Source organism: Nicotiana sylvestris, chromosome 2, assembly GCF_000393655.2.
Source record: "Nicotiana sylvestris chromosome 2, ASM39365v2, whole genome shotgun sequence".
Lineage (NCBI taxonomy): Eukaryota > Viridiplantae > Streptophyta > Magnoliopsida > Solanales > Solanaceae > Nicotiana > Nicotiana sylvestris.
The window spans coordinates 25,068,225-25,140,313 of NC_091058.1; the positions used below are offsets into that span (position 1 = coordinate 25,068,225).

General features: G+C 36.1%; 3 protein-coding genes across 8 annotated transcripts; 2 read left to right on the plus strand and 1 right to left on the minus strand.

The window, feature by feature from the left end:
* The first annotated feature begins 1,162 nt into the window (after positions 1 to 1,162).
* On the plus strand, positions 1,163 to 8,816 carry LOC104240743 (ATP-dependent DNA helicase RRM3-like). Of its 3 annotated transcripts, none has more exons than XM_070167784.1 (6): positions 1,163 to 1,366; positions 2,928 to 3,164; positions 3,246 to 3,281; positions 3,407 to 3,445; positions 6,851 to 8,628; positions 8,729 to 8,816. In XM_070167784.1, exons 1-5 carry the CDS (start codon positions 1,282 to 1,284, stop codon positions 7,831 to 7,833), a joined length of 1,380 nt encoding a protein of 459 aa, XP_070023885.1. In that variant the 5' UTR covers positions 1,163 to 1,281; the 3' UTR covers positions 7,834 to 8,628; positions 8,729 to 8,816. The 3 variants fall into 3 exon arrangements, with proteins under 3 accessions (XP_070023885.1, XP_070023887.1, XP_070023886.1); XM_070167786.1 differs by lacking the exons at positions 6,851 to 8,628; positions 8,729 to 8,816 and adding exons at positions 3,535 to 3,570; positions 3,677 to 3,929; XM_070167785.1 differs by lacking the exons at positions 1,163 to 1,366; positions 2,928 to 3,164; positions 3,246 to 3,281; positions 3,407 to 3,445 and adding an exon at positions 6,395 to 6,536.
* A 136-nt stretch (positions 8,817 to 8,952) lies between these two features.
* On the plus strand, positions 8,953 to 13,781 carry LOC104219430 (replication protein A 70 kDa DNA-binding subunit A-like). Of its 4 annotated transcripts, none has more exons than XM_070167787.1 (8): positions 8,953 to 9,152; positions 9,227 to 9,347; positions 9,667 to 9,937; positions 10,026 to 10,122; positions 10,209 to 10,333; positions 10,412 to 10,496; positions 10,582 to 10,717; positions 13,348 to 13,781. In XM_070167787.1, exons 2-8 carry the CDS (start codon positions 9,327 to 9,329, stop codon positions 13,420 to 13,422), a joined length of 810 nt encoding a protein of 269 aa, XP_070023888.1. In that variant the 5' UTR covers positions 8,953 to 9,152; positions 9,227 to 9,326; the 3' UTR covers positions 13,423 to 13,781. The 4 variants fall into 4 exon arrangements, with proteins under 4 accessions (XP_070023888.1, XP_070023889.1, XP_070023890.1 ...); XM_070167788.1 differs by having other exon boundaries at positions 9,237 to 9,347; XM_070167789.1 differs by having other exon boundaries at positions 9,247 to 9,347.
* A 6,757-nt stretch (positions 13,782 to 20,538) lies between these two features.
* Positions 20,539 to 24,243, minus strand: LOC104220046 (G-type lectin S-receptor-like serine/threonine-protein kinase B120). The gene is made up of 7 exons (XM_009770844.2): positions 22,754 to 24,243; positions 22,418 to 22,528; positions 22,111 to 22,325; positions 21,807 to 22,017; positions 21,454 to 21,691; positions 21,203 to 21,350; positions 20,539 to 21,059 (listed from the first exon to the last, which is right to left on the minus strand). The coding sequence occupies exons 1-7, from the start codon at positions 24,051 to 24,053 to the stop codon at positions 20,751 to 20,753; spliced, it is 2,532 nt and encodes an 843-aa protein (XP_009769146.1). The 5' UTR covers positions 24,054 to 24,243; the 3' UTR covers positions 20,539 to 20,750.
* Between the last annotated feature and the right edge of the window lie 47,846 nt (positions 24,244 to 72,089).

A 72,089-nucleotide genomic window follows, 5' to 3' on the forward strand; every position in this document is an offset into this window, starting at 1 on the left:
CTACTGAAGAGAACGAGTTAATCGATATTGCTAATACACCTGCCAAGATAAGTTTAACTAATGTCGCAACAGTGGTTGAAGAAGATCCGAATACACAGTTGTCAGGAAATAAAATGAAAAGACCATTTAAGAAGAAGAAAACAGCATAAGGTGTTTACAAATGTAACACTTGGAGAAAGCAAGAACTGTCTGATTAATCTTATTAGTTATGAACAATGTATTTTAATCATTTCAAGATATTTATGCTGTTTCACTTTTATGTTTTAGTTAGTTTACAAATTTTATAATTATGGACGACATATTTCAAGCATTTCATGTTTCTTTCTGGTACTAAAGTCTCACTATTAAACTGCGTTTATTGTTATTTGATGTACCTTACTATTTTATCTCATTTTAGCATGTGTACCTATAAATAGTATTGAATCAAAATGTATTTGATCATGCTACTTTCAGAAACAGGTTCAGCACCAATCCAATAATGAAAGCTTAAGTATAAAATAGTACCCCCACTTATACCTGCTGCCTAAAGTACTGAAATGTTCCGATCAAAACTCCTTCTCAAAGTCAACCAGTAATCCATGGCACTCCTGAAATACATCAGATGCAAACTATGATCTTATAAAAATAGAAGTGTAAAAACGTATACTACGGAAAAGACCAAATGAAAAAGGTTAAGTGAATGAGACGCAAAGATAGTAATTGCTAACCTCTTCATGAAAATAAAAAGTCCTGAAATTTAAACCATTCACCTCAGAAACTTCATTTCAAGAAACAAAATAAGTCGTGTTACTAATGAAATCATATTCTGTCTCAATAGCTAGAAATACAGATTTGAGTTAACCAATTTCAACAGTCACATATGAGTGATGAGCCAGCTTCAAATTTCATTAATTATATGAATATTTCTGCTTTAATATGTACGTTCAGATTTAATTTGTTGAATGTCATGGTCATATAAAATAGTAACCCCACACGCAGTTGCTACATCATCGCCGTATGTCGCTTAATATTCTTACGTTATCATCACGTGATGCTGGAGCTGCATTATCGAAGTGCAAAATAAATCTGATAAAACATATGCTCAATTATTGAATTGCAAAAATAAATAAAACAGTGCTTTATATTAAAAATGTCAAGTAATTAAGTAAAATAGAATTTAATGCATACATTAACTGCTAATTGCGAAACAGAGGCGCCCTATATGCACGCTTTTTCTACAACTGCAATAAACACACGGCTTTTCATCTTCTTAGCCCTAACACAGTTTCTACTCGATTTGACATGGAAGAAGAGAAGAAACTCGCCAGAAATAATAGGATCAACATCCGGAAGCAGAAACGGCCGAAAGTTTGTTCAGATAAAAATGGTATGAACTTATATCCGCTCTTTTGCAGATTTTCTTGCCTCCTCCTTATATACTATGTGTTGAAAGATTCGAAATACTATATATCTTAAATAATCTTCTATATATTATTAAAAGGAGAGGAAAAAGCCCTCTCCTTAAGCCAAGTGGTAGCTTAAAAAAAAAGCCACATGGCATAATTAGTTATTTAGTTCATAATTAGTTATTGGTTATTCTTTTTTAATTTAAATATCTAAAAAAACGAAAATAATAATAATAAAAAAAAACTACCATATATATATTGTTTACTTTAATTGAATTAATAAATATATATATATATATATATATATATATATATATATATATATATTGTTTACCTTGTTTACTTTAATTGAATTAATAAATATAGATTTTTTATAATTAACTATAATAAAAAAATGAAAATATAAATATATAAAAAAATAACTACCCATTCAAATTGGGTTGGAGTAGTTTCAAGTTACAGTTTTTAAATTATTTTAATTTAAAATAAAAAAGCAAAAAAAAAAAGTTATAAAAAAGGAAAAAAAGAGAAGAAAAATAACCCATTCAAATCGGGGAGTAGTTTCAAGTTGGAGTTTTTAAATAATTTTAAAATAACCCCTTTTAAATAATTTTGAGATGTGTTCTGATATTCATCTAGGGAAATATTGTTGGTATGTAGATGGATGAATGGAGTCAGAACAGATGATTTAAGTCATAAATTGCTTTGAAATTTTAATTGTTTCAGTAAGCAATTGTATCTCTTAGTTTCACATATTGGCTAAGATAGTTTTTGTCAAGGATATTTCGAGCTGGAAATTTGTTTTGTCCTCAGTCAAATGAGGATATTCTGAAATATATATGTATATATGCTGGTTTTGCTTCATGTGAGCTTGAATTTGCATATCATACCTCCTTTAATTTCAATTATCGTACTTTAACCAAACTGAATGTTTGCTTATAAAATTATGATAAATTTTAGCCATTACTAAAATATTAATTACATTAATGCGAACTGGTACTTCGTCATGCCTATTACTGAGGCAATCTTGAATTTCTTTTTTAATTACTTTACCCAATCAATTTTTTTTAGGTTCACATTCTCTAATCTTGGTCCCAGATTTATGTATTGTTAGCTAGATGTTTCTGAGCTTGCATAAGTTCCAATATGAACTTTCCATAAATAATTCAATGGCTTAATTGGTAATAAGACGTTATCCTGATATTTAGTTTTAAATGACACTTTTTGTTCATGTGATGCCTCATATATAACCTCCATGTTTATGTCGAAATAATGGTTTATCTATACCATGGGATACAAATGTAGATTATTTCTTTAATTTGTTGATGACATTTTAAAAATTATTATGGAATAGGAAATGATGATTGTTTAGTGTACGCATCCGTTTTTCTTCTTTTTTCTTATGATCTGTCTTTGTAAATTGCTGTATTAGGCAATGTTGGTGTTACGTCACATTCTTTATATTTATTTCCAGTTTTTTAAAATTAGTTGAGTTGTATGTTTTATGGTTTATTCAATTTATTTGTCCTGCTATTATCACAGGAGATGGATTTGGAAAAGAAAAGAAAACACAACCTTTAGCAGACATAACAAACCGTCAACATTTCCCACGATTAAATTATACACCTTTAGAGAGTTGTGCACATGCTTCATCGTCTCAATCTCAGGCACAATATCCAAATTTACCTACACAACAACATTTGCAATTTGGTTTGTCAACTTCAAATGTGCAGACAAATTTTCTTCTACCTGATTTAAATGAGATACCCCTACTGCCAGGTTGTTATTATTAATAAAATTTGTAATATAAAATGAATAGTTTATTTTTACTAACGACATTTTATTATGATTTATTTTTAGAACTTGACGATGTCAATATTGATGGGGATGTAGCAGGTATGTATTTCATAAATAAATTCTTTTGCTATTAAATTACACAAATAAACTAATTTTATACTAATATTTAAATTAATGGTATTGTGAGTAATTAGTTAACGTAATAATACGTGCAAAAATCGCAGAAATTAATGATGCAACTGAAGATGAAGACGACTATGAAGGTATGTCTATGTTAACTCAAACAATTATTCATTCATGTCCCCCTTTTCAATTGTCATGGCTAATATCATATGATTTTAATACTATTTAGATCCTGATGTTGGATATGGAATTATTGACAATGAAGGTATGCATATATTTTTTTTAAATATGGATATACATTAAGTCGGCTTACCACGCCTTTACGTTAATGTTACATTTGCTTCTTTTATTCATAGAGTATTGGGATATAGGAGATCTTACATATGAATGTGAACATTGTGTTGCTTACTTTTGGTACGAAGAAAGAATCAACAAGAAAATCAAAGCAAAAAAACCAGAGTTTTCTTTGTGTTGTAATCATGGAAAGATACTCTTACCAAAGCTAAAAGAACCTCCCACAATTTTAAAACAATTATTATTCGGATCAGGTAACAACAAAATCTACTTTTACCATACTTCAATAGTATCTTCAAATATATGAATAAATTTTTATTCACCAACAAATAATGTTATCTAGGTCCAAAAAGTAAGCATTTCAGAGATAATATTAGAAGTTATAACTCGATGTTTTCTTTTACCTCAATGGGAGGAAAAGTTGATGCTTCTGTCAACCAAACAAAGTGGCCAAAAACATTCAAATTATCTGGACAAAACTATCATCAAATTGGGAGTTTATTGCCTCCTGAAGGATCCACTCCCAAGTTTGCCCAATTATATATATACGACACAGAAAAGGAAGTTCAGAATAGAATTCATGCACTGGGGTTAGTATTTAATTATTCGAAATTTATATATCCATGAATAATCTAACAAAAACATAAGTTAGACCAATTTTATAAAAACCTATGTTTATGCAGTCGTGGTGATAGAATAAACCAACTTCATGCTGAAATTGTTCAAGATCTGAAACAAATGCTTGATGACCAAAATGTTTTGACAAAGTCATTTAGAATGGTGAGAGACAAAATTCAGGAAGATAGTCAGTCCAATGTTAGACTCAGATTGATAGGAAAACGGAACTATGATGGAAGAAGATACAACCTACCTACTATTTCAGAGGTTGCTGCTTTGGTAGTGGGAGATTTTGATGTATCTAGATGTGACCGAGACATCATCGTTGAAACACAATATGGACATCTACAAAGGATAAATGAGTTGAATGCTGCCTATTTAGGTCTTCAGTATCCTTTATTGTTTCCATTAGGTGAAGATGGTTATAGAGAAGACATTCCTTTAAATGGAAATGATGAATCAAGTGGAGGAAGGAATTTTGTTAGCATGCGTGAATATTTCGCATACAAAATTCAAGAAAGGAATGGCGAATTACCAAAAATTGTGAACTCAAGATGATTATTTCAACAATTCTTGGTCGATGGATTTACAATGGTTGAATCGTCTAGGTTGAAATATATCAGAACTCATCAAAAACAATTGCGAGCTCATATGTATAAAGGATTAGAAGATGTAGTTTTACAAGGAGAGATAAATCCTTCCTCTCAAGGTAAAAGGGTAATTCTTTCATCCAGCTTCACAGGGGGTGCAAGATACATGATTCAAAATTATCAAGATGCTATGGCAATCTGCAAGTGGGATGGATATCCAAATCTCTTCATCACATTTACTTGCAACCCAAAGTGACCTGAAATAAGTAGATTTGTAAAGAGCAAGGGTTTGCAACCAGAAGATCACCCAGACATTTTATCTAGGGTGTTCAAAATCAAATTGGATCGTTTAATAAAGGATTTGAAAGAGAAACAAATTTTTGGATCAGTTAAATCAGGTATATATTTAATCTATTTTAATAAATTCTTATCATATTTGTAATCTAATTTAATAAAGCTTTTTTCTTACATATAAATTACAACCAATTAACCCAATCTCAAATTATTATTTTTGCAGTGATATATACTATAGAATTCCAAAAGCGTGGGTTGCCTCATGCACACATATTGCTCTTTCTTCATAATAAATATCCAAATGTTGGAGACATAGATCAAATCATTTCAGCAGAAATACCAGATGAATCGGTCGATCCGAATTATTATATGGCCGTGAAGAATTTCATGATGCATGGCCCGTGCGGTTCTGTTAGAAAATCATCTCCTTGCATGCGTCATGGTAGATGTACAAAACACTTTCCAAAGAAGTTTGTACAAAATACCACAATAGATGAAGATGGATATCCTGTATATAAAAGAAGGGACAATGGTAGAAATATCCAGAAAGAAGGAATTGAATTGGATAACAGGTACGTGGTGCCACACAATAGATATTTATTGTTGAAATATGGCGCACATATAAATGTTGAATGGTGCAATCAATCTCGGTCAATCAAGTACTTATTTAAGTACGTTAATAAGGGTCATGATCGTGTGACAACAACTTTTTCTCAAAGTGTGCATGAGGAAGACTCATCGGCTATTGATGAAATAAAAATGTATTATGATTGTCGATACATATCACCGTGTGAAGCTGCTTGGAGAATTTTTAAATTCCCAATTCAGCATAGAGAACCTTCGGTAGAGAGACTTTCCTTTCATCTACCAAATGAACAAACAATTATTTTCTCTGATGATGATCCAATTGATGATGTTGCCAATAGACCAAGTGTAAAGGAATCAAAGTTTTTAAGCTGGTTTGAGGCAAATAATACATATGAAGAAGCAAGAGAATTAACTTATGCAGAATTTCCTCTTAAGTTTGTGTGGAATAAAAAACTCAAAAAGTGGGAAAAAAGAAGAAATTCTGCATTTTCAATAAGGAGAATATTCTTTGTACCCCCTGGAAGTGGAGAGCAATATTACCTTCGAATGTTGTTGAATGTCATTAAAGGACCTAAGGGTTATGATGATTTACGCAGAATCAACAATAAAGACCATTTAACTTTTAGAGATGCATGTTATGAACTTGGTTTATTAGATGATGACAAAGAGTATATAGATGCGATAAAGGAGGCAAGTAATTGAGGAATGCCATCATATCTTAGGCAATTATTTGGTATGTTACTATTATCCAATTCAATGTCACGACCAGAATGTGTTTGGGAGGCAACATGGATTTTATTATCAGATGATATTTTACATGAAGAAAGAAGAATATTGGATAATCCAGGTATACAATTCAACCAATCTTCTTAAGATTTTAATATTATAAAATTGTTTAAATATTTTGGTGTTTTTTTTCCATACAAAATTAAATGTTACTATAATAAACGATTTACATTTACGCTTGCAACTTATAACCAATTAATTATTAATATTTTTTTTTATGGAAACATAATTATGTAGCCTTCCAATTAAGTAAAATAACATTAATTTGCTTTTACTATTTATAAAGGAAATAATATTGCTCTTATCTTTATATGAGTCATGCCAACTATATATTTTTATGATTAATTAATTAATTATATACTTTTGTTATTTTAGAGGCTGAGCTAACAAACGATGAACTAAAGAATCGTTGTCTACAAAAGTTGGAAAATTTGTTGAAAGGTTGCGGAAGAACGTTATACGATTTTCCAACAATGCCAACACCGGTTTTCAATGAAGAAGAAGTTGACAACACCAATAGACTAATATGTGAAGAACTGCGTTATAATAGGTGCTCTTTGTCTAAAGAACATGAACAATTATTGGTTAAATTGACAAGTGAGCAAAAGTTAGTCTATGACAGAATTATCAAATCAGTTAATGAGGACAAAGGTGGATTTTTCTTTTTATATGGTCATGGAGGAACCGGGAAGACATTTATTTGGAGGACTTTGTCATCTGCCATCAGATGTAAGGGAGATATTGTGTTAACAGTTGCATCAAGCGGAATTGCGTCTCTTTTGTTACTAGGAGGACGAACATCTCATTCTAGATTTGCAATCCCACTCAATGCAACTGAAGATTCAACATGTAATATCAAACAAGGTACTCCTTTATCAAAATTGATTGTCAAAACAAAGTTAATTATTTGGGATGAAGCACCAATGATGCATAGATATTGTTTTGAAGCTCTAGACAGAACTCTAAGAGATATTCTTAGATTTAAAGATGCATCCAATTTAGATCGTCTATTTGGAGGAAAAACCGTTGTTCTTGGTGGTGACTTTAGACAAATACTTCCAGTCATTCCAAAAGGTACTAGACAAGATATTGTTAATGTAACCCTTAATTCTTCATATTTGTGGAATCACTGTCAAGTCTTAAAGCTAACAAAAAATATAAGGTTGGAAAGAAATCAGGTGGATTCACATTTGAATGATCTTAGACAATTTTCTGATTGGATTTTAGCAATAGGTGATGGTATGATTGGAAATTCTGTTGATGGTATCGATAAAGTTCACATCCCTGATGATCTTATCATCAATAATTGTGACGATCCAATTTGTCGATTGTGGAAAGTACATATCCGGATTTTTTAAGTCATTGCAGTGATATAACATACCTGCAACAAAGAGGAATTCATGCTCCCACTCTTGATATGGTTGAATCAATCAACGAATACATGGTTTCGGTAAACAATAGTCAACCAAAAATATTTTTTAGTTTCGATACAATTCGCATGTCAGACGATGCTTTTACAGGTTTGGAACACGTACATACACCTGAATTTCTAAACACTATTAAGTGTTCTGGAATTCCAAATCATGTTATCACTTTGAAAGTGGGTGTCCCAGTGATGTTATTGAGAAATATAGACCCATCTTCAGGGCTATGTAATGGAACAAGATTAATCATCACTAGACTGGGAAATCGGGTTATTGAAGCAAATATTTTATCGGGAAATATGGTTGGACAAAAGGTTTTCATTCCGAGAATGTCATTAACTCCATCTGATGCAAGAATACCTTTTAAGTTCCAATGAAGACAATTTCCAATAGTTGTATCGTTTGCAATGACGATAAACAAAAGTCAAGGACAATCTTTATCGCATGTTGGGTTATATTTGAAAAAACCGGTGTTCACACATGGCCAGCTTTACGTTGCTCTATCACGGGTTACAAAAAGAAAGGGATTAAAGATTTTGGTTTATGATGATGATGGAGAAATTTCAAATGAAGCGATAAATGTGGTTTACAAAGAGGTTTTCCGTAATTTACTTGGAGAATGAAAGGAAATCTGATACCTTTTAGCCAACTTTTTGTTCTCATGCATCGGTCTTTTGGAAAACCATATTGTAAATAATCTTCAGAAACAATACTTGCCAACTTCAATAGGTATGGTTAACTGCGATCATATGTTTTATTTTTTAAAATTGTCTATTTGTTTTTAAACACATTGATTATATTGCTTCTAATGACATGTTGGTGTTGGCAGTTGCTGCTGTGAAAGTTATTAATACTCGATCATGTGCCGGAAACAAACTTCCAAAGCAGGCATGTCATTTAGCTTCCTCGACTATGCATCTCGGTTCAATTTAAACGTAAGTTTCTACCTTTCATCTTAATATCTTCTTATTAATTAGTTGTGATAGCCGAAATTAACAGCTTTCATTTTTCTGTCATTTGGATGATAAAATATTGTATTCTCCACAGAAGAGCAATTGTAATTGTAAAAGCTAACAATCATCTTGGACAGCATGGGATCATTCGAAAACACATCCATTTATGCACCTGTTTTTGTTAACTTACCATCCTCATCAAGGGAAACAAGCGCAAACAACAGATGCAGGCCTTTAAGTAGACTTTCAGTTGCTGTACTCTACATGAAGTAAAAGTGCATCAAGTATTTAATCCCTTGAGTATGAGCACGACATTTGCTATATTTTTCCTTTTTATTTCAGTAACTGTCTTATCTTACAAATTGTTAATGTAGCTATGTGCAGTGTATAACAGGAAGCACTTTCCATTCGCTGTTTGTCCTGATCGAGCAGAACTTTGGTTTTCAGACGTCGTGGATATGGGAGCGACCATCAATGACTCGGTTCCTTTCCGAGGTTTGTAACACTGAATCTTAACTTTATAGAATTTATCGTAGTAACATTATAAAACTTTCTTATAATGGTGAGAGACAAAATTCAGGAAGATAGTCAGTCCAATGTTAGACTCAGATTGATAGGAAAACGGAACTATGATGGAAGAAGATACATCATAGGAAAACGGAACTCAGATTGACTTGCAAATCTGTTTTTTTTTTTGTGTGGAATTAGTGTCACTAATTAAATTGTTTAACACTACTGTTTAAAACTAAAGCTAATATAAATACTAAACTATACAGATTTGTAATATCTTTCCTTTATTGTAATTTCTTTGTAGGGCGATCGTATACATGCTTCTATTGGCAAGTCTGTTTTGCATATTTTCAACAAAATAATTAATGAGCTTGGATTATTTCTTATGGCGAACTTTATCGTCTGCCAAAACAAGGAGAGGTTCAACACCAAAAAACATAGATTGATGCTGACGTTTACTCAACGGACAACAGTGGCTGAAACAATTGATCCACTTTTTCCAATGAATATCTTTGAGCTGCGACCATATCATCAATTGATAAATAAAGTTGATGTCAACGAGAGTGAATTATTTGGTAATATTTGTGTTTATTTTAATTAATTTTTACATATTTTTTTTAATAGATTGATGCTAATTATTTTTACATCTTTAATATTCTTTAGATGTTATCGGAGAAATTATCAATTTTAGTGAGGTACAAACGCAAAAACAAGGTGAAATTACTAGGAAGTATATGGATATCGAACTAGTAGATGATGAGTAAGAATAAACAGACAACCATCTATTAAATACATATTTTTCATAAATACATATACTAAACATTATACACTACTTCTATTTCACAGGAGGAACAAGTTATCTGCTACATTCTGGGGGGAATTTGTTGATCAAGTTATACCTCACCTTTTAAGTTCTAACAACCAGCCTATTATTGTTGTTATGCAGCTCATAAAAGCGCATAAATTTCAAGGTAACATGCAACTATTAAATTTCACTTAACTTTTTGAAAGTTATTCATCACATGTTACATATAATTATTTTTTTCCAGATTCATATTCTGTGCGCAACACTTGGAATACATCAAAGTTGTGGATTAATCCTACTTTTCCTCAACCTGAAGAGTTTAAAACACGGTTAAATATATTTTAATAATGTATCTACACTCATATCTATCTTTTGATGTATATTTCTAACTGTAATCCTCATTTATACATATAGATTACTTTCTGTTCGAGATAGTTGCTTTGAGAGGCTTACTCAAACCATCTCTCAACAAAGTTTCTCTTTTTCGGATGAGTTACAGAAGGGCATTGCTGAAGTTAAAACAATTTCCCAATTAGTCCAGTCGATGCAAGTGAGGTCACTCTTTTTATCTTCTTTCTTTGATCTTTCAGAAGACCGTTTTTTCTATTTGTTTTCTTCTGATATTTAAGCCATTGGTTATCCTATTTTACTGCATTAAAATGCCATTATACAATTATAAAATAAAGACTTTTTATATGATTGGTACTCCATTTGCATAAATATGTAGAGTTGAAATAATGTTAGTTGTTATAATATTGGATGGAACACATGTCACTTATGTTTGTTCAATGTAATCGTTGGCCCAGATTGTAGTTTCTTTCTTCATATTAATGCACACAAGGGAAATATCACTAACCACTCTTATCAGTTTGTTGATCTCTTTTCATTCTTAAGACTACCAGCTTTAGCAGTCGAATTAATTTGGGTGGCGCGATCAAACAAATTTTAGATTTAAGAGTCTTTCATCTTTTAAAGACAGTGTAGGTAGTCTGAACAGCGTCTGTTGCCATGTCGAGCCCTTTGGTTGCCATTTTTTCTGCTTCTTACTATATATTACTATATGGTACACAAAAAGTTCCAAGCTTGACAAACCCTGAGATCACAACTGTGCTGAATCCATAGCTTCTACCCATACCAAAGCCTGAAATTCCTGTTATGCCAACGCCTGAAGTACCAATTGTGCCGATGCCTGAGCTGTCAGCTATCCCAATACCTGACTTACCAACTTTGGCAAAACCTTATATCCCAGCTGTGCTAAAGCCCAAGCTTGCTGCTATGCCAAAGGTTGAGATCCCAGCAATGCCAAAACCCGATTTACCAAACAAACCAAAGCCTGACAATGAGTTTCTACTGTGTTCAATATTTTCATCTATTATGTACCACAAGTTTGCGTCCATAATTAAAATGACCTGGTAAGAAAATGTAAAGACATATATTAGTATGTAGGATAACAAACTACCCCCAATATCTTACTTTCAATGTACAATACGATCTTTAGGGTGGCGCACATGGACTGCCAAATGGCAGTTCCTCAACCAGAATGCAGAAGGATTATTGTCATGCAGAATGCTGACAATGAGTTGCCATTTTTTATGCCTCTTACTATATAATACTTGATGGTACACAAAGACGCCAAATCTGATCTTACTGAAACTTCAGTCAACAAAAGCCAAATTATGTACTAAGTTACATAAAGTTGTATCAACTTTCATACGAGCAACGATCCGGAAAGCTGAGATCCCAACAGTGGCAAAGCCTTAGATTACATCCGTGCCAAAGACTGAGATCTCAAATTTGTCAAAAACAGAACTTCCTCCCCTGAAAAGGCCATAGGTTCCTGCAATTCCAACACTGAGCTTCTTACAGCAATCACAAAGCCTGAGCTCTACAATAGGGCCTGAATTCACACATTGTCCAACAAAATAACCCCTCGTTGTCAGTATGTTGAGCTCTTGTCATTTTTAGTTGTAGCAGCTTTAGCATCAGAATTAATTTGCGTCGCGCGATTAAACAAACTTTTAGGTTTTTCATTTATTAAATACAGTCCAGGCAGTCTGAACAGCCTCCCCTGCCATGTCGAGCCCTTTGCTTGCCATTTTTTTATGCCTCTTACTATATAATACTATATAGTACACAAAGACGCCAAATCTCATCTTACTGAAACTTCAGTCAACAAAAGCCAAATTATGTATTAAGTTACATAAAGTTGTATCAACTTCAACAAAGCAACGATTGATTTTATTAATTAACATTGAATTGGATACATTATATTCTATAAGAACTCACTTACGTAGTGAACTTGCTATAAATTAAATAGATCCACAGAAAAAACTGCCACACAACCTCTACCCATTTAACCCCCACGTTCTACCACTCCTACAGTAACAACAAATGCACATTCCAACCATCTCCTTAACAATTCCATCCACAAATCTTCCCCACTTACACACCATACCCACTTCCACACTATTATCTTCCCATGATATTATAAAATCTGATGAAAAGGGAGACGGTAAAAGAAGAACAAATGACAGAAAAACAAAAACTGATAAACTCCAAAGATATTACGTACAATTTATTTCTGGAAAATCTCGATAGCGTCATCTCTCTAAATTTCACTCGATAACAACGGTATGATCTTTATATCACTTTTTAATTTAGTATGTAGAAGTAGATTCGTGTTGTCAACTTATTAGTATACTAACTTACATAAGCCTCCGTACCTAAATACTTATATTGTAATTAATATACTACCTTATAATATACTTCTTAGGTAAATAAACAGAATTAGTAACACAACTGTTATTTACAATATGTTTGTTTCTTTTTATGTTTGTTTTTTTTGAACAGAGTGGTTACATGTCTTGATTTGCTAAAACTTATGAAATTCCTATTTTGCCTTTAATTTTTAGAATTGCTCGATTGATTTGTTTAACAATGTATTCTGATGTCCTGTAACATTCGAAATAGCTTTAGCAAAGTTTTGTTTAATTTTTATAACTGTTAATTCTCAACCAATGAAGCTTTAAATCCAATATTGATGTTTGTGCTTCATTCAACTTACAATGTCTATTCAAAATATTGTTTAAATCCATCAATATGTTCAAATAATATGCATGTAGTATGTTATAACATTGACATGTTGTAGCCTTACTTATTGTTGCATTGGTCATATTTCAGATATGGCTAAAAAAGGACACATTCGAATTAGTCCAAATGCGAGTTCTCAAATTCAAGAAATGGGAGAACGTATAAGGGTACGACGTCGCAACGTTTATTCCTTTAATCATTCTGACTCAAAGACTGAAGTCATCCGTAATGTCCCAGTTGCGATACAAAAAAGTTAAGGGATCGAAGGGCTGCACGAAGGGAAAGAGAAAAGAAATTTAGCGAGCTTAGGGCTTCACTAAATGAAGACATTGCTAATTATCAGGTTACTAGAGATGCGCTATTTGATGTTATTGATCAGATGAAACTATCAGATTGGCATGCATTAGCAATATTAATAGATTCAGTTGGACAACCTTTAGGTAGTATTTTAACTGAAATTTATCAAGAGGTTTGGCCAAGTAAACCTTTTTGTGTGTATGTTTTTATATTTGAAGCTAAGTGGGAGACCCGTCTGTACAACTATTTATAATTTGTTTAATTAAGCAAAGTTTGTTATTTCTTTACATGAGTAACTTTCATTTTACTATAATTTTTTCATAATAGTATTACATTAAATACTTAACATAATGGAATAACACTAACTTATTCCTATATGAGTGGAGTTGCTATGGGGCATATTTATTCAAGCATGAAGAAAACTATAATTATTATTGATCCATATAAAATCATTAAATGTTTAAAAATCTTTTTTCTTCTGACATTATTAACAAGCTGAATACAACATTATGAAAAAATGTTATAAGTAGAAATCGAGCAATTATCAAAACTTTGTAGCAATATATAAATTAATGCATTCCTATTAAAACCATTGTGTTTTTAAATAAATTTGTACAATCACGATTTTTTTAAGCTAATTATGGTTTATTGTGATGAACGCATAAATTATACTATGAAAAATGTTTTACATTTAATTTTTTTTTCCAATACTTAACAAAATCCACAAATTATGCAAGTACTTATATAGTATATATAAACGGATTTTTATACAAATAGCTGCCAATATTTACTGTTTATCTATTTTCAGTCAAATGCATAATTTATACGTTAATTCTACACAACCAAACTCACATTTGCCCATGACTATATATATATATATATATATATATATGTATATATATATATATATATATATATATATATATATATATATATATATATATATATATATATATATTATACCTTCACTGGCTATTTTTTGATTAAGAGATTAGGTAAGCGACTCTTTTTATTAATTCTCATTATATAAAAGAAATAACTTTACATTTGTCATTGTGCCAATTGCCTCTATTATCCTTAATATTTATATTTATCTTTTAGAATAACGCAATAATATTTAATACTTTGTTTCTCTAACACTTTCCGCGGATCATACGGGTACTGTACTAGTATATGTAAAATACAAAGGTATTACTATAAATTATATGTTCAATTGTAAAAATTATTTGACTCTCTAAATATAATACAGTCATTCTTTTTGGAACGAGGGGAAAATAATTGAATTGATCGATCAAAACAAGATGTGACAAAACTGCTAAGAGTGGTGCATAAGACAAACTCCATTTACCAATGTAGAGCAATTGAGTCATATTCTGCTGGGGAAGAGGAAAATTGAGCAGTAAGATGAAACGGGTTCTCTGAATTTTAGGGAAAGATTGTGGTGAAATTAGGGTTTTGCTGTTTGTCACACCTCCCTTTTGCGGGCCCGGCCCCGAAGGGTTAAATGCGCGAGGGGAGTTTTTCCAATTTAAGTGACAATATTCGAAATGAGATTATTTATTTAATTCAGAGTCGCCACTTGGGAAAGGTTTGACTTTTGGTGTCCCAAGTCACCGGTTTATCTTGAATCCCAAATCGAGGAAAATATTCGACTTTTCCAAATGAAGTCTGCGAACCAGAAATTCTAAGTAAGGAATTCTGTTGACCCGAGGGAAGGTGTTAGGCACCCTCGAATCCCGTGGTTCTAGCACGGTCGCTTAAATTGTTATAATGGCTAAATATCTGATTTAAATATATGTTATGACTTACGTGCTTTTATTAAGTTTAAACCGCTTTTATTATTATCATTTATTTTTATAGAATTGCAACGTCGTGAAAATGCATCTCGAACCACGTCACAATCAATGCACCCGTGGTCGTCGACACATTTTGACTCCGTTGAGATTTGGATTTGGGTCACATCAATGTGCACCCGTGTTTAAGAAGGTTAAATTATTAAAGGTGCGCCTAAAGCAACTAGCGTATTGTTATTTTGGGAAGGCCGTAAAATTCGCTAAACGGCCTGTCCCGAATTCTAAGTGTTTTAATATATACATTTAGAGGGCCCCGCAGCTTGTGCATTTTTTGTTTGTCGAGGCTCGTCTCATTCTATTTATTTAAAGGAATTTGCAACGTCATGGAAATGCATCTCAAACCACGTCACAATCAATGCACCCGTGATTAGAGACATATTTCGATTTCGTTGAGATTTGGATTTGGGTCACATAAATGTGCACCCGAGTTTAGGGAGATACATTATTAAAGGCGCGCCTAAAGCAAACTAGCGCATTATTATTTTTGGGTAGGGCCGTGAAATTTGCTAAACGGCCCGTCCCGGAATCTAAGTATTTAAGACATATATTTTGTGAGGGCTCCGCAATCTGTACATTTTTATTTGGCGAAGCTAGTCTCGTTTTTTAGAAAGGATATCCTAAAGTAGCTACATTTCTAATACATTTGTCCCTAAAATTAGAAGAAAAGGTACATGCTAATTTAATTATATGCTTTGGCCTGATCCGGATTCTTATGATTAATTATTTACAAAGTTAGGAAAACGTTATACTTTAATGGAAAAATGCTTTAATCTGACAAGAAATCGCATACGAGCTAACGAAATATAACACTTAATCCGAACATTTCTTGAGTTGAACTTAACTAAACTTATTTAGGCTAGATTAAAGGATTTAGCTACTAGATATTGTTACCAATGGGACTTTGAATGTGACCCTATGTACTGCCTAATGGGACCCAAAAAAAACTAAAGGAAACAGAAACAGCATTGTACAAGGTCGGAGTATACGTACCCCGTACTAACAAACAACTGACGAACTAACATGAAGGGCTAAACTCAATCGAGTATCAGTACATACTTTCACACTATTGAATTATAAACTAATCAATTTTTTACAGACTCGTTAATGTACCATGAATATTACAACAAATACTTGAACTTCTTCAACCTTTTTCATTTCATGCTTTCAAACTGTTTCAGTTACATCAATATGGGACTTGAAATGTGTACCTGGAATGCTGAAATGCAAAGAGGAAGAAGAGAATAACAGGGAAGATCAGCAGCAGCAGGAATCAGAGTAACAGCAGCAATCAAAACAACACAGCAGAGCAGATTCTATTGCAAGGGATGGAACTATAGTTGAAGAGAAAGTAGCCAAATGAAGCAGCACACAGTGTGGTGGAAACAGAACTCCAGACAATCCAATTTTGAGATACATCAAATGCAACAAAACACTAACAGTAATCTCGATTGAAACTTAGAAGAAGCAACACTACCTAACAAATTGACAACAGATGAACTTCAGACAAACAAAACCAAGTTTCTGATTTCCTATCTGTTTTATCTCTTTCTTGCTCTCTTTCTATTTCTGTATATATGTGTATCTATGTATGTCTCCAAACCTCTCTTCTCAGATCTCTCTTGATCTCCTCTCCTTTTTTCTTAACAATTTCCCTCTGTGTCTGTATCTCTAATATCAGATGGTATTCTTTTCCTCTCTCTGTCTCTATATGTTCTGTGTGTGTATCAAATCTCTCAATGTGCCTCCCTTTTATAAGCCTTAACATCAACCCTTTTACAGCCTGTTAGATTAATCAGATACCCCTCCCATGTGCTGCCCCTTTTCAGTTCCACTTAGCTATTTAAGTATTAGAAACCCATCATATTCCCTGGCAGACTTGCCCTTTTGAAAGAGGTTTAATACTTCTTAACTAAAGCAGGGTAATGGGCAGCATAATATATCTGACAGCATGTGCTGTCGATTATTTTATTCAAAAGCCCTTATGCAGGGCACAGACTGTGCACAAATGCACCTGTGGTGCACAAATGCACATGTTGTGCAGAAAGTGCACATGCCCTCCAATTCAGAAGTTAAACAAACATTCCTTTTTACATTTCTGATTCAAATTAACAACTATAAGTAAACAAACTCAGTTCCTAATCGATTCAAACAAATGTGTCCAGAAGCAAATCGATTTGTTATTGTTCAGGCAATTGAAACTAATTGACGACACATGTCGACTCGACTATATTAATCATAACATGCACAATCGTAGCCAAAAATCAGACATTTAACAGTATCGACACATGATTTGAATTATACTAACTAAACAAAGTGGTATTCGAGGAATCAATTAGTCAGTTCAAATTTGAAAATCAGCTAATTGCACAACACTTACATACACATTATCAGAACAAATAGAAAGAAGGACTCAAGACAACGAGGTTTAGGCAAAGTGGATAGGACACAGTTGATAAAATTCGAAATAAATTACACAAAATATGAACAGACCTTGAAACCACACACGTACTGAATAACAAGGAGAAAATAAACTTACCTTAAAACTTTGAAAGAAGAAATAGAAAAATCAGCTTGTGTTTGAACAGACCTTCTTTAAGGTTGAACGGACTTTAAACGAAGTGTTTCTCGGATGAGAAACACTTCGATTAAGGTCCATTAGACCCTAATCTCTTGGCTTAAACAGGCACGGACTAGGCTTGGGGCTTCTAGGGTTCGTGGATGGTAGATTTGGGATTTGGGCTTCCAAGGTTAGATTCGGACCAAACCAAGCATGGTTTGGTCACGAGGGGGGTCCGGTGATTGTCTGGTATGAATCTAGGGCAGATCGGTGTAGATCGAGTTTTGCTCGAATCTTCAAATGAAGATTCGAGGACCTAGAGGATGATTCGAACTAAACAGACTACAGATCCATGTTCAGGGTGTCAAGGTGGTTTTAGGGTGTTAAGGTGAAGGTCATCGGCGTTCATGCCGCCGACTTTCATGGTGAAGGTGTACAGAGGCGGCTCTAGGGTTTGGGGTTGAAGACGATGAAGGCTGGGGTTCGGATAGGGGGGCAGGGTAATGTTATGAGTTTATATAGTTAGTGGGTAGGTGGATCCTGGCCGTTGGATGAGATGTGATGAAGGGCCAGGATCCTTCGACTAACAGGGAACGGCGTCGTTTCAAGGGTAAAGGGTTGGGGTCGGTCCGGGTGAGACGGGTCGGGTCTGTTAGTGGGTTTGGGGTGAGAGATCTTGGCCGTTGATCAATCTGAGATCAACGGCCCAGATCAGACTGGATCAAAACGGCGTCGTTTGGAACGCCTCCTGAGGTCAGCTGATCTGGACCGGGTTTACATGGGGTTTGGGTTGAGTTTGTTTGGGCTTTGAATTAAAATGAAAATCAGCCCAAACTGATTTTCAAACCCAATTTTGCACTCTCTCTTTTATTTTTTATTTTTTTATTTTATAACAAAACCTAAGTAAATCAAATTAAAATTAAATAAACACTTAATACAATTATTTGCACACATATATCAAAATATTTAAAACAGGTAAAATCAAACAAAACAAAAATCACGAACAAAGATGCCTATTTATGATTTTCTATTTAACAACCGGATTACGGTTCAAATTACGCATGACACATACATTTTTTGTATTTTGTTTTAATAAAATAAAATGGGCAAAAATCGTAAATAATTAACAAAGTGCCATGTAAAAATCCAAAAATTGTACAGCAGGACCAATTGTTATTATTTTTATTTATTTTGGAGCGATTGTCGCGCGAAACAAAAATCACGTGCTCACACTGTTTTGAACAAAGCAGAAGTGCAGAAGCCTTGGCCGCCACATTATTTGAAGCAGTTGAGCCTCTTCGCCATGCTTTGCGTAAGATACCATTTGCAGCACATATCTGAACATCAAAAACAGAAAGATGCATGTCTCCCATTTTGGACATGCTATTTTCTGTTATTTCTTGTTCATCTTTAGCCAACCTAATAGCAATCACAGCTGCTCCAGGATTTCAACTATTTAGGCTTTTTAATCCCTTTCGACAAAAGCTCCTGTGTTTCTCAGGTATGTCCTCCAATTAATTTCTTTTCCTCAGAGGTGGTGATAAAAATTTATATCATCAGAATTCTATAGTTTAACAATATCTTTTTGTTTGATGTATCATTAAAAAGGCTACTGTTAGTGCTTATTTATTGTTCAAGGAGCATAAGTTGTTTGGAATCTACAAGTGAGAGGCTGGGAAGATCACCAGTATACTTAATTTAGAATCTACAATCCATTACTAATTTAGAATATCTAAAATCTACATTTCCATATTATTTTCCTTTTCTTTGGGATATGGGGAAGTGGATTACAAGATGAGGAATCAAACTCCGACCTACACGGTGAAGGTTTGAGCTACCTTGATTCCCCATCTCCATATTTAATTTGATGGTGAAGTTTGAATTTGGCAATGTTCACCTTTGCATAGCTCTATAAGAAAGTTATAAGGTAAAATAGGTTATTCCCGAAATAAGTTTATGAACACCCCTAGAGTTGAAGATTTCTTCCATGTTTGAGTTTCATAAAACAACTAATGATCCACAACCACCACAAAATTAACAATAATTAATCAAATAAATAAATTCCATTTCCCCTTCTGCTTCAAATGGAGCAGAAGCCTATCTCCCTACGTAGAGTTCCATTCCTGCAGAATCTGGTAATAACTATTGCTTTTCTAACAAGGATTAATATTGCTTCTCAGGCATCAGAAAAAAAAAATGGTTTCTTGAAAAGAAAGAACTGGCCAAAATCTGTTTCAGAATGAAAACAATTCTGCAATACACGTAAAGTTAAATGATTAAGGAAGTTAAACACACGATCCGTGGTTGCTCTAGACAAATGATAGTAGAAGAAAGCATGTAATTCTGCTTCTTAAATAGGAGTATAAAGGATATTTGTTTGTAGACTGATGGAAATACTTCATTCTGAGCAACTTGGTAGGAAAACTGAGACTTGCTCAATTATAGAGCACCTCCACCTCTAACAGTAGGTTGTGAGTTCGATTCATGAGGGGATAGGGTAAGGAATTACCGCTAATCTCTTTCCGCAGTTGGGGGTTGGGGGAGGGGGAGAAAAAAGAGTAACTGGGGAGCATATTCAAAATTCAAGAACTTCATATATAGTGATTGAACATATCTATCTCTCTTAAAGTGCTGAACCATCTACTGTACACATGGTCTAATAAAGTATACCTAGCCAACACAAAATTATGAACATATTTCCAAGTATAACTTGAAAAAAGTTACATTACTTGATCCTATTCTCTTCAAATGAAGCAGATATGTAAGAAAGATCAAGCATTAAACAATCATCTACCTATTAGTACACTGATTGTGACATTGTTTGAGGATGGCAAATCCTGATTCCCATGCCACATATCTGCATCAACAGATCTTCTCATTGAGGTATAAGTAGGTTGCCTAGGCAAGGGCAATCTCATATTGTCAGTTTCCAACATCAAAACTACAGAAGACATGTTTGGCCTGTGAACAGCCAAGTCCTGAACACAAAGCATTGCCAAGTGTATACATCTCAATGCTTCATCATGCTGACATCCATCCCATATTGAACGATCCACTAGGTCCATTGGTCTACCTTCGTCCCACTTCTCCCATGCCTGAAATATTTTCCACCAGAAAAATATGAGAAAGATGACCACTCTGTCATTGCTCAATTACACAAGAAAATTAGCCCCATTATTCGGACAGCATGTTCTGGACTAAAAATATTGAAATAGTGGAGAAAATTATTCAGACTTACATATCCAATAATGCCTGAATGCTCATCCGACCGAAAGCTTGTATTTCTTCGCCCAGATATAATCTCAAGCAATAGTATTCCGAAGCTGTAGACATCAGACTTGCCAGAGAACAGGCCTTCCATTGCATACTCAGGAGCCATATATCCACTGTGTTTAGCAACAAGGTATGAGATGAAATGGATTTAGCTCCAGGAACAAGAAAATGGAAATTAGAGTCTCTTAAAAAGACCTAAAATAAAATGATACTTACTATGTGCCTACAACTCTGTTTGTATTTGCTTCATTTTGGTTTCCTCCAAATATTCTGGCCATGCCAAAGTCTGAAATTTTTGGGTTCATCTCTTCATCCAACAAAATGTTACTAGCCTTTAGATCCCTATGGATTATCCTAAGTCTTGAATCTCTATGGAGATATAGTAGCCCTCGGGCAATCCCTTCGATAATGCTGAAGCGTTTTCTCCAGTCTAACTGGGATTTCCTAGCAGGATCTGCCAAAGTTTAACAGCCATTACAATTGTTAGTGATCTGTCTCAATGAGATGTGTTGCTATAGAAAATATAAGGAAGCATAAGCAATTTTTTTGATAGAATTTCAGGAACTTACCAAATAAAAATGTATCTAAGCTTTTGTTGGGCATGTACTCATAAAGCAGAATTTTTTCTTCTCCTTCTATGCAGCAACCCAAAAGCCTAACAAGATTTCTGTGTTGTAATTTTGCTATCAGAGTGATCTCATTCTTGAACTCCTCATCCCCTTGTCCAGACCTTTGTGAAAGCCTCTTTACAGCAACTTCTTGACCACAAGGTAACCTTCCCTAAGGAGAGGAAAAATAACTTATCTTTAGTCTAAAACAAGGCCATATACGTCCTAATTGACACAGAATAATCCATCAAGATTGAAAATTTACCTTGTAAACGGGGCCAAAACCCCCTTGCCCAAGCTTGTTTGCAAGACAAAAGTCGTCAGTAGCTGTGGCCACCATGCTGAAGCTGAAAAATGCTAATTCTGAACCATTTCCTTGATGCCCTTCAGCATTGAGGTCGCCCGGTCCAGATAAGTCAGCGGAGAACTCTCCGCTCCTAACTAGATGGTTTTTGGGAATTTCATTGATCCTCTTGGATTCTGAAAATTAGAAGTCGAAGTTATAAGTACAACATGGAACACATATCAAATGCAGCTAGCCAAGTCAGAAAGATTGCTGCATCAAAATTTACCTCGTTTTCTGGCCCTGTATCTACATACTAGCCAAACAGCTGCCATAACAACCAAAGCTAGAGCTACTAGAACTGATACTATAATAATTACGATCGTCCTGTTATTCTTACCTGTTTCAAGAGATAGTCAAAGGAGAAAATCAAGAAATTAGAAAGGCTAATCGTTCTTCAAACTCTCAAACTCGAGGAAGGAAAAGAAGTATCTGCTTAAAATGTTGATCTTGCTACTAACGAAAACAAACAAGAAATGAGTCTTTGTACAAAAGAACAATTACTTTGGATTTAAATTTGTATAATTGCACAAATAAAAGATTCAGCAGAAAATAATGTGCTTACCAAATTCAGAAGGATCAAGGCGAACATACAGAGTGTTCCCACCTTCCTCAAACTGCTCTATATCAACTAAATCTTCAGTCCATATCATGCAATTGATTCCTTTGACAAAAGCATAAGCATTACAGGAACAATTGTTCAGGCACTTGGTTCTGCACGTGTCTGTGTTTTGTGCATCTGCAATAATATCTGCATAATCAGGCAATTTAACTTTGTGAACAGCCAAGAATCCATCATCTTTTGCATTATCATTCCTCGGAACACTGCTACTTTTCCTGCATTCCAATTCTGTCCTCCTAATACATCCTCCTGTCCGGTTCCCAGCATGCCATTGCTCCTCAACACGTGGTACAAATCCTTCTACACAAAGGCATACTTGTTCATGACATTCCGCGAAATTCCCACAAAAGTTATACAGGTCACAAACACCCGATGGCATAGATTGTAACGTGCTCCATTGCTCCTTGTCTTCGTCCCACCTCTGTTGCAGCTCAATTCCAGTCACATCAATCTGGAACCTCACAAACAAAGATGTGTCCGAAGCAGTGTAAGTGAAGAACGACTTACCATCCTCGTTGTTAATTTTGAAACCAGAAAATAATGTAGATCTAGTCACATTAGGAACACCAGTGAATTCCACTCCATCAAAATGTCCGCTTCTCCAGCGTCTATCCGATCCATCCCAGATAACAATTTGAGGTGCTCCACGAGGATCAACCCCCAATGAGTACCTTCCAGGTGAAGGATCACTCTCATTTGTCCAACTACTGAAAACTTTATGCTCTTTACTTTGTCTTTCCACAAAAACTCTCATCCCAGGTAAAAAGGTGTCTGTAGGATGCAAGAAGCTTTGCCACAATTCCGTATTTAACCTCGCAGCATTCTTGTCATTGTTAAGGATGACAAGATTGCCATTGTCCAAGAGACAAGCGGTAGAGTTTTTGGTCGCGACTGTAACATTACTCAACCACAGTGAATCTCCATGTCCATTTTTAACAACCAAATTCCCAATTTGGTCAATTGAAAAAGTACCATTTTTATCGGGGACAGGCTTGTGCCTATTGGCAACCCAAACAACTGTCTGTACTGTTACATGAGCGTACCATATACCAAGATACCTTTTACTAGAACCTGTAGGACTAAAGAACCCCAACACAAAATTCCCTTCTTTAGAAGTGATGTTATCACCATCTTTTAGAATCTCTCCTATTGTAATTCTATCATCTGCTGAACAGAATAAGGATAAACAAGAAAGAAGGAAAAAGACGACGAACCAAACGGAAACTCTAAAGCTAGCAGCCATTCAAGCATTTGCAAATGTGATACCAAATTCAAGAATGGAGAACTTGAATGAATTCTGAATAAGAAGAAGAGGATGAAGAAATGGTGGTTAAACAAAAGAGGATAAAAGGGGAATAGAAAACAAAAAGAAAGAAGAAACTTCTGATCACTGGGGGATTGGTTGGCTAAGTAGGAATAATATTAGAGCTGAGAAAGATTGACCTGAAAAGTACTTTGTGGAAAACAAGTTGAAGAGTCTTTTGCTGACTAGCCACCCTCTGCGCGCCCCACAAGTGCACTTGTGATTTTTTTATGTTATGTTAGGTGGGAGAATAAAACACAAGGGAGAAGACCTTGATTTCAATATATGCATCTTAACTAAAACGTGTGCAAAGACAAATGCACTATAATTATAGAGGAACACTGTAATAGTAGGATTTTATACTATCAATTGATTGTAACGGTTTACTTGCTATCAACTTATTAATTTTTAAATAATTTAATAATTCGTACTACTATTCACTCCCATCCACGGTAACTTACTATTTTACTTTTTTATTTTGGAACAAAATAAGTGTCAATTTACATAATCAAGAAAGAATTAATTTATTTTTCCAAAATTTTGCCTTTGTTTACATATTTCAATGTGGCAAAGTAACAATTAATTAAGGTTAATTTAGTGAATATATTTTCTCTCTCTAGGAGTTCGTAATTCCTTAATGGGTGTGTCAAAGGTAAAGTGATCATTTATTATGGACCGGAGTGAGTATTTTTTTCTCCTTGTAAGCGTGAGTTCCATTTTAACTATACATTGGTTGCAACGGAGCTCTTTGGTCAAAAGGACCTATTCTGTTATGTCGTATTATGCTACTTTTTCCATTTCGAAACTGATATAGTGATATGTTTACATTGAATTTACTATTTCCTCTGTTCAAATTTATGTTATGTCCCTTTTGTTTTAGTTGAAGGCAATTTTCTTTTTCTTTTTAAGAAGATTTTTTGGGGAATGCAGAGGAATTGTTTGCCACTTTTGGTTTCGGGAAAAACTAATTAATAAGTGGGGTTCATGTAGATTTTTTGCCATAAGTTGAGCTTTTCTAGGAAAGTAAATGTAGATTATTTCGAGGTCAAGCGTCAATTTTACGGGTAAAATGTTTTTATGGATCCTTATAAACATGTTTTTAATTTTACGATCCTATCTTTTTTCTTTTATATATATATATATTATATATATATGAAAGATTTGTTTTTATACATAATAGATTTATCTTTTAAACATAAGAAATCTAAAAATGACGTTTTCTTAATTTCAACATTGTAAATGACGTTGAAGACTCGTCCCCTCCGAAAAGAAGTGATATTTAAAAGAAAATAAGTTTCTCCTTTCCAACCACACGTGTTTTGTTCTCTAACAAGCACTATAAGTGCAGATAATCAGATTATGCGGATCTGCTCGTCAGATTATGAATTAATTATTATCTTTTTGAAATGGCTTGCTCTTACTTACTGATTACAAATGGTTTCACATGACATAAGAGTCGAGCGGTGAAATTTGAGGTTTACTTGTTGTGTCATTATTCACATTTATTCTTCAAAATTTAGGTGGGTTGCAACATTCTACTTTGAAAATGACACTCCCTCCGGTTACATTTAAATTTCTCCTAGAATAAGTGCTAGGGTATAAGAATCTTGCACAATGAAAATCAAGTTTGTTTTTCCTTTTGATGTGAGATATGTTGACCAAATCACTTTCATGTAATAGCAAAGGGATGAATTCAACACAATGCATAATACAATGAACGGCCTGCTGCTTACTACACTTAAGCATGGGCGTATCTAGGGTTCCGTGTGGCACGTGAACCCATGCTTTCGGCCCTAAATAATAGTAATGGCTTAATGCTTATATTTTTTTCTAAAATATTTAAATATATGTCAATCTTATTGTTTTTTCCTTTTTTTTCTAGAAGTAGACGTCCACGGGAGATGGGCGTGTCTGGTATTATTTTTTGCGTATTAATTAAGTACTCTATATTTTTTTTTTTTTTTGTTTGGTTTATTCTTTTAAAATTTTCACACATTGAAATTCCTATTCTTCTTTTGTTGCCGTAAAATCTTATATGATTAACAAATGTGTATATTAAAACTAGTAGCAATGTATGATGTAGCATATAGTCCATGGGTTCAATTGATCTCAATATTTTCAACATGAAAAATAGATATAGATGTAAGAAAATTACTATTTTTTAAAAATAATAATTTTGAACTTATAATTCCAAAAGTGCAATGGATACGCAATCGTAAGAACTAAGGATTGAACCCATAAAATTTATATTCTGGATCCACCTCTTCTTAATAGTGCACTCATCCTGCCAAAATCCTGGATCTGCCTCTGCACTTAAGTGATTAGGTAAAGAACCTCAGAGTTTTTTTCTTTATTTTTCTAGATATTTGATAAACAATTTTTCTTTTAATTTCTTTTTTTGGTCCTAAAACACTAACAACTGATTGGTTGACCCCATTTTTTCTATTAATGGAGTGGATGAATTCCTTTACTCTTTCCTTATCCCTTATGGTTCTGGTTAAACCAAGAAGAGGATGTATTCAACTTTAATTTTTGGAATGAAAAGATGATCAGCTCCACTGCAAAGCTGACTTTTAATCAATATATTAATACTGTTGGGAAAAATTGTTAAAATATGAAAAGGTTTGTTACAAAAACACTTAAACAATTAAAAGGAAAACACTCAAAAACAGAAGGAAGGAAAAAAAGAAAGAGGAAGAGAGTTCATATTTTTCAAATAAATATTCGTCAGCAGCTACACATGTAAAGATGGTGCTTGTTTTTATGAATGAAAAAAAAAGGAAATGGGATAAAGAAAGAATAAATTTAAAGATAGAAGAAAAAATGACAATTACAGTAGTGTTCCAAAGGAGTATTATCAGATCTGGAACCATCTCGTTTTAGATTGCTGTTTCTGTTCCTATATATTTTTATTCAATTCCTATTTAAATAATACACTCTTTTTTCCTCCTGATGAATATGATAAATTCAGATCTGCGCAGTGGATTCTTACGTAATTATTTCTTTGATGAATATTATAATATATTTTTTTAGATCTGCGCAACTCTATTAATTATTACTTTATTCTTGCTGAACATTACTTAACTGCAATTCTGCAAATGGTCTCACTAAATTTAGATTTAGGATTGAATAACAACGTGCGTCTCAGTTGTTATTTCCACGTAATTACTCTGTCAAAATAAAGAATTTTCTCTAATCTATATTTGTCTGGTAATGGTTTTTTCTTTATTTTAGTCTCCTCAACTTTCCACATGTGGCAACAACAATCCCTCATGTTCACACATGAATAAGTCATAAACTATGACTAATAGCACATTATAGGACCATATACACGTAGAGGCGGAGTCAGGATTTGAAGCTTATGAGTTTGGAATTCTAGTTCTGTTAAGTTACTGAGTTTGAAAATAATAATTTGTACATATTCCATGAATTTCACAAAATAAATGTAGAGTCTGCACAAAAAATTTTGGGTTCAGTCGAACCACTAAGCAGAAGGCTAGCTCCACCCCTGTATATACGAGTATGAAAATAGCATCTCTTTTTTCACTCATTTTACTTTCTTGAAGATGACGGGGTAAAGCTGTTAATGTAATACACAAACTTTCCATTCACGTGTTTTTGTATTTATATTTTCACCCAGTTTTTCGGAGTATTGGTAAGTGAAAAAGATACACTAAAAAACAATAAGGGAAGAAAAGGATGTGCCAGAAAAACTCATCTTTTCTGTGTTTTCTCGTGTGAGATTTGTTGACTAAAAATGACTTTTAAGTTAAAAGAGTAAAAACAAAGAGGGAATAAGCTCGACATGAATTTCTAGCAATAAAAATCCGAGAAAAGTGGAACAGAAGCGCAAAATAAATTAATTATGCAATAACATGGTCATTAAGCAAAATCCTCATTAAGTAAGGTAACTTCTTCTTTAGGGGAAATGAGGGTTCTTTAATCAGGGATGATTTATGCAATAATGCAAATATAGCCCAGATGTTGACTGGGCAAACTTATTTTTATAAAAAATAATCAGGGATGATCAGTTCAACATATACAATAAAAAAATTCAATTTACATGTTACTAGAAGAAAGCTTGAGTATTTTGTTTTCTTAATAATTGGCCCATGCTTTCCAATTTACGAATGTTTATGTACATTGTATTTGTCTTTAAAAGTTTCGGACAGGTTTCGGCTAAAACAAGTAGCTTTGATCCAAATTTTGTATTATCTTTAAAAATTCATTAAATATATATAAATTATTAATTTAGAATCCGAATAAATCAAATTCCGAATCCATTAACTTCAAATTTCGTCTCTGGCACTACTAAACAATGTGCCACTTGGATAGTCTATCGTTTTATTTAACTCAATTTTCAAAATTTTAATTACATATTAAGAAAACAAATGTAGTTTTAAAGGTCATAACTGAAGAAGAGATGAGATCCATCTTTGTGCTTTTTGACAAACTTCTGAGCTTTCAAGGTCAAACTTGGATGATTCTGAATAAACTTTTTTTTGTAGGGTCGTATAAAACGTGTCCAAAATAAGATTATTATGTAGTTTAGTGGTTCGGATGACAAAACATAAGGCAGAAGTTGAGTTGACGGTATAGGTTTGACGAATTTTGCCCAAATCTTATATTTATTTTAAAAGTATATTTAATATATGTCACACCTCCTTTTTCATCCGCGCCGCCGCAAAGGGGCTCGGAGGGGAGTTTTTTCAATTAAAGGACAATCGAAACGGGATTTATTTATTTAATGCAGAGTCGCCACTTGGGAGATTTATGATGTCTCAAGTCACCGATTTAATCCCGAATCGAGGAAAAGAATGACTTTGTTAACAGTCCGCGAACCAAAAATCCGGATAAGGAATTCTATTAACCTGGGAGAAGGTGTTAGGCATTCCCAAGTTCCGTGGTTCTAGCACGGTCGCTCCACTGTCATATTTAGCTTAAATATCGGGGGGTTTTTTTATACGATTATGAACTTATGTGCAAATTTTAACTTTTAGCCGCTTTTATTATTATTAATTTTTTTTTTTTTTTTTAAGAATGTGAACATCGTTCAAAAACATATCTTTGGATTGCGTTACATGAAATGCACTCGCAATCCGGAACACATTTTTATTCAATGTTTTAGAATTTGGATTTGGGTCACATGAAATGCACACCCGGGCTTAAGAAGGTAAGATTATTAAAATGTGTGCCTAAAACGACTAGCGCGTGGTTATTTTTGAAAAAAAAAACGTGAATTTCGCTAAGCAACCGATTCCGAGTTCTAAGTAATTAATACATACATTTGTGAGGGCCCCGCAATCTATACGTTTTACTAGGTGAAGCTCATCTCATTTTTATTTTTTTTAAATGGACAATCCTAAAATGACTACATTTTTTCTATTAAAATTAGTCTTCTAAAATAAAGAAAGAAAATCCTAATTAATTACGAGCTTAATAAAATAAGAAAAAACGTAACATACTACTTGCCAGATTAATACAAATATTTATGGAAAGGAATTTTATTAAAAAAAAAATAAAAATTCGAAATTGTGAATAAAATACTAAATTCGCCAACTAATATTCAAAAGAAATCAATTATAGCTAGATTAAAAGCTCGCGTTATTATAAATAAATAAAAACTATTGGAATTAATTATTCACAACCATTTGAAACTAGATTTAACCATATCAGATAGTTTATTAAACTTAAACGTTGATTCATCTTGCTCAAGCTCACATCTAATGGATTAATGTTCTTAACCTTGCTACGTTGAGTCACACATTAAAAGCATCAAGCCTGCTGATTCTACGAAATTATTGGCCTAATACTTGCGGATCTTAGTTATTAACAAGATTCAAAGATTAAAAAAAACTCAAATTGCTTTTATTCCAATATTTGCAAATTAAAATCTAGATTTTTACTAACCCTTCCCCCTCCAAAATTAAATCAATTTCTCATATTGACTATTTACCAATTTTGATTTGAATGCGATCTCAAACTAAAAAATTAACAAAAAGCTGAAAAATACTTATGGTGTTCATACCGACACCCATCCAATAGTTCCGCAATTTAACGCTTCACATTATACATAATTCTACAATTCATATAACATGCAACACATAATGTATATCTAACTAAAAATACGAATATTCTATAATTAGAAGCATAAATCTTCTCGCCATTTCATTTCAGCTTCAATGCATATGTCAAAATGATTCAGAGTAGTGTACCTGGTGTTGGAATACAAGGAAAGGAAGAATAGGATCAACAAAATAGTATGTAACACAGCAACAGCAGCAAATAACCAGCAATATCCAACAAACGGAACACCCAGTGACAGATTTGAAAACCGAACAAAATCCAGCAATAACCAGTGAAGTAGTAGCAAATAACCAATTAAACTCGAGAAATAAACCACATGAAAATCCAAAAAAAAAGCACCAATAATAATCAACGGGCAATAACAAAGTGAACTTTTTTTTTAATTGAAGACCAGTTAATGTTTAACCCTTAATTCTCTCTTAATGTTCAGAAAATTCTTTCTTTTAAACTCTCTTCAAATTTGAATCCCTAAAATCCTTTAATATTTTTGAATTTTTCTCTCTCTAGTTTCAGTTCTTCTTTTTTTTCTCTCCGTCCTCCCTTTTTAAAATCTGATCAAGTCCCTCTATTTATCCCCATCTTTCAGCATTTTTTAAACATAAAACTCACTATCTTCCCACTCAACCCCCTTTTAATCCCACTACTTAATGTTTTGTCCCCCACTATATTAAACAAATACTCAATTATATCTTGTCCCCCATGCTTATATTAAACAATTTCATTATTCTCCACCATTATATCTTGTCCCCCATTATTGATTATTTTAATCCTAATTGACAGAGCACTCAAAATAAATAATTGTTCAGAATTTTAATTCCAAAAATACCCCTCTGACCTTACTGAAATTAACATTTTACCCCTGAACGTACTGCAAATTACCAAACTACCCCCATCAGCTATAACCAATTCACCTAATCAATTTCAACCAAAATACAGCAAATATGATCAATTTCTAAACAATTTTCAACAACAAATTCAAACTAAATGATGAACAACCAAGAAACAACTAAAATTATTTTAATTGAACAATATTTTTTAACAACAAACAAACCTACTTTCAGATTCAACAACAACAACAACAACAAACAAGTATATTCAGATTTCTAAATTCAATAATCATTTGAACTGAAAATTAAATCTAACAACATTACAACCAACAATTTCTATATTAAACTAAACAAGATCATGAAACAAACTGAAGAAATAATCATAAATGATAAACAACAAACAATAAAAAAAAAATTATGCTAATTTCGGATTCAAGAACAATCAAACAAAGTATGGACATAAATGAAAAGATTCAACAACAATAACAAGCAGGTTTTATTCAAATTCGAATTAAACTCGAATTAAGCTTAAACAAAACAAATAAACATATTCAAATTACTAAACTTCAAATAATCAATTGATCTTTTTAAATTAAATCCAACAAAATTATAACAAAGATACATTGAATCAAAAAATTAAAAACCAAAACATAACTTCACATTAAATCACTGAATTAAAACGAACTTCAAACAAAATGAACACGAATTAAATCTATATTAAACAACAAACAAATGATTCAAGAGATTTAAACTAACACTCTTCTATATTAAAATTAAATTCTCTTAAATTAATAAAACAAACTGAAAAATAATTAATTGAATCTTCAACTTAAATCTAGCGACATTATAATTAAGCTAATCAATTTCTACCTAAAAATAAACAAGAAAAATGAATGAATGAAACAAACTGAAGAAAATAACAAACGGTAAGCATGAAATTAATATCGACCATATCTAATTTTAGATCCGAAAATATCAAACAAAAATACAGAAGAAATAAAACTTAGAACAACTGACCGTAAATGACCAACGACGAACTCGAACGAACTTAAATGAAACCAACGAAACTTTGACATAAACGGACTTGAAGACGAAGAAGCAACAAGCTGCGATGGCAGCCATGGCGAAAGAAACGAAGATGAAGGAGCAGCAGCAGTACGAAGCAGTTAGCAGCAGCACGAACTGGAAGTTCAGGTGGTCGTCCGACATGGAAGCAGTGGTACGTCGGAGCAGCAGCAGGTGGACGCAGCAGGCAGCAGTGGTATGTCGGATGAAGAAGACGCAGCAGCACGAAGAAGAAGACGACGCAGCAGCAGGAAGAAGCTACCATGGCCGCGGCGACGGGCTGGCTTGGTTGCTGCTGGGTTATCGTGAAGAAGAAGGAGACGCGCAGCCATGGGAGCTTGACAAGCTCGTCAATGGCGGAGCTTGGCAGGGTGGTCGATGGACTGTTGTGGTTGGGCGAGTGAGCTGGTGTTCGGAAGAAGAAGGAGGAGGGCAGTCCATGGACGAGCTTGAGCTCACCATGGAGAAAACAAAGCAGCAAGGGGCAGCCATGGGAGCTTGACCTCGAGGGTGGTCGTTCATGGCGAAGCTTCAAGGGTGGTCGTCCATAGCTGGTCGTTCAGCTGAGGAAGACGGACGACGGGGCGGGTAAAGGCGATGGGGAAGGCATCCATGGGAGTGTAGTTTGAAAGCTTGAAGAAGAAGAGCAAGAGAGGGGGCGGGTGGGTTTTTTTCAACAGTGAATACTTTAGGGTTTTGTTAAATGAAAGATAGGGAAATAGGGGTGTTGGTCTTTGGGGTTATGGACTGGGTCGACCCGGTTTGAAATGGACCGGGTCGTAGAGGAAGGTTGGGTATATTTGGGCCTGTGGTTCAAAAATTGAAGAAGAGGCCTAATTCCGATTTTCTTTGTTTTTTTTTCTTTTACTTCCTAGTCAATAAAACTAAAATTCTAAATTAAATTATAAACTAAATTATCTTATAAAAAAATACTAATTAATTCCACATAACTATTATCGCACATTTAAATAACAATTAACGATAAAATCGCACAATTTAGACGTTAAATGCTAAAAACGCAACGCACATTATTTTTTATGATTTTCTCATTTTTGTAAAACAAACTTAAATAAATATTAAATGAAAATGCGACATATTTTATATTTTTATTAATTTAAACAAATAAACATGCACAGACATAAATACAAATAATTATACAAAAATACCACAAAAATACAAACATTGCACACAAAGGAAAATTGTTTTATTTTGAATTTTTGGGAGTGATTCTCATATTGGGCAAAAATCACGTGCTCACAGCTGCCCCTCTTTGTCCGAAAACATGAAGGGTTTTCGTGCAAAGATAAAGTGAGTGGATACGAGCGATTTTTGCCCGTTCGAGTACTCCATGTGAAACATTTTTTGAAAAGATTTGACCGAACCTCTGCTTCAGAAGTTTCCTGCATATCCTGGGCTAAACAGGAATCAGGTCAATGTAGTTCGGGAAGTTTTGGTAGCTGGGACTACCATGGGACTGCAATGTTACTGCTGTTGCATGCTACTTTTACTGTTTGCTGACCTCCTTATTACCCCGTGCCAAAAGAAAATAAGAAGCTAGACTAAGCTAAGAATTACAAAATCTTATCTGTCTTCCCCTTGCTCTGGTTGCCTCGCTTTCTTGTCGGCTTGTGTTTCCTCTGGTGCCTTTCTTTCGAAAACTGTTGGGGATGACACTGGCCTTTTGCCCTTTTTTTTTGAACATAAGTTTTATTATTCCGTTCTGTCTGCTGGGGACACTGCTTCCTACATTAAAGCTTGTTATGCTGGGGATCTTTGTTGTACTCCCCCTCATTACTGACTTCTGTTTGATCTTGAAATGTACTCCTCTGTTCTGCAGGCGGGCTCCTGACTTCAACAACTTCCTCAAAATTTTAACACCTCCATTCTCCAGGCGGACTCCTTACTTCTTCAACTTAAAAATATAACGACCTCCGTTCTACAGGCGGGCTCCTGACTTCAATAACTTCTTAAATTTTAACACCTCCATTCTCCAGGCGGGCTCCTGACTTCTTCAACTTCTTAAATTTTAACACCTCCATTCTCCAAGTGGGCTCCTGTCTTCAACAACAACTTACAATAATTTAGCCTCCATTCTACAGGCGGGCTTCTTACTTCAACAACAACTTAAAATAATTTAGCCTCCATTCTCCAGGCGGGCTCCTGACTTCTCCAACTTTCAAAATAATTCAGCCTCCATTCTCTAGGCGGGCTCCTGACTTCAACAACTTTCTCAAAATAATTCAGCCTCCATTCTTCAGGCGGGCTCCTGACTTCAACAACTTAAAAATATAACGACCTCCGTTCTACAAGCGGGCTCCTGACTTCAATAACTTCTTAAATTTTAACACCTCCATTCTCCAGGCGGGCTCCTGACTTCTTCAACAACTTAAAATAATTTAGCCTCCATTCTCTAGGCGGGCTCCTGACTTCAACAACAACTTAAAATAATTTACCCTCCATTCTCCAAGCGGGCTCCTGACTTCTCCAACTTTCAAAATAATTCAGCCTCCATTCTCCAGGCGGGCTCTTGACTTCTTCAACTTAAAATAAACAACCTCCATTCTACATGCGGGCTCCTGACTTCAACAACAACTTTTTCCAAATAATTCTGCCTCCATTCTACAGGCGGGCTCCTGACTTCAACAACAACTTAAATGTAACACCTCCATTCTCCAGGCGGGCTCCTGACTTCAACAACTTTCTTAAAATAATTCAGCCTCCATTCTCCAGGCGGGCTCCTGACTTCTCCGACTTAAAGATATAACAACCTCCGTTCTACAGGCGGGCTCCTGACTTTAACAACAACTTAAATTTTAACACCTCCATTCTCCAGGCGGGCTCCTGACTTCTTCAACTGCTTCCTTCAAAACTGGTGTTTTATTCCTCTGAAAATTGCTGGGGATAACACCGATATTTTATTTCACCAATATGTGATGTTCCTTCTTCAAAGACTATTTCCTTTAAAGTTGGTGCTTTCACTTCCCTGAAACCTGCCGGGAATAACACTGCTGGGGAATTATCTTCCTCCTTTTAACAATGGTGGGGATGATATTTATTCCAAGGCCTTTGCTTTTACAACTTTGGGTTATCTTGCTTCTTCCAAGATTGTTTTTCTTTTAAAACTTGTATCTCCCTTCTTGTATACTGCTGGGGATTTTATTTTCTTCAAAACTTGTGTTATCTTCTCTCTTTCCCAAATGGCTATCTGATTTTAAGAAAATTTTCGTAATGAGAGAAAATTTTCTGCCCCAGTTTAATAATCCTCTTTGTGACCATGTCTTCCTGTGGTCAATAATATTTCTGTTCCCTGCTTTAAATCAAAGAAAAATTTGTTAGTTTAAAATGTGGTGAGTGATCATGCCACTTCTACTGGAGATGGTTTTTCCCTTTTTCTTTTCCATGTGCTACAAAACTTTTTGGGGATGATATTCCTGCTGGGGATGGTTTTTTCTTTTCTCTTCCTTCCCCGCTTTGTGTTGTTCGACTATTGTGGAACCTGGTCGAGAATTTGTCGGAGTTGTTCCCGTATCTAGCACATCTGTTGGGGATCTTCTTGGAATTTGATCCATAACTTCCCTTGGAAATGTGGGCCTCTTAGGATCTAGACCCATTCATCATTTTGGTCTTGCGACAAACTTCTTTTCGCTTTGTCGCCTTATCTTTGGCTTGTCTTCTTTGCATTTTGCCTTGAACCATTTTGGCAACTGGTAGCAAGCTCTGAAAATCCTTTTCAAAAATAAACTGTTGGGGAAATAAAAATTTTTAAACCAAGAAATGAAAGAGTGATAATTTTAAAGATAGAAAAAGAAGTCTTTCTGAACAAACGCTGGGGAAAAAGAAAAGAAAAGAACTTATCTGAATGATATAACCAATCCCAACGATCATGTCGTGCATTCCGGATTGATCAACCCAGTCTATTTGTATCAATCAATCTTTCGGATGGCCTCATCTCGCTGGGGATAAATAAATACTCAACTTTTGCCAAATGTGGTCCTTTTCCGCCAATCTCGCCTTGTCGCCTCATAGTGCCCTTCGAGGGGTTTTCACTAATAAGACTCTCTCATTTCTCTCAACTCTCATCGCCTCATGGTACATGTGAAGGTTTTCACCGATAAGACTCTCTCATTTTATTTTATTTTCAGTTGGGGATTGGAGCATTGTCGATATGACGCTCTTTGTTGGGGATTCTTTCGGCTATCAATTTATTTCCAGTTTATGATCCTCTTCTCTGATAGGGATCAGAGTGTTGTTCCCGACTTCCACGTGCATGAACTTGGCACTTCTCGGATACTGATCGGGAGGTCTTTTTTGGACATCAATATGGTTTTTTTTGTATGGCTAAAAAGAAAAAGAGTATCAAAAGTTTTAAAATAATTTGGAGGGGTGAAACAGTACAACTCTTGGAATCAAACTTTCTTTTCACAACTTTTGCCCCAGTTCTTCTTGCATGGGGATTTTTATTTTTTGGTTACACTATGACCGAGTCGTGAGGCGCCTACGTATCCTTCTTTGAGGAATCAGGTCAAACGTAGTTCCCACTTTCTTTGTTTTTCTTGTGACTTTTCTTTTGTCTTTATTATTGTTTTTCTCTCTTTTTATCTTTTATTTTAATTACTGACTCCAAAAGAGGGATATGAAAGAATAAATAAGGCTCAAAAGGGTAAGCAAAGGTTAAAGTGTTTTGATAGAAGAAAGAATTGTCTCCGTTATTTCATTCTCCGATAAATGCCAACCACAAACAAATGACAATTACAATCAAAAGAGATCATACATAATATCTCTTAATTGCGTCGGAATTGATAGCCATGTCAATGCATTTTCCTTCGATATCTGTTAAACATAAAGCGCCATTGGACAATACTCTAGTTACAATGAATGGTCCTTGCCAATTCGGGGCGAACTTGCCCTTTGCTTCTGCTTGGTGTGGCAGGATTCGTTTCAACACTTGTTGCCCCATTTCAAATTTTCTGGGGCACACCCTCTTGTTGTAGGCTCTTGCAATTCTCCTTTGATATAACTGGCCATGACACACAGCTGCCAATCTCTTTTCATCAATTAAGTTCAACTGCTCCAACCGGGTTTTGACCCACTCGTCATCATCAATCTCAGCCTCAGCGATAATCCGAAGGGATGGAATTTCAATTTCCGTCAGTATTACTGCTTCAGTTCCATATACCAACAAATAAGGGGTTGCACCTACTGAAGTCCGGACGGTAGTGCGATAACCCAACAGTGCAAATGGTAATTTTTCATGTCATTGCTTGGATCCTTCTACCATCTTCCTCAGTATCTTTTTGATGTTCTTGTTGGCTGCTTCAACAGCTCCATTCGCCTTGGGACGATATGGTGTGGAGTTACGGTGTGTAATCTTAAACTGTTCACATACTTCTCTCATCAAATTGCTGTTAAGATTAGCACCATTGTCCGTGATTATCACTTTCGGGATCCCAAATCTACAGATGATATGGGAATGGACAAAATCCACCACTGCCTTCTTGGTTACGGACTTGAAAGTTTTGGCTTCAACCCACTTGGTGAAATAATCAATGCTTACCAGAATGAACCTGTGACCGTTCGAAGCTGCCGGCTCAATAGGCCCAATGACATCCATGCCCCATGCCCCATGCCACAAATGACCATGGTGCTGACATTGTGTGCAATTCCGTTGGTGGAGAATGAATCAAATCTCCGTGTATTTGACATTGATGGCATTTCCGCACGAAATTGATACAATCATATTCCATAGTGAGCCAATAATACCCTGCTCGAAGAATCTTCTTCGCCAATACATATCCGCTCATATATGGCCCACAAACTCCAGCATGTACCTCTGTCATAACTGTCGTGGCTTGACTGGTGTCTATACATCTCAGCAATCCCAAATCTGGGGTTCTTTTGTACAACACTCCTCCACTGAGGAAGAAACCACTTGACAATCACCGAATGGCTCTTTTTTTATCTCCGGTGGCCTGCTCCGGGTATATCCCCATCCCGAGGTACTCTTTGACGTCATAAAACCATGGCTCGCCATCCACATCTTCCTCTATCATGTTGCAATAGGCATGTTGATCACGAACCTGGATGTGCAACGGGTCAACATGAATTTTGTCTGGGTGGTGCAACATTAATGCTAAAGTGGCCAATGCATCGGCAACCTCATTGTGAACTCTTGGGATGTGTCTGAACTCCACTGATCGAAATCGTTTGCTCAGATCGTGCAAACATTGTCGATATGGTATGAGCTTCAAATCCTGTATTTCCCATTCACCCTGAATTTGATGCACCAGGAGGTACGAGTCCCCCAAGACCAAGACGTACTGGACATCCATGTCTGCAGCTAATCGCAAACCCAAAATGCATGCTTCATACTCAGCCATGTTGTTGGTACAATAGAAATGCAGTTGAGCTGTAACAGGATAATGACGTCCTGTTTCAGAAATAAGCACTGCTCCTATTCCAACTCCCTTCGCATTTGCGGCTCCATCAAAGAAAAGCTTCCAACCGGGTTCCTCAGGTAACTCCAACTCATCTATATGCATTACTTCCTCGTCAGGAAAATACGTCCTCAACGGCTCGTATTCTTCATCAACAGGATTTCAGCCAAGTGATCTGCTAACGCTTTGGCCTTCATGGTTGTCCTTGTCACATAGACGAGGTCAAACTCCGTGAGTAATATTTGCCATTTTGCTAACCTTTCTGTGGGCATAGGTTTTTGGAAAATATACTTTAATGGATCCAAACGGGAAATGAGATAAGTAGTATATGAGGATAAATAATGTTTCAATTTCTGGGCCACCCAGGTTAGGGCGCAACATGTCTTCTCGAGTTGAGTGTACTTAACCTCATATACTGTAAACTTCTTGCTGAGATAATAGATGGCTTGCTCTTTTCTTCCTGTAATGTCGTGTTGCCCCAACACGCAACCAAACGAATTCTCCAAGACTGTTAGATAAAGAATTAATGGTCTTCCCGGCTCAGGGGGAACCAATACAGGTGGATTTGATAAATATCTTTGATCTAGTTGAATGCCTCCTGGCATTCTGTCATCCATCCTACTGTAGCATCCTTCTTCAACAACCGAAAAATGGGTTCACAGGTTGCTGTGAGTTGAGCAATAAATCTGCTGATGTAATTCAACCTTCCCAACAGACTCATTACTTCTGTGTTGTTCTTCGGTGGTGGCAAATCTTGGATAGATTTGATCTTTGACGGATCCAGTTCAATACCTCGCCGACTGACGATGAATCCCAAAAGCTTCCCAGATGGAACACCAAATGCACATTTGGCTGGGTTGAGCTTAATATCATACCTTCGAAGTCTTTGAAAGAACTTCCTTAGGTCTGCTACGTGGTCTTCCTAATGCTTGGACTTTATGATTACATCGTCTACGTACACTTCAATTTCTTTGTGGATCATGTCATGAAACACAGTGGTCATTGCTCTCATGTACGTTGCCCCAACATTCTTCAAACCAAATGGCATTACCCGGTAGCAATAAGTTCCCCACGGCGTAATGAAGGCTGTCTTTTCCGCATCTTCCTCATCCATCAAAATCTGATGATATCCAACATAGCAATCCACAAAAGATCCGATCTCACATCCGGCACAATTGTCGATCAAGATATGGATGTTGGGTAAAGGAAAGTTGTCTTTAGGGCTTGCCCTATTCAGATTGTGGTAATCGACACACACCCTGATCTTTCCATCTTTCTTTGGTACCGACACCACATTAGCCAACCAATCAGGATATCGAGTGACACGAATAACCTTTGTTTGCAGCTGCTTGGTTACTTCTTCTTTAATCTTCATACTCATATCCGTTTTGAACTTCCTCAATTTTTGCTTGACGGGAGGGCATGCCGGGTCAGTGGGCAATTTATGAACCACTAAATCTGTGCTTAACCCCGGCATGTCATCATACGACCATGCAAAAACATCTTTGAACTCAATAAGTGTTTTGATCAATTCCTCCCTGATATTTGGTGCAATGTGGATGCTTATTTTAGTTTCTCTGATATCGCCGGCATCCCCTAAATTGATGGCTTCTGTCTTATTTAAGTTGGGTTTGTATTTTTCTTCAAACTGGCTTAACTCCCTGTTTATCTCCTCGAATGCTTCATCCTCATCGTATTCTGATTCATTATCATAATCGACCTCTTGTATGGTTAGCTCGAAATCAGATTGATCTTTTAGACTAGGTTGAAGATCCGTTGTGCATGCCATGTCATTAGAACCAGTATGAAAAGAACTGTTCAGAAAAAGAAACGAAAGAAACAAAATTAAAAATAATAACTTATAAAATAAAAAATAAAGAAAAAACTTTTCATTTTATTGAATTATGGGATAACAAGGTTTCACACTTTATTGAACACAATAAGAAGGAATCTGGATTACAACCCTGGAATAATCCAGAAAACAAACAAGGAAAATCAGAGCCAACTACCAGGACTCCCTCCAAGTAGGAAGAGGAGTAGCTATCCAATTGTTGACCTTGACCTTAGGACCCACAAACTGTATGTCTGCCTTACTGGAACCCTCTCCAGCTTCTATCATGTTGATATCGGCAAACACTCTTTCAAAGCTTTCATTCAAATCTCCATCTGGCCCCATCAGAGGTCCAAGAACTTTCGGGACCGACAACTTTCTGAACCCTGCTTTGACAAATGATCTGGACAGGCATGAGACTGGCTTAGGAAGGACCTAGACTCTTTTCTTCAATTTGCGGGCCCGTTTCATATCCGCTGCGGTAGGCTTGAATCCCAACCCAAAAGTTTCCAGGTTCTTGGGCAAAGAAACTGACTGGATCATTCCGTGCAGATCAACCCCCAGACCTTTTCCTGGTACAAACCCATTATTCAACATTTCTGATGCTATCATGAAGGTTGCAGCTGTGATTCTGGGAAGTGGAAGGCCCCCTCAGGAATTTTGTCTACTGAGACTGCATCGAAAATCTGATAAACCCATGGGCCCTTATCATCGTCGGTTTCTATGAAGGGCACAATAGCATCACTGACGGCATGTGTGCCATCATCCCCGTGTACCACAATCTCTTATCTATCCCATTCAAACTTGACCATTTGATGCAGTGTAGAAGGCATTGCTTTGGCTGCATGGATCTAGGGTCGTCCCAACAAAAGATTGTACGACACCGCCACATCTATTACTTGAAATTCCATGGTGAACTCGACCGGACCAATGGTTAATTCCAGTAAGATATCACCCACTGTGTCAGTGCCGCCCCCATCAAAACCTCGGACGCAGACACTGTTCTTGTGGATCCTATCATCCGCAACCTTTAGTTTGTTTAGAGTGGCCAAAGGGCAGATATTGGCACTTGACCCATTATCAATTAGTGCTCGAGTGACCACCGATTCTTCGCATTTTACCGTCAGATAGAGTGCTCTGTTGTGTTCAGTACCCTCTATCGGTAACTCATCGTCAGAGAATGTCACTCGGTTTACTTCAAAGATCTTGTGCGCTACTTTCTCCAAATGGTTCACTGAGATCTTGTCCGGGACATAGGCCTCGTTCAGAATCGTCATTAAGGCCTGACAATGATCGTTTGAATGGATTAACAAGGATAACAACGAAATCTGGGCTGGGGTCTTTCTCAATTGCTCTATAATTGAGTAATCCTGCGCCTTCATCTTCTTCAAAAATTCCTCTGCTTCTTCCTCTGTTACTGGTTTTTTTATTGTTTCAGGATTGACCCTTCTCAACTCTGCGGGAGCAAAACACCTTCCCGATCGAATTAACCCATGTGCCTCGCATACGTCTTCCACAACCTCCTTCCCCTTGTGCGTCACTGTCACTTGACTGTAGCTCCACGACACAACTTTCTCACTTGTTATCGGCAACTGTATGACCGGCTTGATAACAACTGGTTCCACATGGACCCCTTTCACTACCAACATTGGTTTGTTTGCTACTCCCTGCAACACTGCTCTGACTGACTCTGGCTTCTTCGCAGCAACAGATGATCCTTTCCCTGCTACCACAAATGGCTTGTCATATACCTTTCCCGACTGTACCACTGCCTTTCCACTGGTCGACTCTTCATTAGAACTGGCACGAATCATCATTACCGTTTGTGAGGGTGTTTTTGGTTTCCCTCCTTCGTGCACTAGTTCGATCATGTGGGCTTCATGGTGCACCGATAACGGATTTTCATTGATGTTGGGTGCCTCTGGTGCCTGAACCTCGATCCTATTTGTGTCAATAAGATCTTGTATGGCAGTCTTCAACTTCCAACATTTCTCAGTATCATACCCGGGAGCACCCGAACAATATTCGCAGCTTACTGAATGGTCCAGATTTCTGGGAAGGGGATTTGGCAATTTAGTTTCAACAGGACTTAGTAGGCCTATCTGCTTCAACTTGTGAAACAGAGTAGTATAGGTTTCTCCCAACGGAGTGAATGTTCTTGGCTTCTGCATCCTTTCATTCCTGAAAGCCTGATTTCCGGGGAAGCTTGGCCCTGAAGGATTCCTGTAGGCCCTCGGTGGTGGATATGTGTTTTGTGAAGGTGGATATGTGTTTTGTGGAGGTAGATATGTATGTTGGTGAACCCGTGCACGCCATTGCGGACGAGCTGGAGGCTGGGTGTAAGTTTGGGCGTGATGGACGAAAAATGTTGTTCTTGTGGTGGGTAGTAGGGTTGTGGAGGGTAATTTGGAATGTGTGAGTAGTTTAGATGATGGGGTCTGGGTTGGTAATGAGGGGAAGGACCTCTAGATCTGGACCAATTGCTTGCCTCTATTGTCGTGACCTCTTCTCTCCTTTTCTTTCCGAGCGCACCTCCTGTGCCGCTCTGAATGGCCTGAGTTGTTGCCTTAATTGCCGAGTAACTCAGGATATTATTGGACTTAAGCCCGTCTTCTATCATACCTCCCATTTTCACCACTTCATTGAAGGATTTGCCAACTGACGTCACCAAGTGACCGAAGTAAGTCGGCTCTAGAGTTTGTAGAAAGTAATCTACCATTTCTTCCTCTCTTATTGGAGGATCAACTCTGGCTGCCTGTTCTCTCCATCGGAACCCAAATTCCCTGAAGCTCTCTCCGGGTTTCTTCTCAAGCTTTAGCAATGTGAGACGGTCTGGGACTATCTCAAGGTTGTATTGGAAGTGTCCTGCGAAAGCCTGTGCCAAGTCATCCCAGGTGTACCACCTGCTCGGATCTTGTCTTGTATACCACTCCAGTGCTGACCCGCTCAAACTCTGGCCAAAGTAAGCTATCAGTAGCTCATCTTTTCCCCTTGCTCCCCTCATTTTGCTACAAAAGCCCCGTAGATGTGCCATAGGATCGCCATGCCCTTCCTACAAATCGAACTTGGGCATCTTGAACCCTGCTAGTAATTGAACGTCAGGGAAAGAGCATAGATCCTTGTAGGCCACGCTGACCTGGTTGCCTAACCCGTGTATGTTCCTGAAGGACTGCTCTAGGCTTTTAAATTTCCGCATCACCTCGTCCTGCTCTGGGCTCTTAGCCGGCTTTTTAATCTCTGTTGGGACCTCAAAGTAGGGATTATAGGTATGTGGATCGGGTGCTTTGAATGTGAATTCAGAGGGGTAATATTGTGTGTCGTGAGCCTGAAACAGGGGCTCACTGGATGATCTATGCAATGGGGCTGGGGGAGGTTCCACAAAGATGGGAACATTTGGTGGAGGAGGGTTTTGACTGGGTGGTGGAGCTTGGGGATCATAAGCCTCTCTTCCCTGTTAGTAGTGATGGCTTGGGAAGCTCGTTGAAGGACCGGAAGAGGGGTATTCTGACGTGTGTCCTGGTTGGAGAGTAGGAGTAACAGGTAGTTCCTGCCCCTTTTGGGCTCTAGCTAAGGCTATCTGTATTTCATTCATTTCCAGTCTCATCTTTTCCATTTTTTCCATGGCTTCCTTCAGCATCTGATTTGCCGTCTTTTCCGACTCAACACTGTTGTCTGAACCAGTCATGCTTTCTAGTATGGGCCCTTTTGATCTTGTTTGATAATGGTACGGTGCCAGTACGCTTTAACAAACTAACTGGTATTGATTGGAAAAACAACAAACTTGTCAGTGTTAGAGTCTTAACAGATATTGTATTTGCACGTTGGGGGGGATGCAATGTTCTTAGGCAGTTAATCATTTCTAACATGCTTCTGCTCTGACCGCATGCATCATCCCGGCTTATTTTATTTGTGACTCTTTCGAGCGTTTCAGGGACCTCTCTTTTTTATTCTCTCTTTTTCTTTTTTTTTAATTACGGTCGAATCTTATAGAGATTGCCTACGTATCGTGACCCCGCACGAATCAGACCAAGCGTAGTTCGTGCCATAAGTAAAATAAAGACCCAATTTTACTTTTTATTACCCCAATATGCTATTACAAGCTATTATTTTAAAAAAAAACAAACAAAATACAGACTCCATACTATTAGCAATGTTTGAAGAGAACATAAGGGTAGACAACAGACTCTGAAAAACAAACAAGTGCAAGATTGAACTAGGGATACATTAAACCTTGAATTTTGGTGCCCGCGAGGCATCGTTCGGCCTTTCCGCGGGCTTTGGTGCCAGTCCTCTTTGCAAGCTTTTTAATTCCTCCATGATCCGGTGGACATAACCTATGACTGAGGCAAAAAGGATATCACGGGGCATTTCTTCACATGTTAGGCACTTCGTGGTGATGTAGCGCCCAATCCCATTGATCCTACCCCTGATTCTATCCCTTTCTATGCACAACTGTTCTATTCGTTGATTCTTTAGTCCCAATATTCGAGTATTGTCAATGAGCTGATCTTGGAACCTCTCCATTTGTTCTTCCATTCGGGCTACTGACTCATAGCAGCGTTCCCTATCTGTTCTAGCATCCCGAACTTGTTTAAGGACCCGATCACTGAGAGTGGAATTTATTTCTCTCAATGTTGTAACACTCATTTCGTAATACCTTTTCACTTGCCATAGGTGCTTTCTCAGTGCTGCTGTAACTTTTGCCCACCTGAACCGCATTCTTGCTATACAAGCCTCGGATCTCTCCAAGTCTTCTCGGCTTTTGCTGACTTGATTTCTCAATTCTGCTATCAACCTTTCATCAGAGCGACGTTTCTGTTGGTCGCTATTACTCTTACTAATTTGGCGAATTCGGGTTTTCAGTGCCTGGTTTTCTTTGGCTAATTTGTTCTTTTCACCCTGCTCCGAGGCTACTTGCACGTTGTTTTCAAACATAAGCCTTTCAACTTGTCGCTTCAGCTTTCCGATTTCAGCCCGGTAGCCTTCCTCTCTCACTAACCAGCCCCACCGTTCCTGCGAATCATCCGTAAATTGTTGGACGTGAGCTCTTTTAGCAGGTCTCTGACGAATCTGGAACCTTTTCCCGAACCAAACATCGTACTTTGCGTCTACCTCATCCTTATCCAGTTCTCGAACCATAGTTTTGAGCTCAAGGAATCTACATTCGTGCCACAACTTTCTAATTTTTCCTTCGGGGAACACGACTCCTGGACTCAACTCAATGGCGTGCTTGCTTAGATCCTCATCAGTGGGAATTACCTGAAATCTTCCTAGTTGGCGCAGTACCCGATGAGGAGCATATGGTTGGATGCTACGAAGTCCCATCAAAAGAACATGACATTCCTCGGCCGCCATGTATATTACCTCAGTATCATTCAACCACCCAAATGCCCATTCAACTTGGTCGGCTGTTGTTGACCTCAATTGTGCAAGCCATGCTTCGACGCCTTCGGGAAATATGACGCCTGTCATTCGTTTCTCAAAGCCGCTAATGCAGTTTTTCTCAGTCAACCCGTGGTTCATGTATCCCACTCGGTGATGGAGGTGTTCTTGCATCCACAGCTGGAGTAACAGATTGCATCCCTGAAAGAACTTGCCTCCTTCTCGGCATATAGTTAAAGCTCGGTAGATTTCGGACAAAATCAAAGGAACCACAGTACTGTCGGTTCTTTTGATTGCAACATCGGCCATCCCTACAAGGCCTATCTCTATTTTCTTATCTTTGCATGGACAAACCACGACCCCCAGAAATGTTGTTATAAATGCCAAAGTACGTCTCGCCTCCCACTTGTTCCTGTTTCCAGCATGAGTTAATCCGAGATTCGGCTCTTCAAAACCTCGAGGAACACCATACCGTTGATATAAGAATTGGAGAGCACAACACCCTTTCGATAAGTCATCATTTTGCACCTTCCGACTAATATTTAGCAAATCCAAAAACCCATGCGGAGATACCGGTCTTGGTGAAAGCAAATATTGCCCCCTTAATTTTCCATTAATTCCCGCATATCCTGCGATTTCTTCTAGCGTAGGTGAAAGTTCAAAGTCGACAAAAAGGAATACATTGCGGGTTGGGTCCCAGAACGGTATTAGAGCCTCGATGATATCTGTCCTTGGCTTGATATTCAATAGATCGACAAAACCTCCCAAAACTCTTTCCACTATCTTTTTACTATCATTTTCCATATCATTCCACCACATGTGGAGTTGCAAAGGGACCTCGCTACAGACTAAGAACGGTTCATTTTGACTTGTGCTCATCCTGCACATTTATTATGGTGATTAAAGAAGGAAAAACTTTTATTTGACTCAAAAACTATCTATATTCCAAATGACTGGCTTTCAAATACGGCCTTTGAGGACGAAGATTTTTTTTTTTAAAGTAAGACGTCTAAAGAAATATTTTTGAATTTTAACTTCTTCTTTTTTTTTTTTTTTTTGAAATTTCGAAAAAACTTTTAAAGAAGAAAGGAAATATTTTTGAACTATTATTATGAAAGAAATACTACAAAAGAATTTTTTTTTTTGGAATTTTCTTTTGAATTTTTAAACAAATAATTTGGATTTTGAGAGAGATTAAAAGGAAATATTTTTGTATTATATATTTTATTTTTTTTAAAAAAATTGAGGTCTCAAAGAAAGACTTTCTAAAGAAGCGAGTAATGTTAAATATTTTTGGATTTTGTTTTTTGAATACGGTGGGCCGAAACCAAAGAGGTTTGCCTACGTATCTCACATCCGGTGAGAATCAGACCCGCGTAGTTCGGGCTATAAACTAACTAATTTTTGAAAACAAACATATTTTTTCCCTTTTCTTTTATAGCAAAAAAAAACTATTTTTCTTTTTCATTTTTTTTTCTTTTTTGAAAACAAAGCAAATTAAAATAAAAGACTATTCCTACACACTTTCTGCTTTTTAGGCAAATAAACAATTTTAAAAGTAAAAATATATATATATTTTTTCAAAATTTCAGCAGTGTTCCGACAGTACTTGGACACTGGTTTTTTCTAAATTAATCATCTAACTCTCCACTTGCTATTTTTCTTTTTATTATTATTATTATTATTATTATTTTATTTTATTATTATTTCTTCTTTTTTTAAAAATTTTTTTTTTTACATTCCCGAGATTCAGAAGCCGGTCAACATGCAAGACCGAGCAAATAAATGCACATAAAACAAATAAGATATCAGGATGGTCTTTATTTCAGGTTGCTAGCCCTAGACGGACCCAACCCCTGTGTTGAGTCCCCTAAGTCAAAATGCACATGATGCAAATAAGCGTTCCTATTAGGGATCCGACATGAGGCTGAGTTATTCTAGGTTCAGAACCTGGGTGTTTGTTCTAGACCTAGCTTACCCGAGCGAACAACTCGAGCCGAGGGGGAGGCAGCGTACCGGGAATACAGAAGCTTCACCGGCTTTGCAACTTATCCAACCTCGTTCTAAATTGGGAATTAGACACTATACAGAAAAGAAGTCACACGAAGTGCACCCTTCTTCATGATTTAGAAGACTCAGAAAGGAGATGGGTTTCGGCACAGTTTATATACAGTTCACATAATATCAAAGCGGTAAAAGGCAACCAATTAGCACATTCAACCCAAACATGTAACAAAATAAGATAAAACCAAATATAACAATTTATACAAGCTCGAATTTCTAACCTGGAACCAGTGGTTCTGGGTTAAATAAACAGTCCCCAGCAGAGTCGCCAGAGCTGTCACACCTCCTTTTTCATCTGTGCCGCCGCAAAGGGGCTCGGAAGGGAGTTTTTTCCAATTAAAGGACAATCGAAACGGGATTTATTTATTTAATTCAGAGTCGCCACTTGGGAGATTTATGGTGTCCCAAGTCACCGATTTAATCCCGAATCGAGGAAAAGAATGACTCTGTTAACAGTCCGCGAACCAGAAATCCGGATAAGGAATTCTGTTAACCTGGGAGAAGGTGTTAGGCATTCCCAAGTTCCGTGGTTCTAGCACGGTCGCTCCACTGTCATATTTAGCTTAAATAGCTGGGTTTTTTTTATACGATTATGAACTTATGTGCAAATTTTAACTTTTAGCCGTTTTTATTATTATTAATTTTTTTTTAAGAATGTGAACATCGTTCAAAAACATGTCTTTGGATTGAGTCACATGAAATGCACTCGCAATCCGGAACACATTTTTATTCAATGTTTTAGAATTTGGATTTGGGTCACATGAAATGCACACCCGGGTTTAAGAAGGTAAGATTATTAAAATGCGTGCCTAAAACGACTAGCGCGTGGTTATTTTTGGAAAACAAAAACCGTGAATTTCGCTAAGCAACCAATCCGAGTTCTAAGTAATTAATACATAGGGCCCCGCAATCTATACGTTTTACTAGGCGAAGCTCATCTCATTTTTATTTTTTTTTAAATGGACAATCCTAAAATGACTACATTTTTTCTATTAAAATTAGTCTTCTAAAATAAAGAAAGAAAATTCTAATTAATTACGAGCTTAAAAAAATAAGAAAAAACGTAACATACTACTTGCCAGATTAATACAAATATTAATGGAAAGGAATTTTATTAAAAAAAAATCGAAATTGTGAATAAAATACTAAATTCGCCAACTAATATTCAAAAGAAATCAATTATAGCTAGATTAAAAGCTCGCGTTGTTATAAATAAATAAAAACTATTGGAATTAATTATTCACAGCCATTTGAAACTAGATTTAACCATAATTACTAAAGCTTATTAGATAGTTTATTAAACTTAAACGTTGATTCATCTTGCTCAAGCTCGCATCTAATGGATTAATGTTCTTAACCTTGCTACGTTGAGTCACACATTAAAAGCATCAAGCCTGCTGATTCTACGAAATTATTGGCCTAATACTTGCGGATCTTAGTTATTAACAAGATTCAAAGATTAAAAAAAACTCAAATTGCTTTTATTCCAATATTTGCAAATTAAAATCTAGATTTTTACTAACCCTTCCCCCTCCAAAATTAAATCAGTTTCCCATATTGACTATTTACCAATTTTGATTTGAATGCAATCTCAAACTAAAAAATTAACAAAAAGCTGAAAAATACTTATGGTGTTCATACCGACACCCATCCAATAGTTCCGCAATTTAACGCTTCACATTATACATAATTCTACCATTCATATAACATGCAACACATAATGTATATCTAACTAAAAATACGAATATTCTATAATTAGAAGCATAAATCTTCTAGCCATTTCATTTCAGCTTCAATGCATATGTCAAAATGATTCAGAGTAGTGTACCTGGTGTTGGAATACAAGGAAAGGAAGAATAGGATCAACAAAATAGTATGTAACACAACAACAACAGCAAATAACCAGCAATATCCAACAAACGGAACACCCAGTGACAGATTAGAAAACCGAACAAAATCCAGCAATAACCAGTGAAGTAGTAGCAAAAAACCAATTAAACTCGAGAAATAAACCACATGAAAATCCAAAAAAAAAGCACCAATAATAATCAACGGGCAATAACAAAGTGAACTTTTTTTTTAATTGAAGACCAGTTAATGTTTAACCCTTAATTCTCTCTTAATGTTCAGAAATTTCTTTCTTTTAAACTCTCTTCAAATTTGAATCCCTAAAATCCTTTAATATTTTCGAATTTTTCTCTCTCTATTTTCAATTCTTTTTTTTTCTCTCTGTCCTCCCTTTTTAAAATTTGATCAAGTCCCTCTATTTATCCCCATCTTTCAACATTTTTTAAACATAAAACCCACTATCTTCCCACTCAACCCCCCTTTTAATCCCACTACTTAATGTTTTGTCCCCCACTACATTAAACAAATACCACATTATATCTTGTCCCCCATGCTTATATTAAACAATTTCATTATTCCCCACCATTATATCTTGTCCCCCATTATTGATTATTTTAATCCTAATTGACAGAGCACTCAAAATAAATAATTGTTCAGAATTTTAATTCCAAAAATACCCCTCTGACCTTACTGAAATTAACATTTTACCCCTGAACGTACTGCAAATTACCAAACTACCCCATCAGCTATAACCAATTCACCTAATCAATTTCAACCAAAATACAGCAAATATGACCAATTTCTAAACAATTTTCAACAACAAATTCAAACTAAATGATGAACAACCAAGAAACAACTAAAATTATTTTAATTGAACAATATTTTTTAACAACAAACAAACCTACTTTCAGATTCAACAACAACAACAACAAACAAGTATATTCAGATTTCTAAATTCAATAATCATTTGAACTTAAAATTAAATCTAACAACATTACAACCAACAATTTCTATATTAAAACTAAACAAGATCATGAAGCAAACTGAAGAAATAATCATAAATGATAAACAACAAACAAGAAAATCAAACTTATACTAATTTCGGATTCAAGAACAATCAAACAAAGTATGGACATAAATGAAAAGATTCAACAACAATAACAAGCAAGTTTTATTCAAATTCGAATTAAACTCGAATTAAGCTTAAACAAAACAAATAAACATATTCAAATCACTAAACTTCAAATAATCAATTGATCTTTTTAAATTAAATCCAACAAAATTATAACAAAGATACATTGAATCAAAAAATTAAAAACCAAAACATAACTTCACATTAAATCACTGAATTAAAACGAACTTCAAACAAAATGAACACGAATTAAATCTATATTAAACAACAAACAAATGATTCAAGCGATTTAAACTAACACTCTTCTATATTAAAAATTCTTTTAAATTAATAAAACAAACTGAAAAATAATTAATTGAATCTTCAACTTAAATCTAGCGACATTATAATTAAGCTAATCAATTTCTACCTAAAAATAAACAAGAAAAATGAATGAATGAAACAAACTGAAGAAAATAACAAACGGTAAGCATGAAATTAATATCGACCATATCTAATTTTAGATCCGAAAATATCAAACAAAAATACGGAAGAAATAAAACTTAGAACAAATGACCGTAAATGACCAACGACGAACTCGAACGAACATAAATGAAACCAACGAAGCTTTGACATAAACGGACTTGAAGACGAAGAAGCAACAAGCTGCGATGGCAGCCATGGCGAAAGAAACGAAGATGAAGGAGCAACAACAGTACGAAGCAGTTAGCAGCAGCACGAACTGGAAGTTCAGGTGGTCGTCCGACATGGAAGCAGTGGTACGTCGGAGCAGCAGCAGGTGGACGCAGCGGGCAACAGTGGTACGTCGGATGAAGAAGACGCAGCAGCAACACGAAGAAGAAGACGACGCAGCAGCAGGAAGAAGCTGCCATGGCCGCGGCGACGGGCTGGCTTGGTTGCTGTTGGGTTGTCGTGAAGAAGAAGGAGACGCACAGCCATGGGAGCTTGACGAGCTCGTCAATGGCGGAGCTTGGCAGGGTGGTCGACGGACTGCTGTGGTTGGGCGAGTGAGCTGGTGTTCGGAAGAAGAAGGAGGAGGGCAGTCCATGGACGAGCTTGAGCTCACCATGGAGAAAACAAAGCAACAAGGGGCAGCCATGGGAGCTTGAAATGGACCGGGTCGTAGAGGAAGGTTAGGTATATTTGGGCCTGTGGTTCAAAAATTGAAGAAGATGCCAATTCCGATTTTCTTTATTTTTTTTTCTTTTACTTCCTAGTCAATAAAACTAAAATTCTAAATTAAATTATAAACTAAATTATCTTATAAAAAAATACTAATTAATTCCACATAACTATTATCGCACATTTAAATAACAATTAACGATAAAATCGCACAATTTAGACGTTAAATGCTAAAAACGCAACGCACATTATTTTTTACGATTTTCTCATTTTTGTAAAACAAACTTAAATAAATACTAAATGAAAATGTGACATATTTTATATTTTTATTAATTTAAACAAATAAACATGCACAGACAAAAATACAAATTATTATACAAAAATACCACAAAAATACAAACATTGCACATAAAGGAAAATTGTTTTATTTTGAATTTTTGGGAGTGATTCTCATATAGGTCAAAAATCACGTGCTCACAATATATATAAATTATTAATTTAAAAAACTTAAAAATAGAACCCAAGAATTACAAGAAAATACACATGACTTCACTTCATAACAAAAAATGACCCATGTTTTTAAGTTTTACCTCACCTATTCCACATTGTACATATTTTGAAAGCACTAGCAAATTCAAAATCTGTGTTCTTACAACCATTGCTTCTAAAAGCTATGGAGTTAAATATTTATTATCACAACCATTGCTTTCACTCTCTCTTCTTCTCACATCTTCTACATATGCTTCAAGGGGCTGAGTATTTTCTGTTTCTCCCCCTCTATCACATGGTTGCAATGTAAGAAAATTGAAAAGTAGAAGTTCACAAATGAAGGCCATTCAAAACTTTGCTTTCGAAAATATGATTTTTTGAGTTTGTTAGTTGTTTGAATTGGGTTTTGTTCTAATTGATTGCATATATCAAAAGTAGTTCAAGATTTAAATTTGAAGTGATTTGGAGTATATTTGAAAGCAAGATTTGAGTTAAATTTCAGAAAAGACGCAAGAAAGAAGACGAAGTCAGTTTTTTGTATAATTATGTATAATCTTGTATAATATTGTATATGAGTGTAGAAACACACCTTGTACACTATTAATACACTTTTATACAAGCGTCTGTAGACGAACTTCTTCCACGATTTTCAGTTGCAATTCTTGTTCAAAACCAGTCCAAATCTCTATTAAATGACTTCATATTTTATATACAACCTCCTTATACTATTTCTAACAAGTCTAAATAACACCCACTCCAAATTTCTCACAAAATCAAATTCGGAATTTAAACCCACATATTTAAGCTTGTTAAAAATCTAATTTTCACCACCCAAATGAATTTGGTTTGTTGAATTAATATTTGAGTCACAATTACTGATTCGAAAATTAATTTAAAAGCTTGAGGAATTTTTTTAAAAAATTAAATAGTAATTTTAAGAACCTATTAGAGTTGGATGTTGAATCTAGCCTAATATTTTTAGGCTAGTTGGTTGCAAATTGAAATATGAGCTATGGAATTGAAAAGTAGGGAGCCCAGTTGTTCTAATATGAAATTTTCCTATGTTAATCCTAAATTCATTTTGACAAAGCGTGTTGTCTTAACATTCCCTTCTAATAAGTTAAGGAGCTTATTAGTAGTTGCCTAATCTACATGGTTAGATATGGGACATGGCTTTTGCATCTATACTCGATTTTGGATTACAATTGAACTTATACCCACTTTGTAAAAAAAATTGCAAGCTTACCCACTTTGCGATCAACTTCAGACTTGTCGGGTCTGAAGTTAAAGAAAAAGTAGTATGAAGTGAAAAAATTGCACTTAGATGCACTTAAGGCCAAATAGGTCTGAAGTGCAACTAATGGTTTCATGCACTTAAGGCCAATAAGTCTGAAGTGAAAAATTGCACTTCAGATGCACTTAAGGCCAAACGGTCTAAAGTGCAACAAATATTGCCAATAAGTCTGAAGTGAAAAATTGCACTTCAGATGCACTTAAGGCCAAATAGGTTTGAAGTGCAACCAATGGTTTTATGTACTTAAGGCCGATAAGTCTGAAGTAAAAAATTGCACTTCAGATGCACTTAAGTCCAAAAGGTCTAAAGTGCAACAAACGTTTTCCTACACTTAAGACCAATAAGTCTGAAATGAAAAATTGCACTTTAGATACACTTAAAGCCAAAAGGTCTGAAGTGCAACAAACGTTTTTCATGCACTTAAGGCCAGATAGGCTTGAAGTGCAAATTGCCGAGAAATAGAAATTTGTTTTTCGAATTTTAACAATCCAATGTACGGTTTAATACCTAAATCTACTCCAAATGAGCTCAATTTTGAAACATAACCTCCAAATATCATCAAGAACAAACCCCCGTCATCAGTTTGTCAAAACAACAATGAATCTAACGAACCCATTTTGCAATTAAGAAAAAGAAAAAGAAGAAACCCTACGCAATAGTAAAAAATAAAGCGCCACAACAGCTTACCACTGTAAAACATTATAAATTACATTAAAATAAGGGTGACAAACGAGCCGGGTTGACCCGTTTCCGACCCGGCCGAGATCGGTTGAAACCCGGACCGGTACTTAGGGGGACAGGTGGGTAGGGGGTTGGTCCGTTCACCTTAATACATCCGATTAACCAGAGCGTTCAACCAAAATTCTTGTAGAAACGGTTAACCGACCCGGACCGGTTTAACGGCTAGATTTTTTTATTTTTTTTAAATGTCATATAACCGTTGCCCAACGGGATGATTGCAAGAATAGTCCTTTTTTGGACAATATTTTTTTAAAAATAACACTTTTAGTAGTTACTAATTTAGCCCTTTGAAAAACTATAAATACAGCCCCCCCCCCACTGGCCTTCTTCATTTCTTCACTCATCTCTCATTTCTCAAACTCAAATTCTCAATTCAAGTTAAATTATGCCCCATACTTCTAGAGTGCGCTCATATGTTTGGGAACACTTTGAGGTGGTAGAAGAAAATGAAGAAGTTCACAAAGTAAAGTGCAAGAACTGTGGTCTAGTCTTAAATCTTCGTCTAAAGTGGGTTGGCACATGCTATTTAAGGAGGCATATGAAGAGTTGTCTTGAGCGTCCTCTAGAAATTCGTATTTAAATTGATTTGAGATAATTTGTGTTATTTTAAAATTATGAGACATATTTATGCTTAATGTTTTAGTTTGTTTGAAGTATTATTATGCAATGACAATTTAGTTTTACTCTTTTTTCGTTAATTTAGTTGTTGTTAAATGTAAACTTTAATTTGTAAGTTTGAAATAAAAAAGAACTTGCAAATTATAAGTGCAATTTTTTTCTTTCTTCATTATATTCTATTATCTTAAATTCTTAATGAAAATTCAAAATTTCAAATATAAAGATTTTAAAGCATTTGCATCCTTTTATTCAAACACTCTTTTTATAAGATTGTATTTTTTTGTTTTAGATTTTTTACTTTATATTAATATAAATTACGATAGTTTTACAAAATACAAATAATAATAATAATAATAATAATAATAATAATAACACTAACCCCGCCCGACCCCTTGGACCCGTAACCCTTACGGTTGATTTTTTACCCGGATGGACCCGGACCTGTTAAGCCCGATATAGACTAACCTGTAACCGGTCCGGATTAAAAACTGGTCGGTTTCATTTTTATCCAACCCAGCCCGACCCACCCATTTAACACCCTTACCTTAAAATATGTTCATATACACCATATAAAATTATTGTTATCCGAAGAAGAAGAAGAAGAAGAAGAAAGAGGGAAAAAAAGTTTGAAGTTGTTTAAATAGTGGATACAAGTTACAAAATAAAAAAGTGGGTACATATTAAATGGAGGCGACTAAATAGGGTGTCCGTGCAATTTTTACACATGGGACATGTTTCAATTAAATTCTCAATAATTTAGATTCTTTAACACAAGAAATTAGTAACATTTGTGGGGTCCATCTCATTTGTAATAGGCATGTGCCTATGATTACTTTGGTCCCAAGTTTGGAAATGAATGGAGGAGAATTGAAGCTCCTCCTGTAGCATTCTTGGAGGCTACGTATTTCTCCTATAAAATGAGAGCTCTTTCACTTCTTTGAACATACCAACAAAGAGAGAAAGAAAGAGTGAGACATCACAGATAGGGTATAAGAAAATAGTCTGTAAGAAAAAATAGAGAGTGTGAGCGATATTGTAGTGAGGTGGAAATATAAAAGAGAGCTATTTCTTTTGAGTGTTGTAGTGGTTTTTGTAGTATTTTACTCGAGCCTAAAAAATTAAAAATCCTTACTATAGTGATATCAGTTGCTCCTCTCGGGGTCGTAGTTTCTCCCCCCTTATTCAGAAGGTTTTTTCACGTAAAAATCTTGGTGTCGTTGTCGCTCTTTTATTATTGTTGATTATCGTATCTCGGTGCTGTGTTATTAGTCCGCTTTTAGTACCGTGAATATTATTTCTGTGGGGGAATTTATTCCTAACAACTGGTATTAGAGCACAGGTTTTACTCATACATAGAAATACTATTCACGGTCGGTAATAATATACTCGGTGGAAAAAAAATGTCTGGAGTAAAGTACGAGGTAGCAAAATTCAACGGAGATAGCGGTTTTTTCAACATGGCAAAGAAGGATGAGGGATCTGCTCATTCAATAGGGATTACACAAGGTACTAGATGCTGATGCCAAAAAGCCTGATACCATGAAAGCTGAGGATTTGGATGACTTGGATGAAAAGGCTGCTAGTGCAATCAGGTTACACTTATCAGATAATGTGGTAAATAACATCATTGATAAAGACACTACATGTGGTATTTGGACAAGGTTGGAAAGCATATACATGTCCAAAACGCTGACAAATAAATTGTACCTGAAGAAGCAGTTATACGCCCTACACATGGGTGAAGGTATGAATTTTTTGTCATATTTAAATGTATTTAACGGACTAATCAAACAACTTTCCAACCTTAGAGTGAAAATCGAGGAAGAAGATAAAGCCATCTTGTTGTTGAACTCGTTGTCATCTTCCTACGATAATTTGGCAACAACCATCTTGCACGGTAAGACTACCACTGAGTTGAAAGACGTCACATCGGCTCTTCTACTCAATGAGAAGATGAGAAAGAAGCATGCAAATCAAGAACAAGCTCTCATCACATAAGGTAGAGGCATAAGTTACCAAAAGAGTTCAAGCAATTATGGTAGATCAGGAGCTCGTGGGAAGTCCAAGAATCGATCCAAGTCAAAAGCCAGAAATTGCTACAATTGCGATCAACCAGGTCACTTCAAAAGAAATTGCCCAAATATAAGGAAGGGCAAAGGTGAAATCAGTGGCCAGAAGAATGACGACAACATAACTGCCACAGTGCAAAATAATGATAATGTAGTTCTCTTCATAAATGACGAAGAGGAATGCATGTACTTGGCAGGTCCAGCGTCAGAATGGGTGGTTGGTTGACACAACAACATCTTACCATGCCACACCGGTAAGAGATCTTTTTTTGCGGATATATAGTAGGTGATTTTGGCACTATGAGAATGGGTAACACAAGTTACTCAAAGATTACGGGGATTGGTGATATTTGTATCAAGACAAATGTCGGATGCACATTGGTTCTAAAAGATGTGCGTCATGTACCTGATTTGCGGATGAACTTGATCTCGGGAATTTCTTTAAACCGAGATAGATACGAAAACTATTTTGCAAATCAAAAGTGGAGACTCACCAAGGGATCATTGGTGATTTCAAAGGGAGTTGCTCGTGGCAAGTTGTACAGGACAAATGTAGAAATATGCCGAGGCAAATTGAACGCAGCACAAGATGAGATTTATGCAGATTTGTGGCACAAAAGAATGAGTCATATGAGCGAGAAGGGATTGCAGATTCTTGCCAGAAAATCACTCATCTTTTTTGCCAAAGGTACAACAGTAAAACCTTGTGACTACTATTTATTTGGTAAGCAACATAGAGTCTCATTTCAAACATTGTGTGAAAGAAAATTGAATATGCTTAATTTAGTATATTCTGATATTTGTGGTCCAATAGAAATTGTATCAATGGGCGGTAACAAATATTTTGTTACTTTTATTGATGATGCTTCACATAAATTGTGGGTTTATATCTTGAAAATCAAAGATCAGGTGTTTCAAGTTTTCTAGAAGTTTCATGCTCTCGTGGAAAGGGAGACAGGTCGAAAGCTAAAGCATCTCCGAAGTTACAATGAAGGTGAGTACACTTCAAGGGAATTTGAAGGGTACTGTTCAAGTCATGAGATCAAACATGAAAAGACAGTTCTTGGAACCCCACAGCACAATGGCGTAGCCGAGAGGATGAACCGCACTATTGTATAGAAGGTGAGAAGCATGCTCAGAATGGCTAAACTGCCTAAATCATTATGGAGTGAAGCAGTTCAGACAACCTGTTACCTGATCAATAGAAGTCCATCGGTTCCATTGGAGTTTGACATCCCAGAGAGAGTTTGGACCAACAAGGAGGTGTCCCATTCACATATAAAGGTGTTCGATTGCAGAGCTTTTGCATATGTACCAAAAGAGCAGAGAACAAAGCTGGATGATAAATCTGTTCCCTGAATATTCATCGGATATGGAGATGAAGAGTTCGGGTACAGATTCTGGGATCATGTAAAGAAGAAGGTCATCAGAAGCAGAGATGTAATCTTCCGAGAAAGTGAAGTTAGAGTGTAGATAATCAGTCAGAGAAGGATAAGAATGGTATAATCCCTAACCTTGTTACCATTCCTTCTACTTTTAATAATCCCACAAGTACAGAAAGTAGGGCCGACGAGGTTTCCGAGCAGGGGAGCAACCTGGTGAGGTTATTGAGAAGGGGGGCAACTTGATGATGATGTCGAGCAAGTGGAGCACCCCACTCAGGGAGAAGAACAACCTCAACCTTTAAGGAGATCAGAAAGGCCAAGGTAGAGTCATGCAGGTGCCCTTCCATATAGTACGTCCTCATCAATGATGAGGAGGAGCCAGAAAGGCTTAAGGAGGTGTTTTCCCATCTAAAAAAGAACCAGTGGATGAAAGCCATGCAAAAAGAGATGGAATCTCTACAGAAAAATAGCACGTACAATTTGGTTGAACTTCCAAAGGGTAAAAGACCACTCAGATATAAGTGGGTCTTTAAACTCAAGAAAGATGAAAATGACAAGCTGGTCAGATATAAAGCTCGATTGGTGGTTAAAGGCTTCGAACAGAAGAAAAGTATTAATTTTGACAAAAGTTTCTCACCTGTTGTCAGAATGACTTCTATTCGAACAATCTTGAGCTTAGCAACTAGCCTAGATCTTGAGGTGGAGCAGTTGGATGTGAAAACTACATTTCTTGATGGAGATTTGGAAGAGGAGATTTATATGGAGCAGCTAGAAGGATTTGAAGTAGTTGGAAAGAAACACATGGTATGCAAATTGAATAAGAGTCTTTATGGGTTGAAGCAGGCACCAAGGCAGTGGTACATGAAGTTTGACTAGTTCATGAAAAGTCAAACATACATAAAGACCTATTCTGATCCATGTGTATACTTTAAAAGATTTTCTGATAACAACTTTATTATATTATTATTGTATGTGGATGACATGTTGATTGTAGGACAAGACAAAGAGCTGATTGCAAAGTTAAAGAGAGATTTGTCCAAGTCATTTAATATAAAGGACTTGGACCCATCACAACAAATTTTGGGGATAAAGATAGTTCGAGAGCAAACAAGCAGAAAGTTGTGACTATCTCAGGAGAAGTGCATTGAACTTGTACTGGAACGCTTCAACATGAAAAGTGCTAAGCCAGTCAGTACACCTCTTATTGGTCATCTAAATTTGAGCAAGAAGATGTGTCCTACAACAGTGGAGGAGAAAGGGAACATGGCTAGAGTTCCTTATTCTTCAGTAGTCGAAAACTTGATGTACGCAATAGTATGCACCCGACCAGATATTGCTCATGCAGTCGGTGTTGTTAGCAGATTCCTTGAAAATCCAAGAAAAGAACATTAGGAAGCAGTCAAGTAGATACTCAAGTACCTAAGAGGTAATGCATGAGATTGCTTGTGTTTTGGAGGATATGATCCAATCTTGAAGGGCTACACAGATGCTGATATGGCATGTGATCTAGATAATAGTAAATCTACTACTGGATACCTGTTCATATTTTCAGGGGGAGCTATATCATGGCAGTCGAAGTTGTAGAAGTGTGTCGCACTCTCTACAACTGAAGTAGAGTATATTGTCGCTACTGAAGCTGGCAAGGAGATGGTATAGCTGAAACGGTTCCTTTGAGAGCTTGGATTACATCAAAAGGAGTATGTCGTCTATTTTGACAGTCAAAGTGCAATAGACCTGAGGAAAAACACCATATATCATGCAAGGACAAAGCATATCGATGTGAGATATTACTGGATTCGAGAAAGAATAGAGGATGGATCTTTGCAGGTCAAGAAGATCCATACAAGTGAGAATCATTCGGATATGCTGACCAAGGTGGTACCGAGAGAAAAGTTCGAGCTATGCAAAGAGCTTGTCAGCATACACTCAAACTAGAAACCCCGATTTTACCTCCTTCAGGTGAATGAGACTAGAGTGGGAGATTGTGGGGTCCATCCCATTTGTAATAGGCATGCGCCTATGATTACTTTGGCTCCAAGTTTGGAAATGAATGGAGGAGAATTGAAGCTCCTCCAGTAGCATTCTTGGAGGCTATGTATTTTCTCCTATAAAAGGAGAGTTCTTTCACTTCTTTCAACACACCAACAAAGAGAGAGAGAAAGTGTGAGGCATCACAGACAGGGTATAAGAAAATAGTATGTGAGGAAAAAAAAGAGTGTGAGCGATATTGTAGTGAGGATATCAAAAGAGGGTTATTTCTTTTGAGTGTTGTAGTGGTCTTTGTATTATTTTACTTGGGCCTACAAAGTATAAAATTTCTTACTATAGTGATATCAGTTGCTCCTTTCGGAATTGTGGTTTTTTTCCCCTTATTCAGAAGGGTTTTCCACGTAAAAATCTTGGTGTCGTTGTCGGTCTTTTATTATTGTTGATTATCGTATCTCGGTGCTACGTTATTATTCTTATTACCGTGAATATTATTTCTGTGGGGGTTTATTCCCAACAACATTTTCTACTGATATTGAGATCTCTTAATAGACTCATAGGGAATATTGAACCTAAAGCAAGTGTACCAACATTACTAAATTTAATTTTAACATGACTTAAGAATTGATATCCGCGTAAATGAATCGTTTTCTTTTATTATGATGCCTTATTATTCAAAGACGTTTCACAATCTGTTCTCCTCTTTGTATCTGATTTCTATTTAAAAAAATAAAGTTTCTAAAAGTAAGACATTTTGCAGCCAATGACCAATGTATCTTTGTTGACTGGCTGAAACTGACCAAAGATTTTTCCTCTTCAAGCAGCCAGTAGTTGCATAGGCTTGTTTTTCTGGTCCTTTCCCTCTATTTAAGATTTTAAGTTCCTTTAATTAGCGAAATAACTTAACAGTATGATTTAACACAACTGTCTCTGAACATAATGTTCAAAACTGGATTAACTGGGGGGAAATATCGGTACAAGAGCTATTTACACTAATCTTCTAACTACTGACTCATTAATCTGTAACTAACACACTAACTGTCATTTTCCTCAAAATAAAAATTTTAACGAGAAAATGAAACATTCCCGGCAAAACTTAAGTAACATTGGGGAGAAATGTTGAACCTAAATGGTAGCGGAAGAACTTGACAAAGTTGAATGGGAGGACTCTGTATTTACTTTAATTACCAGTTTACCCCGCGAAGGGGGAGTTATAATTGATCGGAATGAAAAGCGGAATTACAAAATGTACACTCTTTCAGAACACATGCTCCATCTTTTACCCCGGCGGCCGGACGGCGGTACTGGGTGGTCGGCTCCGAGTTCAACAGGTAATTCATGACCCGTTGCTCTTCTCCTTCTCTAAACAAGTATTTTCCTCTTTGGCTGTGTATCGAAAACCAATAACTGCTGAATGCTTATCCCTCCAACTATTTAAATGCTGTAGTATTTTCAATTTTGTTATCTTTCTTCATTTCTGCTTTATTTTGCATATGCCATAACAATTGGCCATAAGAAGGAACCATTTTGCAATCAAACAGATAATGTATTGTTGCTGCTTCATCTTCTCCTTCTGTTGCTAGGAATTGGCTGGAAGCCAAAGAAATGGGAAAACGTGAGCCTTGAACTTCCAGATTTCATCATACTCATAAGTCATAAGAAATTCTTTTTTCAGAAAGCTAACTCTTTGATCTAATGTTGCTCATAGTTTTTAAGGAAAGGAATAATCCTGAACTTCTTTGAAAATTTTACATTCTATCGTGGTTCCACAACAGTTATGGAATCATATATAACTGAACCTTTGCTTTTACAAGATCCTAGCTCTGAAGAACCATCCCTACATGCACCTTGTCCTCGGGTACATGCAGGTTGTTTAGGAGTAGGTCAATCAATGTCCGTGTAAAGATAAGTCAATCAAGTTCTTTGTGTAGCGTCGAAGTGTGTGGCCATCACATCTAAAACGATAAGTTTAGAGAAAACATACTTTAATTTACTTAAGTGTCGTTGGGATCCAAACCCGTTTCGGAAAGGAAAAAGGACAGGGTCTAACTTACTTAAAAGTCAAAAAGAAAAAAATGAAAAAACGAGAATTCAGGAACATCAAAAGGTTCGGAATCATTAAGGTACGACCCTTAACCTATTCCTTTCTGCCTTTTAACTGAATCTAGAACCGCAATTAGCAGATTCATTAGAAACCTTTCCAGGAAATATTTGGAACTATATATATCAGCAGATGCAATTGATAGTATCTTGTCCACCAACATAACTAAGACTTAATAGGCACTGATGCCTGATGAATGATCCCTGTCAGTGCCCATTATATATGGAGAATTGGAGATGTAGAAGAATAGAGGCAAGTTTTCTTCATAGCACTGAAAAAGAACAAGCCTGTGTGAGGACAATAAAAATATTGCACACAAATTGATGAAACTGCTTTCCTTTTCTTTTAATTTATATATAAATAAAAAATATAAATACTTCTAAAAAGGCTTACTTTGTGCGAGACAATCTTAAAAATAGGGATATATTTTTTATTAGTGAAAATAAGGATAACTTAATTATGAAGGTTTATCCCGTATTAGCTATTTATTACTTTGAATTAAAAAAAAATATTTCCAAACAAGGAAAAAAGGATTTTAGCAAAGAATAGCTTATGTAATTCCCATCTTCACTTGATCAACAGAAATTATGCATTTTCTACCTAAACAGACACACACGACAAATATTTATGCAGCAACTCCAGTAAACACGACATTTATTTATTGAAAAATAAATATCAAAATGAAGTTTCAAATTATTTTAATTTATTATCTGAGTATAAGGTTTTGTACACCTGAATTTGGTGCGCATGCATTAATTGATTTGGTATGTGTACTATGATCATGTAAGTATTTTTCCTCTCTTATCGCTCTCCTCAGCTGTCAGCGATTAACGTTGTTTTTTAAATTGCATATGAGGTTGACTACTGTCTACCCAAATCTTAATCGTTTTAAATTTATTAATCACAACTGAATATAAGAGTGGTGGTAAATTATAGTAAGCTATCAAAAAACTTACTCCTCTAATTTTTGTTTTCTAATGCAAGTAATGAAGTATAGGAGATATGAAAGGTATAATAATTGAACTTTTTCCTAATAAACAAGTGTAGCTAGATATCACCGTACAGAAAGTCATATTCTTAGATCATAATGAATCGGAAGTTAGAATACGTCCTTTTATTATGTAAGCAGATAGTGTAAATGTGATGACCATAAAGGTTATATCTTATTTTAGAAGTCAAAACTATGTTCCGAGGTCTTGAAAATTTCTTTTTGTCACACTTCGATTTGCGTGTGCAGTTCGGACGTGTTTCCTGAAAGCTTTTACGTGAAATTTAAGAAAAATTAATGATTTTTGCCTTTAAAATTGATTAAAGTTGACTTTGGTCAACATTCTTGGTAAACGAACCCGGACCCATGATCCGATGGTCCCGTAGGGTCCGTAGTAAAATATGGGACTTGGGCGTATGCCCAGAATCGAATTCTGAGATCCCTAGCCCGAGAAAAGAATTTTTAAAGAAAATTATTTGCTGGAAAATATAAAGGATTTTTGAAATGAAATGTCACGACCCTGATTTCCCACCCTCGGGAGTCGTGATGGCGCCTACTAATGTGAGCTAGGCAAGCCAATTCCTCAAACTAATTACTTCATTATCCATTTATTTCTTGTTAATAAACGTAAAACCATAACATATAAACAATGAAAATTTAAATTAAGCGGAATAAATATCTGAAATCTGCATCTATTACAACTGCTTAAGCTTTAATCACCCAAAACCTGGTGTCACAATACTACAGACGGTCTAAGACTGCTAAATACAAGGTCTGAAAATAATAGACACACTGTTTCTGAAGCAAAAAGACGAAACAAGAAATAAAAGATAGAGGAGACGCCATGGCCTGCGGACACCTGTAGGTCTACCTTGGATCTCTGCGTGGACTGAAGGTAGCCTCCAAACTACGGTCCAAGAGCTGCTCCGGGATCTGCACATAGTGCAGAGTGTAGTATCAGCACAATCGACCTCATGTGCTGGTAAGTGCCTAGCCTAACCTCAGCGAAGTAGTGACGAGGCTAGGACCAGACTACCAAATAAACCTGTGCAATTCAAATATATACAGCGAAAAAGAAATACAGAAATAAACAGTCAAGTATGGGAAGGGTAGCATGCTGCGGGGGAAGATATAAATTCCGAATAGAAATACAACAAGTAAACGAAAGAAACAATATAACTCGGATATCATCAAGGAATCAGAATCAATAAATGCACGGCATCACCCTTCGTGCTTTTACTCTCTTTCCTCGCCATATAATCAATATAATCGACACGGAATGGTATATCGTGCGACACGACATCACCCTTCATGCTTTACACTCTTTCCTCACAAATCATACACGGAATCACCCTTCATGCTTTACACTCTTTCCTCACAAAACAATACACGGTATCACTCTTCGTGCTTTAACTCTCTTCCTCACCCAAACAACAATCACAAATAATAGGGCAAGGAAAATAAATGAATTTTGCAATAATAATCCTGGCAAGGGAACAATAGTTCAACAACAAGTCCTGGCAAGGGACAACATCAATAACATCAACATCCCGGCAAGGGAGATAACAAATAAAGAAACAATAGCCCGGCAAGGGGGGCAACATAATGATCTCTTCTCTTGCTCACTTTACTCAAACAATTCACTTCACAACTCGAGCCAATGCTCTAAAAGTTCAATTATCACTTATACTTTCACAATTCGTCACACAACTTGAGCCAACACTCATCATTGTTCATAGGTCACAATTTCTTCCACAAACTTTACACAACAAATAGAAACCTTCACCAAGGCATGGAAGATACAATGAAGTCATGATAATCACAATATAAGACTCACGTGCATGCTAGATGATAACTAGGGATTTTGACGCATTTCATGCTCCTTCTTGCTTACGCTTTGATTATAATTCATACAAAATAGTTCCAAAAGGCTCATAAGGTGTGCTTGATTGCAGGTTTGATCAACAAAGTGACAAGATGTCAAAGATCGGCTCAAAAGAAGTGAAACCGGCACATCTGATTTGGGCCGAGACGTCACATCGGCTCTTCTACTCAATGAGAAGATGAGAAAGAAGCATGCAAATCAAGGACAAGATCTCATCACATAAGGTAGAGGCATAAGTTACCAAAAGAGTTCAAGCAATTATGGTAGATCAGGAGCTCGTGGGAAGTCCAAGAATCGATCCAAGTCAAAAGCCAGAAATTGCTACAATTGCGATCAACCAGGTCACTTCAAAAGAAATTGCCCAAATATAAGGAATGGCAAAGGTGAAATCAGTGGCCAGAAGAATGACGATAACATAACTGCCACAGTGCAAAATAATGTAGTTCTCTTCATAAATGACGAAGAGGAATGCATGTACTTGGCAGGTCCAGCGTCAGAATGGGTGGTTGACACAACAACATCTTACCATGCCACACCGGTAAGAGATCTTTTTTTGCAGATATATAGTAGGTGATTTTGGCACTATGAGAAAGGGTAACATAAGTTACTCAAAGATTACGGGGATTGGTGATATTTGTATCAAGACAAATGTCGGATGCACATTGGTTCTAAAAGATGTGCGTCATGTACCTGATTTGCGGATGAACTTGATCTCGGGAATTGCTTTAAACCGAGATAGATACGAAAATTATTTTACAAATCAAAAGTGGAGACTCACCAAGGGATCATTGGTGATTTCAAAGGGAGTTGCTCGTGGCAAGTTGTACAGGACAAATGCAGAAATATGCCAAGGTGAATTGAACGCAGCACAAGATGAGATTTATGCAGATTTGTGGCACAAAAGAATGAGTCATATGAGCGAGAAGGGATTGCAGATTCTTGCCAGAAAATCACTCATCTTTTTTGCCAAAGGTACAACAGTAAAACCTTGTGACTATTATTTATTTGGTAAGCAACATAGAGTCTCATTTCAAACATTGTGTGAAAGAAAATTGAATATGCTTAATTTAGTATATTCTGATATTTGTGGTCCAATAGAAATTGTATCAATGGGCGGTAACAAATATTTTGTTACTTTTATTGATGATGCTTCACATAAATTGTGGGTTTATATCTTGAAAATTAAAGATCAGGTGTTTCAAGTTTTCTAGAAGTTTCATGCTCTCGTGGAAAGGGAGACGGGTCGAAAGCTAAAGCATCTCCGAAGTTACAATGAAGGTGAGTACACTTCAAGGGAATTTGAAGAGTACTGTTCAAGTCATGAGATCAAACATGAAAAGACAGTTCTTGGAACCCCACAGCACAATGGCGTAGCCGAGAGGATGAACCGCACTATTGTATAGAAGGTGAGAAGCATGCTCAGAATGGCTAAACTGCCTAAATCATTATGGAGTGAAGCAGTTCAGACAACCTGTTACCTGATCAATAGAAGTCCATCGGTTCCATTGGAGTTTGACATCCCAGAGAGAGTTTGGACCAACAAGGAGGTGTCCCACTCACATCTAAAGGTGTTCGGTTGCAGAGCTTTTGCATATGTACCAAAAGAGCAGAGAACAAAGCTGGATGATAAATCTGTTCCCTGAATATTCATCGGATATGGAGATGAAGAGTTCGGGTACAGATTCTGGGATCATGTAAAGAAGAAGGTCATCAGAAGCAGAGATGTAATCTTCCGAGAAAGTGAAGTTAGAGTGTAGATAATTAGTCAGAGAAGGACAAGAATGGTATAATCCCTAACCTTGTTACCATTCCTTCTACTTTTAATAATCCCACAAGTACAGAAAGTAGGGCCGACGAGGTTTCCGAGCAGGGGAGCAACCTGGTGAGGTTATTGAGAAGGGGGGCAACTTGGTGATGATGTCGAGCAAGTGGAGCACCCCACTCAGGGAGAAGAACAACCTCAACCTTTGAGGAGATCAGAAAGGCCAAGGTAGAGTCATGCAGGTGCCCTTCCATATAGTACGTCCTCATCAATGATGAGGAGGAGCCAGAAAGGCTTAAGGAGGTGTTGTCCCATCTAAAAAAGAACCAGTGGATGAAAGCCATGCAAAAAGAGATGGAATCTCTACAGAAAAATAGCACGTACAATTTGGTTGAACTTCCAAAGGGTAAAAGACCACTCAGATATAAGTGGGTCTTTAAACTCAAGAAAGATGAAAATGACAAGCTGGTCAGATACAAAGCTCGATTGGTGGTTAAAGGCTTCGAACAGAAGAAAAGTATTAATTTTGACAAAAGTTTCTCACCTGTTGTCAAAATGACTTCTATTCGAACAATCTTGAGCTTAGCAACTAGCCTAGATCTTGAGGTGGAGCAGTTGGATGTGAAAACTACATTTCTTGATGGAGATTTGGAAGAGGAGATTTATATGGAGCAGCTAGAAGGATTTGAAGTAGTTGGAAAGAAACAGATGGTATGCAAATTGAATAAGAGTCTTTATGGGTTGAAGCAGGCACCAAGGCAGTGGTACATGAAGTTTGACTAGTTCATGAAAAGTCAAACATACATAAAGACCTATTCTGATCCATGTGTATACTTTAAAAGATTTTCTGATAACAACTTTATTATATTATTATTGTATGTGGATGACATGTTGATTGTAGGACAAGACAAAGAGCTGATTGCAAAGTTAAAGGGAGATTTGTCCAAGTCATTTAATATGAAGGACTTGGACCCATCACAACAAATTTTGGGGATAAAGATAGTTCGAGAGCAAACAAGCAGAAAGTTGTGACTATCTCAGGAGAAGTGCATTGAACTTGTACTGGAACGCTTCAACATGAAAAGTGCTAAGCCAGTCAGTACACCTCTTATTGGTCATCTAAATTTGAGCAAGAAGATGTGTCCTACAATAGTGGAGGAGAAAGGGAACATGGCTAGAGTTTCTTATTCTTCAGTAGTCGAAAACTTGATGTACGCAATAGTATGCACCCGACCAGATATTGCTCATGCAGTCGGTGTTGTTAGCAGGTTCCTTGAAAATCCAGGAAAAGAACATTAGGAAGCAGTCAAGTAGATACTCAAGTACCTAAGAGGTACTGCATGAGATTGCTTGTGTTTTGGAGGATATGATCCAATCTTGAAGGGCTACACAGATGCTGATATGGCATGTGATCTAGATAATAGTAAATCTACTACTGGATACCTGTTCATATTTTCAGGGGGAGCTATATCATGGCAGTCGAAGTTGTAGAAGTGTGTCGCACTCTCTACAACTGAAGTAGAGTATATTGTCGCTACTGAAGCTGGCAAGGAGATGGTATAGCTGAAACGGTTCCTTTGAGAGCTTGGATTACATCAAAAGGAGTATGTCGTCTATTTTGACAGTCAAAGTGCAATAGACCTGAGCAAAAATACCATATATCATGCAAGGACAAAGCATATCGATGTGAGATATTACTGGATTCGAGAAAAAATAGAGGATGGATCTTTGCAGGTCAAAAGATCCATACAAGTGAGAATCATTCGGATATGCTGACCAAGGTGGTACCGAGAGAAAAGTTCGAGCTATGCAAAGAGCTTGTCAGCATACACTCAAACTAGAAACCCCGATTTTACCTCCTTCAGGTGAATGAGACTAGAGTGGGAGATTGTGGGGTCCATCCCATTTGTAATAGGCATGCGCCTATGATTACTTTGGCTCCAAGTTTGGAAATGAATGGAGGAGAATTGAAGCTCCTCCAGTAGCATTCTTGGAGGCTACATATTTTCTCCTATAAAAGGAGAGTTCTTTCACTTCTTTCAACACACCAACAAAGAGAGAGAGAAAGTGTGAGGCATCACAGACAGGGTATAAGAAAATAGTATGTGAGGAAAAAAAAGAGTGTGAGCGATATTGTAGTGAGGATATCAAAAGAGGGTTATTTCTTTTGAGTGTTGTAGTGGTCTTTGTATTCTTTTACTTGGGCCTACAAAGTATAAAATTTCTTACTATAGTGATATCAGTTGCTCCTTTCGGGATTGTGGTTTTTTTCCCCTTATTCAGAAGGGTTTTCCACGTAAAAATCTTGGTGTCGTTGTCGGTCTTTTATTATTGTTGATTATCGTATCTCGGTGCTACGTTATTATTCTTATTACCGTGAATATTATTTCTGTGGGGGTTTATTCCCAACAACTTTTTCTACTGATATTGAGATCTCTTAATAGACTCATAGGGAATATTGAACCTAAAGCAAGTGTACCAACATGACTAAATTTAATTTTAACATGACTTAAGAATTGATATCCGCGTAAATGAATCGTTTTCTTTTATTATGATGCCTTATTATTCAAAGACGTTTCACAATCTGTTCTCATTCCTCTTTGTATCTGATTTCTATTTAAAAAAATAAAGTTTCTAAAAGTAAGACATTTTGCAGCCAATGACCAATGTATCTTTGTTGACTGGCTGAAACTGACCAAAGATTTTTCCTCTTCAAGCAGCCAGTAGTTGCATAGGCTTGTTTTTCTGGTCCTTTCCCTCTATTTAAGATTTTAAGTTCCTTTAATTAGCGAAATAACTTAACAGTATGATTTAACACAACTGTCTCTGAACATAATGTTCAAAACTGGATTAACTGGGGGGAAATATCGGTACAAGAGCTATTTACACTAATCTTCTAACTACTGACTCATTAATCTGTAACTAACACACTAACTGTCATTTTCCTCAAAATAAAAATTTTAACGAGAAAATGAAACATTCCCGGCAAAACTTAAGTAACATTGGGGAGAAATGTTGAACCTAAATGGTAGCGGAAGAACTTGACAAAGTTGAATGGGAGGACTCTGTATTTACTTTAATTACCAGTTTACCCCGCGAAGGGGGAGTTATAATTGATCGGAATGAAAAGCGGAATTACAAAATGTACACTCTTTCAGAACACATGCTCCATCTTTTACCCCGGCGGCCGGACGGCGGTACTGGGTGGTCGGCTCCGAGTTCAACAGGTAATTCATGACCCGTTGCTCTTCTCCTTCTCTAAACAAGTATTTTCCTCTTTGGCTGTGTATCGAAAACCAATAACTGCTGAATGCTTATCCCTCCAACTATTTAAATGCTGTAGTATTTTCAATTTTGTTATCTTTCTTCATTTCTGCTTTATTTTGCATATGCCATAACAATTGGCCATAAGAAGGAACCATTTTGCAATCAAACAGATAATGTATTGTTGCTGCTTCATCTTCTCCTTCTGTTGCTAGGAATTGGCTGGAAGCCAAAGAAATGGGAAAACGTGAGCCTTGAACTTCCAGATTTCATCATACTCATAAGTCATAAGAAATTCTTTTTTCAGAAAGCTAACTCTTTGATCTAATGTTGCTCATAGTTTTTAAGGAAAGGAATAATCCTGAACTTCTTTGAAAATTTTACATTCTATCGTGGTTCCACAACAGTTATGGAATCATTAATAACTGAACCTTTGCTTTTACAAGATCCTTGCTCTGAAGAACCATCCCTACATGCACCTTGTCCTCGGGTACATGCAGTTTGTTTAGGAGTAGGTCAATCAATGTCCGTGTAAAGATAAGTCAATCAAGTTCTTTGTGTAGCGTCGAAGTGTGTGGCCATCACATCTAAAAGGATAAGTTTAGAGAAAACATACTTTAATTTACTTAAGTGTCGTTGGGATCCAAACCCCGTTTCGGAAAGGAAAAAGGACAGGGTCTAACTTACTTAAAAGTCAAAAAGAAAAAAAATGAAAAAACGAGAATTCAGGAACATCAAAAGGTTCGGGATCATTAAGGTACGACCCTTAGCCTATTCCTTTCTGCCTTTTAACTGAATCTAGAACCGCAATTAGCAGATTCATTAGAAACCTTTCCAGGAAATATTTGGAACTATATATATCAGCAGATGCAATTGATAGTATCTTGTCCACCAACATAACTAAGACTTAATAGGCACTGATGCCTGATGAATGATCCCTGTCAGTGCCCATTATATATGGAGAATTGGAGATGTAGAAGAATAGAGGCAAGTTTTCTTCATAGCACTGAAAAAGAACAAGCCTGTGTGAGGACAATAAAAATATTGCACACAAATTGATGAAACTGCTTTCCTTTTCTTTTAATTTATATATAAATAAAAAATATAAATACTTCTAAAAAGGCTTACTTTGTGCGAGACAATCTTAAAAATAGGGATATATTTTTTATTAGTGAAAATAAGGATAACTTAATTATGAAGGTTTATCCCGTATTAGCTATTTATTACTTTGAATTAAAAAAAAATATTTCCAAACAAGGAAAAAAGGATTTTAGCAAAGAATAGCTTATGTAATTCCCATCTTCACTTGATCAACAGAAATTATGCATTTTCTACCTAAACAGACACACACGAGTATATATTTATGCAGTAACTCCAGTAAACACGACATTTATTTATTGAAAAATAAATATCAAAATGAAGTTTCAAATTATTTTAATTTATTATCTGAGTATAAGGTTTTGTACACCTGAATTTGGTGCGCATGCATTAATTGATTTGGTATGTGTACTATGATCATGTAAGTATTTTTCCTCTCTTATCGCTCTCCTCAGCTGTCAGCGATTAACGTTGTTTTTTAAATTGCATATGAGGTTGACTACT

What these genes read in the sequence shown, in the direction of transcription:
- LOC104240743 (XM_070167784.1), top strand. Translation starts at nt 1,282, where the DNA reads ATGGAAGAAGAGAAGAAACTCGCCAGAAATAATAGGATCAACATCCGG. An exon ending in TGAGATACCCCTACTGCCAG is followed by an intron (nt 3,165 to 3,245) that starts GTTGTTATTATT and finishes ATTTATTTTTAG; the next exon opens with AACTTGACGATGTCAATATT. An exon ending in AGATGAAGACGACTATGAAG is followed by an intron (nt 3,446 to 6,850) that starts GTATGTCTATGT and finishes TTGTTATTTTAG; the next exon opens with AGGCTGAGCTAACAAACGAT.
- LOC104219430 (XM_070167787.1), top strand. Translation starts at nt 9,327, where the DNA reads ATGACTCGGTTCCTTTCCGAG. An exon ending in ATCGAACTAGTAGATGATGA is followed by an intron (nt 10,123 to 10,208) that starts GTAAGAATAAAC and finishes TCTATTTCACAG; the next exon opens with GAGGAACAAGTTATCTGCTA. An exon ending in AATTAGTCCAGTCGATGCAA is followed by an intron (nt 10,718 to 13,347) that starts GTGAGGTCACTC and finishes GTCATATTTCAG; the next exon opens with ATATGGCTAAAAAAGGACAC.
- LOC104220046 (XM_009770844.2), bottom strand. Translation starts at nt 24,053, where the DNA reads ATGGCTGCTAGCTTTAGAGTTTCCGTTTGGTTCGTCGTCTTTTTCCTT. An exon ending in CCTTGATCCTTCTGAATTTG is followed by an intron (nt 22,529 to 22,753) that starts GTAAGCACATTA and finishes CTCTTGAAACAG; the next exon opens with GTAAGAATAACAGGACGATC. An exon ending in ATTCAGGCATTATTGGATAT is followed by an intron (nt 21,060 to 21,202) that starts GTAAGTCTGAAT and finishes AAAATATTTCAG; the next exon opens with GCATGGGAGAAGTGGGACGA.